The sequence below is a fragment of the Clytia hemisphaerica genome, unplaced genomic scaffold (assembly GCF_902728285.1).
Source record: "Clytia hemisphaerica strain Z4C2 unplaced genomic scaffold, Clytia hemisphaerica genome assembly, whole genome shotgun sequence".
NCBI classification, from domain to species: Eukaryota; Metazoa; Cnidaria; class Hydrozoa; order Leptothecata; family Clytiidae; genus Clytia; species Clytia hemisphaerica.
This window is the reverse complement of record NW_027103260.1, coordinates 385581-449782: the sequence shown is the minus strand read 5'-3', so window position 1 is coordinate 449782 and position 64202 is coordinate 385581. Positions and strand designations below refer to the sequence as shown.

At 34.9% G+C, this 64202-nt stretch overlaps 3 protein-coding genes across 3 annotated transcripts; 2 read left to right on the top strand and 1 right to left on the bottom strand.

Annotated features, from left to right (window-relative positions):
• Positions 1-14263: 14263 nt before the first annotated feature.
• Positions 14264-17274, top strand: LOC136798965 (trehalase-like). The gene is made up of 2 exons (XM_067055653.1): positions 14264-15253; positions 16278-17274. The coding sequence occupies exons 1-2, from the start codon at positions 14295-14297 to the stop codon at positions 17113-17115; spliced, it is 1797 nt and encodes a 598-aa protein (XP_066911754.1). The 5' UTR covers positions 14264-14294; the 3' UTR covers positions 17116-17274.
• Positions 17275-20477: 3203 nt separating this feature from the next.
• On the top strand, positions 20478-55732 carry LOC136798956 (uncharacterized). Its single transcript, XM_067055644.1, has 26 exons — positions 20478-20519; positions 32524-32750; positions 33435-34426; positions 34699-34819; positions 35625-35915; positions 36883-36995; positions 39670-39807; positions 40291-40367; positions 41128-41224; positions 42153-42260; positions 43909-44076; positions 44567-44734; positions 45019-45145; positions 45280-45432; positions 46032-46099; positions 46578-46625; positions 47157-47250; positions 47954-48156; positions 48366-48412; positions 48746-48974; positions 51937-52074; positions 52635-52683; positions 53316-53404; positions 53575-53626; positions 54136-54221; positions 55257-55732. The coding sequence occupies exons 2-26, from the start codon at positions 32552-32554 to the stop codon at positions 55452-55454; spliced, it is 4053 nt and encodes a 1350-aa protein (XP_066911745.1). The 5' UTR covers positions 20478-20519; positions 32524-32551; the 3' UTR covers positions 55455-55732.
• A 2252-nt stretch (positions 55733-57984) lies between these two features.
• Positions 57985-59511, bottom strand: LOC136798825 (putative autophagy-related protein 11). Its single transcript, XM_067055503.1, has 2 exons — positions 58942-59511; positions 57985-58444 (listed from the first exon to the last, which is right to left on the bottom strand). Exons 1-2 carry the CDS (start codon positions 59179-59181, stop codon positions 58100-58102), a joined length of 585 nt encoding a protein of 194 aa, XP_066911604.1. The 5' UTR covers positions 59182-59511; the 3' UTR covers positions 57985-58099.
• Positions 59512-64202: the final 4691 nt, after the last annotated feature.

Genomic DNA, 64202 nt, shown 5'->3' with positions numbered 1-64202 from the left:
ACGAGTTTTATGACATTAATAATTATTAAAAACACCTTTGAAAGTAGTTTTTGTTTAAAACAAGACTAGTTTTTATCAAAATTGGCACTTTCAAGGAATTTTCTGAAAAACTGTATATCAAAAACGTCTAAAAATACCTAATTTGATACCCCTTTTTTACCTGTTTTTTACACTTTCCGAAAAGTGAATTTTGAGTTTAAAAGCTCATAACTTGTGCGTCAAATTTAAAAAGTAATGGCTAGGATTTTAAGTTAGGATATCTACTTTCTAAATAATAAAACTCCAAGCACTTTGGGACATTTTTTCGGCCTCAAGACGCCGAGAAACGTCCGAACTTTTTCGTGGGTCACCCGGTATGAGTGCACTTTTAAGGCCTGAAAGGCTAAAAATATGTTGAAAATGTTATATTTATTACGATTCTTTCTCCTATTTACTCCCAGTAAGGGTCCAAGGGTCAAAAGTCGGGCAACACCCTCATCAGCTCGCAACCCTAGTCACCCCCGGTTGGCAAACGATATCATACTCCAGGATGCATCGTCTCTTATTTTCCCCCTATTTTCTACTTTCCTATCTTTTATCCTGATTTTCTGTCTTTCTCAAGTGTTTCTCACTGTTTTTGAAGTATTTTTCTGAAATTTGCCCCTACCAGTGAATCAGGTCTCCGACCCCGGCTCGAACCATGAAATGCAAGCAACCTTGGTTTACAAACCTAATGTCTAACCGCTTGCGCCAACGTCATTCACAAAATACTTATAGCGTGTTAATTTACAGACCTTTAAAAATTAAGAAAGCTCCTAACCCTACCGGTGCCCAATTCACAAACCCTAATTAAGAAAGCTCCCAACCCTACCGGCAGTTGAGTGTTAAAGATAAAAACGATGAATTATTTCTTTTTCAGCAACTATTTTCGAAAACGGCAATTTTTTCAACGATAACATGCTGAATCAGCAGAAAAGTAAAAATAGTAAATATATAAATGAAAATTGCTGTTTTCGGCAATTATTGCCATTTTTGGAAAGAAAAGTTGATTTTATTGTGAATGACTGTGAATGATGGTATTTAGCCCAGTCTGGAAAGAAGGGAAATGTTACGCCGGAGCTGCGCCAACTTAACTGCGCAAAATTGAAGGCAGCAGATCTCAAATCTCAAATTTATGCTGGAGATATATCCGGCACACAACACAAGCCGCAGTTTCCAGACTGGTATTTGGCACCATCGCGATAAGTAGGCCCATACTGTGCCACGTTTAGTTTTGTTTTCAACTGGTTTTTGTTTGAGATGCAGATAACAAAATCGAGTCATATCTAAATAAACTTAAAGGGTTCTGTTTTCTCCTTCTAGCTGTGTTACGGCATCAATGTAGGACCTTTTTAAATCATTTCAGAACTTTTCATGTTAGGTATTGAGCAATGAAAAATTGAAAAAATCACTTTTAAAAATCCGAAAAATCTTTCCCTCAATATAATTTTACATTTTTAAAGCAGCTCTGACATCTTTGCCCTTATAAAGACAGCACATCTCTGCTGACTCAGCATTTCATCGTTAAAAAATTGATGTTTTCGGCAATAATTGCCGAAAAGAGCAATAATTGCCGTTTTTATCTTAAACACCCAACTGACCGGTGCCCAAGGATCCCCACGGGATCCAAAGTTAAGTCTCAGTGTACAAATGCCCCTAAAAAGGCCTTTGGCCTTCTGTTATTGTGACTCTCGAGCTCCGATCCTAACCCTAACTGATAATGAAAAAACCCCGTCTACATACGTCCGCGGATTGAAAAATTTCACTTGCATCCTGCTCTAGTCTGGACTCATACAAATTTTTACTCCATTTCACAAAGCTTACATGAGATAAAAATTACCGTAACTTGGTCTAATGTCGACAATCGACATCCCTCCTCTAATTCCGACACCCTTTTTATCAGCTGAAATTGATAGAAAGGTTGAAACTGTTTTTCTTTTTCTTTGCTTAGTGGTAAGAGATTGATCTTTGTTTTTCAATCAGTGATTCAAGCTTTCATATTATTCCCGTCTCTAAAGAAGGGTGTCGTAATTAGACGAGGGATGTCGATATTAGATATTTTTGCCACCGGACAAATACACCGGACAGTCCGGTGTGTCGGCAGGGTCCTCCTTGAGCAGCTCGCCTGGTTTTTACACAAATGACAGATTGAAACTATAAAATTCACCGCTCAATTTCGAAAAAAATATCAATCGTAAACAAAGGAATTGCTAGATTCAATCTGTCGTCAAAAATGTGGCTTCACTTTTTCTTGACTGAGAAAGGTTAGAGATTGAACTCTAGACTAAATCCAGAGAAGACTGGACTTTACATTAGTGCCATTACTCCACAAACTCTTGGACAGTCAGACAGTTGGACATACTTTACTTCTTCCTTTGGTCTTTGGATGTTGGAGATGGTCGTGACTTCTTCATAAAGACAAAAGACGTACTTTTGTAATTTCCAGTCTCTTGTTCGTAGCTTTTCTGATAGAATTTGTTTTTTGTCTGTGATAAGCGGCAAAAAAAATTCACTTTGCTTTGTTATCAATTTTTTTCGACCGCTTGAGGTGTTAACAAAAATGAGTCTACTAGTTAAGCTATATCTTGTTGGTACGTCGTCAGGGTTGCCAAAAATAGAACAATTACATCATTCCAAAATGGTAGGCAAGTAGCAGAAAAAAATCAAGTTACAAAAAACTGACTGTGTGGTGATCTCTGATCTCTCAGTATCTTTCACCGATGCCCGATCCAAGGCAAATGACTGTATAGAAATTCGATATGATGCTGTGAAATTTAATCATTTTAGGTTTGTATTGTTGAAATTTTTTCATACGTTACTTTTAACTTTTTTGAAAATCCTTTTCAACCAACGGTTAGACAACTTTTATAAACATGTTCTTCGTGTTTGTTTTGATTTTTTATTTGAGGCGATCTTCTTAGAATAAAAAACTTTCGAAGCGAGTGGTACTAGTGCCCAGTTCCCGACCGACGTATACCAGTCTGCGACCGATCGTTAAAAAGAGAAAATCACTCATATCAATTGATCAGGATGATAAAAAAACTCATAACCTTTCCCGTCCGTATTAAATTTATTTACACTTGTTCTTTTGTTTTAAAATAGCTCACTTACATTTCCCTTTGGCATGTTTTTTCAGAATTTTTCTTCAATTCGCCATTTTTTTCTAAAGTTTGTTTTTGTTTTGTTTTGAAAGTGGCGGTCTATGGAGAGTCTTCATTTGATAAAAACGCGGGAATTTTTTATGCCTGTTTTTTTCTCTTCGCTTCTGGAATGTTTTGATCGCAATGTAGAGTCTTCTTTTTCATTTTTTGAGTTTGGTCGGTTGCAGACTGGACGTCAAATTTCGAAGCTGATTGCATCAACTTTTTTATCAATATTTCACACGAAGGAAACTGTATCGAGCTGATTTTTACAGAAATGCTTTCTAACATACTCATTGTTTTGGACAAGTATTTTTTGGCGTGGGAGTTGAAGCGTTTTTTCTTACGAAGCTTTTTTGTCCACAGGTAGCCATTTTTTATTTTTTTTGAAAAATCCGGCTTTTTCGTGTGCTTCCGTGCAAAGTTGGATCTTTCGGATTCTACTCGTTTTTTTCTAAAACCTTTTTTACACAGTACGGGAAATAGGTCAAGGCAGATAACTATGGAAGCCGTTTAGCACAAAAATGACTGTAAACCTAGGTTTACAAGTTCTAAACCAGACGTAATTAATCGAACCGAACTTAACAAATTCGACAAAAAACTCCGTTCAAAAAAGTTCGACAACAAAAAATGACCTCCTTTGGGTACTACCGTCGACGGCCCCTGGGGGTCCCGGAGGGTCCGATTGGTGCCCGCTGGTCAGGGAAATGTGAGGGTACACGTCTGCACCGTTGGAGGTCCTTCAAAGTTCCTCAAAGTGTTGTCAAAAGCCGGCAAAAATTGTGGAAAATGATCTCCTTTGGGTACCAGCCCCGGTGGGACCAATCGAGGCCTCTACAGCCCCCCACAGCCTACCACAGCCCTTCGGACCGCTTCGGATACCATCTGCCTTGCTTTCCCTCAAAGCCAGCACCCTCCATCAGTGCTCCGAAGCCTTTAAAAGGCTTGGAAATGCTTGGAAAAATTTTTTTTCCAAAATTGGAAAATATGACCTCCTTTGGGTACCACCGTGGACGGCCCCTGGAGGTCCCGGCTTGGGTTCCAGGGAGTTTGATTGGTGCTCACTGGTCAGGGGGGATGTGATGGTACACGCTTGCACCGGTGGGGGTCCTTCAAAGTTCCTCAAAGCATCGTCAAAAGCCGGCAAAAATTGGAAAATTGGGAAAAATGACCTCATTTGGGTACCACCGTGGACGGCCCCTGGGGGTCCCAGCCAGGGTTCCAGGGAGTTTGATCGGTGCCCACTGGTCAGGGGGGATGTGAGGGTACACGCCTGCACCAGCGGGGGTGCTTCAAAGTTCTTCAAAGTGTCGTCAAAGGCCGGCAAAAAGTGCGATCGGATTACGCGCAAGTGGAGAGGCCTTCAGTTGCTCGGGTTTTCTCAAATTTTTATTCAATTAAACTTGAGAAAGTTCGATTAAGTTCGATTAGTTCGATTAAGTTCGATTAATGTAATCGAACTAATCGAACTGTCGAGGTCTCTTTAAAAAAAGTTCGATTAAGTTCGATTTCAGTAATCGAACTTAATCGAACTTTGTATTTTGAGAAATTTGTGAGTATTCGATTAAAGTTCGACAACCGAACTTAGTCGAACATTAATCGGCCAACAAGGTTCGATTAAGTTCAACAAAGTTCGATTAAAAATACCGTTCAATTGGTTCGATTTTAATTACGTCTGGTCTAAACCTAGGTTTACAAGTTCTAAACCTAGGTTTACAGCTCTAAACCTTGGTTTACAACTTGTAAACCTAGGTTAAGATATGTAAACCTAGGTTTACGCATAAGAAACTTAGGTTTACAACAGGTTTTTAACACTCTTTGATGTAGGTTGTTTTAAAGTATAGCAAAAAAAGCTCTTGACAATAGTAAATCCCGGACCCGAATAATATGCAAAATCCATCAACGGAAAAAAACTCTTTTCTAATGCTCATTCCGAAATTTTAAATTTTCCGGGGGTTTTGTTGTTTGGAATTGCTTAGGTTAGGGTTGCTAGTAACGGCTTGTCACTGTGCCGGGTGCATACTCGGCGCCTTGGGCCCCGCAGGGTTTCTAGTAACGGCTCGAATTTCAGTCAGGTTGAAAAAGGGGCAATTTTACCCATATTATAACAACACTGCCCCCGTCTTTTAAATTATATCATAATTTCTCCCAGTTGTTTTTAGTCTATAAAATGTCTTAAATCAGCGTGTGGTTTCCAGCTATGGAATTTTTTTACTCAATTTCGATTGGCTGAAAAAACTAATGCTGATTGGCTTAACAAAATTTTGATTGACAGATTTACAAACCTAGGTTTACAGTCGCTAAACCTATGTTTACACATTAACTTAGGTTTGCAGGGCTTCAAACCAAGGTTTAGAGCTGTAAACATAGGTTTAGAGACTGCAAACCTAAGTTTACAGGCTGCAAACCAAGGTTTAGAGCTGTAAACATAGGTTTAGAGACTGCAAACCTAAGTTTACAGACTGCAAACCTAAGTTTACAGACTGCAAACCTAAGTTTAGAACTGTAAACCTTCGAACCTTGGTTTGCAGTCTTTTTTGTGCATATTGGCTTCCATAGATAACTACCAAAAGAAATTCTCCAGAGGTTTGTTTTTGTATGACTTTTCTGGGTTCAAAGACGTTCGGTCGCCAACTAGACCGGTCGCCAACTAGACCGGTCGCCAACTGGGCAGGGGACTCTATATCTATATATCAAGATTATGCCAATGGAATTTAATGTTATGTTTACCAAATTGTCATTATTTACAACTTTTTCGAAAAGTTGTTATTATTTTTGTTATTTATCGCTTCTTCAACAATATGTTAAAAGATAAAAACAAACAGCCCCCGGCAAATTTCCTTCTAAAAACAGCCCTAAAATATGGTTCTGTACGATCGCAAGAGCAGAGTGTGTTCCTTCAACTTTTGCTATTGTGGAGATAATTTTTCGGCCTTATGGGATTTCGAGTACAGGCTGATTTTACTTTCGTTTTGAGTGGTTTCACTTTCGATTTCAAGCCAAGCCAACATCTTAGCAACAGGGTGCTCGACCATAGTTAACAGGGGGGTTTGTGCAAAAAACTAAACAATGTTAAAATTTTCCAAATCCCCCATTTCGATTAATGCAATGAAAAATGTTTCACTTTTTTGCACTTAATTTTCTTCAAAGGCGATGGGAATTTGATGTTCTGTTTACCGTCGCGTTGCAAAAAATATTTGATGCGGCAAAATTTCATTATTCATTATTCATTATTCCTACCTGGTGCTTCCCATCTCCAACGAAGTTGAATTCCACCGTGAAATCGAGCTGCTTTCACTTTCGGAATCAAAATGACATGCGCAAAAATTCAAAGCGTTCGAGACGCGTCTAAAACGCGAATTTCTAAAACACCCTTGTAGCTGCCCACTGCTTAAAAAAATGCCTGTCCTATTCGCCTGTCCTATTCACGTGATTGGAACCATGCCTTTTACTCGAGGCGCACATTTTGTTAGCGAAGATGTTATTTTTGATTCACGTTGAGTGTTTTGGATAGCTTGGCACAGGAAAAGAAGAAAATAATGAGTTTTTAAGAAATAATGAACTTTTTTGAGCGGGGGCTCAAGAGAATGGGGGCGGTCGACGGTAAACAGAACATCAAATTCCCATCGCCAAAATGAAAATATTTAAGATTTTAAGTTCTTCTTTTATTCAATGATTTCCTATGACACTTTGTTGACAATCTAACTCTTGCATCAAATTCCCGCTTTCTTCAGTAAATTGAAGATGAGAAAGAACCTAAGTCACGGATCACAGATTGAAACAAATATATGAAGGGTGGGATTTTACAGGCGCCCGTCGTGCAAGGCACTGAGAGGCCACGGGTGCCAAAAAGAAGGGTCGTTTGAAATGTGACAACCTTCATTGGTGGAAATTTGATAAACAGCTGCAAAAGAGCGCTGGGTAGCAATCAGTAGAAGAGACCACTTTCGTTTTTGTTGCAGATTTCTATATAAACTTCTCTCAGGGATTTACTTGTCAATATACATACATTTCTATTTCTATTTGATAATTCATAGAAGGTTTTACAAAACCTATTCTCTTGAATATAAAAAAAAAGAAATTTAATACAAAAATAAAGAAATACTAAAAAAATCTAGGATTGAAATATGAAAGTATATATACAATGAATGATGGGTTTAAATAATGTTAATGTTATAATGTTTTTAAAATAATTTATTTTCTAATAATGAAATAGAAGGATGAAAAGTGGTTGAGAAGAATTTAAAGCTAATCGTGTTTCAGAATCAGTCATTGACAAGTATACATGTGTTGTGTCAACTTATCAACATTGTATTTTTGTAAAGAAAAAGATAAAAGAGGTAAGACTGGCCTAGTTTCTAATCCTGATAATTATAGGCTTTTAAGTTTAGACTTACTGTAGAAGCGGTAGGTAAAAATGTGCACTTTAGCACTGTGGAAGGTTAGAGGAATGTAAACATATTTTCAATTTTTTTCTTTCCTTTAAAGAGAAGGATTTAGATATTTGAACATGATATCAATCTATCAAAGCTTCCTGCGGTTGCTAAAATCAAAACAATGGAAAATTGTTTGGACGCGTGCGCAGTTGACACTACTAAATGGTGTATTGAACGCAATTGAACACAATCGAATAATTGCAATTCAATTGTCGAACGCAATCAAATCGCAATAGATTAGGCGAAAATAAGAAAATGTAGTGTTTCCGGAAACCGGCAGAGTGAAAAAATTTTCTGCCCCGGTTGCAGACTATGGGTTCATCTCTATGGTTCATCATGAAGAAAATCAAGTTGACCGTTCAAGCGATCAAACGTTCGAATATTGTTATTAATTGAATAAGATATTAAGTAGATACTTATGTCTTAAAAAGAAAGAAAGCAATTAAGAATAAAATGATAGAAATTGTCAATTGGATTTTTCCAATTTTTCTTTTATTCATCCTTTTTTGAAAAATCAACCCTTTGAAACAGTTAAGTTTAAGCAGATTCCAACTGCTAAGATCACTTTATCATTGATTTTACAAGCCTTCTGAGTTTTTCTATGACTGAAAACAACTATAATGATAATAAAAATTTAATCAGTGCTTTTGATAGTTTTAACTTCTATTATGATTGATTGAGCTATTATCAATAAAAATTTCACAGAAACTGACTGGCATGATATTTTAAGCCAAATTGAATCAGAACGTCAATATGATGCTTTTATCATACAATGCATAAACATATCTTCAAATACAAATGTACCTCCAAAAATATTTTCATCCAAGAGGAAATCCAAACGAAGAGACAGGCAAATTTTAATGCGAAAAAGAAAGAAACTGAGAAAAAGATTTCATAATATTAAAACTACAGAAAGACGTGTTGAGATTGAAGTGCTTCTTCAAAAATCCTTTGCTCAAGAGAGAGAACAGAAAGAAGTTTGAGTAACCTCTAAAATCAAATCCAACCCAAAATTCTTTTACTCGTATGCTAACTGCTTCTTAAAATCTAAACCAAAAGTTAGACCCTTAATTGATCCAAACACTAACAAATTGCCTGACATGGCCAATATCCTTCAAGATCAATACAAACAACAAATACCAACACTTGAAGATATCAATTTCACTATTGATGAATTTGTCAAAGAAATTGATTACACTGTCACCATCTTCAACTCCTGGACCTTATTTCCAGCTATTCTTCTGCTAAAAACTAAAAATAACATTGCTCTGTCACTTTCAACCTAATCAGAAATCAGAAACATAATCAACAAAGGAATCACTCCAAAACATTTAAAAAACTGGACATATATCCCCAGTTTACAAGAAAAAGAATCAAGGGCTGGTTGAAAACTATAGACCTGGTTGCCCTCACATCCCATGTTTCAAAGGTATTTGAAGCCTAGATACAAAATTATTTAGAAGAAAACAATCTGTATAACAATAGTCAACATGGCCTTAGAAAAGGCCGTTCATGTCTTAGTCAATTGCTTCAACACACAGAAAGACTAATACATTACCTAGAGAATGAAAACAACATTAATGTTATCTATTCAAACATTTTGTTGCACCAACTTCGAAATAATGGCATAAACGGTAAACTCCTTGAGTGGATCAGATCTTTTTTGACTCAACGAACCCAGAGAGTTTCAGTAAAGTCATTCTTGTCCTCAGAAACAGAGGTTATTTCAGGGGTGCCACAAGGATATGTACTGGGAACAATATTGTTCCTAATCATGATTCAAGATATTGATAACAACATCTTTCAATCTATTTTGGCATCGTTTGTAGATGACACCTGATTGATGAAAAAATATCCAAACTGGAGGATGTTTATCATCTGCAAAATGATCTAGACACTGTCTATAAAATGGACATAAGACAACAACATGCAGCTGAATGGTCTTAGATTTGAGCACCTTGCCTACAGGAAAATCAATGCCCTGAAGCAAAGTTCTCTCTACTTTTTGAACACATCAACGTTAATTTAAAATAAGGACAAAGTTAAAGACTTCAGAGTCACCCTAGACACAAAGTTGACATATGATAAACATATCCAAGATCAAATTACCTTAACGTTTTGAGTAACTAAACTCTGTAACTAATTTTGCAGACCAAAAGAGTCAAAGGTTTTATTTTTACATAATTGTTCCTGTTTCATATTAGGCACATAAATCATATCAGGAAAGTGTCTCCCTATTGTTATATTGTGCTGAATAAACAAAAAGAAGTTTTTCTTTTCCTCTTTCTGATCAATCTTGCTCCACATGCTTGTCATTTCGGTTGCCAACTAAGCAGGCGACTCTATATATCTTCATTTTTGGGTAAGAAAAGTAGGTTGAATTTAATTTGGTATTCTTTGTTTGGAAAGTAACAGTCATCAGTTAAAAAACCCAGGCCATCCAAAGCAGAATGAAATTCGAAATGTGTGTTCTTCTTCAAACATGTCCTATGAAAATAATAACCTCGGTCAACCATTTTTAAATCTCTCAGAATGCTGCACTTAATTGAATTTGGCAAATTACAACCAGCACTCAAAAATCGCTATAAAGCATTTGATTGAGTAATTAAACCATTACAATGTGAGATTGTGTTCAATATCGTCTTCTTGAATTCTCTCAATTGTGGTATAATATTGCACATTCAGTAGAGTGGGTAGGCTGGTTGGGAAACCAGTAAGTTTGGGCCGAGTTTTTGATTGAAAAATTAAAGTTGAAAACAGGAAATGAAATATCCACTGCTTAATCTAGAATCAATTACGCTGCTTTGTTAGGTGAATAAATTTCTGGCAAAGTACTTAATACAAAAGAGGGATCTTTCTTCATTTCAAAATTTATTTTAAAACTAAAATAAAAATATTGAAAATCCATAATTCAGAGTCTCGTGTACAATCATTGGATTTGTAAAAAATTTAACAAACTCTTTAAATATGCTACAGAAAAAATTAATTAAAAGTCTGAAAATCATAAGACTGTAAGAAATAGTAACAACGATAAAACGTCATGAGTTCAGGGGGACTTCTTTCAAGTTTCTTGCAAAGTTTCCAAGAAATCTCTTTTTCATTAAATTAGTTCATTTCAGAGGCGGATCTGGGATTTTTCTGAGGGGGTTCAAAAATCTCTTTTCAAAAAAAAATTTTTGGAACAAACGTTTTGGGCGTAAATTTTGCACCCGCCCTGTTTGGGCGGTGTCACCTTTTTCCCATTCAACATGGGGAACATTAATGAGCGCCTGCACGTCTGCAGTTCCCATTACCTATGAACTCCAAACATATGCCTCAGCGGGTTAACATGCGCTGAAAGGAGGGTGGCAGGCCAATTTTTTTTTGACCCGGCTTGAACAGCCAGATGCTGAACGTGTAATAATCGTTTGTGGTGATATTCATATATACATTGGGAAATTCCCTAACTGCAATTGCGCACATAGAACGTACATAAAACGCACATAAAACGTTCATAAAACGGAAATATAGTTTGAGCAAAGAAAAAGAGTATTATATTTCTTATATAATTATTGGGTTGACCTTTTATTTTGATAAAACAGACACCCAGATCATGCTCAAAACTGCTTGTTTGGTGTATATTCTTTTATATATTCATGTTTCTTGGAGAAAATGTTTTTGAGAAAGCCATGGATAAAAGAGCAAATAAATGGTTTTGAAGAAAAGTTTGAAGAAAAAATAAGACAATTTATAATATTAAATACTTTACACACTTCAGTTTCATTTCGTGAATGTTTAAAACATGGTAAAAAAGTTCGATAATTTATTCTTATAACCATTTTTTATGGAATTTCTTTGTAGCGAATTAATTGGCTGACAATCAAGCAAAAACTTTTCATGTTGAGTATGTTTACATTATAAAACCAGAAATGGATAATATTTTGAAAACAGTGATCAAGTTAAAAAATAAAGGAGATTATTTATATAATACAAAAAAGGGAATACAATATTCTTAAGATGGAAAAATAAAAGATTGTCACAAAAAGTGGAGTACACCATGAGTATTGATATAATGTGTTTTATGTGCAAATAGACTCAAGAAATTCTAGCTCTCATTCAGAAATTTAGATGAATAATCTCATAAAAAAGTACTTTTTACATTCAAAGTAAAAAGTTTGATGTTTTTAAGAATTATTAAAGGTACTAACAGTAATCATCAACAATCTGTAGAAAAGCACTTTTCAACTTTCACAATTGTATGGATTGTTGCTTATAATTCTATTGTAGAGATTGTTGTTATACATCATTTCATAAATTCTGCATTCAATTGTACTATTTTATGCTTACTTGTAGGGGGTGGAAGATGCAGGGGCAGTACTCTCAGAGAAAATTCATAAAATGGGGGGTCATTATTAACTGATTTTTGGGGGAAATTCCCAAAAAAACCCAAGGAAAATGAAGGTTTTGGCACTTTATCAGGAAAATTTCATAAATTGGAGGTCATTAAAAAATGCTAATTGGGTGGTTTTTACCAAAAAATTGCAAAATTACCACCTACAATTAAGCACAAGAGGGTGATTTTTTCAGAGAACACCAATGTCTCTTTTTGTATAAAAGTACCATATTATGACATGACGAAACCCAAAATATTTCCTCGCATCACATTATCTTGAAGCATGCATGAAGGTTCACCTTTCCAGAAATTTCATTCTTCAACCAAATTCAATCAAATTGCTAAAATGTTGTTCCCTAACCGAACCTTTCTTCCAGTCTCTGTTATAAAACAAATTTTGTTTTGTTTTTCTATAATAGTTTTCAAAAATAAAGCTAGCTAGCTTTTTTTCCATGTGAAATTTATCAATGTCCAATGATGGGAGAAGAATCCCTCGAAACGTAGCCATGTGAAATTCAACAATGTCCAATGATGGGAGAAGACTCTCTTGAAACGTAGCCAATTGCAAATCACGTGATCCATACATAGCTAGGTAGATTTTTTCCTCGTGATATTCCCGATGTCCGATGAGGGGAGAAGAGCCAAACGTAAATCTCGTGATTATATTCAAGACACGATAAACTTCCACCAAATATTCACAATTCTGCACAATTAAGTCCTTTCCCATAAAAAAATCCAAACTTCATTTATCAAGCAAAATTTATTCAAGTTTTGTTTTGGTTGGTATGAATGCTTCTCCTCTAAAGATAAACCAAAACAAAAATATTTCCTCAAAATGAAAGTTGTCTTTTCTTTTTCTTTTGTTCACCACATCAAACAAAAGCAGATGAAAATTCCATCACACAGAGTCTTTGTCAAAATCATCATACATTGATTGATATTGTTGTGTGATTCTCTCAAATTTACTGATTAAATTGAACCAAAAATGTCCTCAAAAAGATAAGTAATTGCCTGATTATTAACACATTTCAGGACTTCAATTCCTTTCTTTAAAACGGGATAACGCTTGCAAAGAAGTGAGGTCGTTTGCCGTACAAATAGCTACCCTTCAAATCATTTCAATATTTTGCCGGCGACGACATGCGACTGAATGTTATTTTTGTAGGAAAATCTTTCACGCTCAAAACGGTCGGTCAGGTTCGGTCTCGTATTTTCGAGAAATTTCCTTGAACCACCTCAAATTTGCCATTTCACTGGATGCATTTTCTGAACCAGGTTCAAAATTAAAGATTTCCTAGCACAGAAGCAGCTAGATATGTAATCCCGCAAAAAAAAATCATAACAAAGATTTTTTACAGCGCGGGAAAGCTAGCTACGCCGTACACACATAACCTAAAGATTTTTTAGCGCGGGAAAAGCAAATTTTGTCGCGCGCGCCACGGAATCGCACGCCACATGCATACAACCCCTGGTAAAATAATATCGAGATATGACCAAGAAGAAAAATCAGCTCCGATCAGAAAACTAGATTTCACTTGAAGAAAGGGTCTTTGTATTTTTTATTTACTAAAAGGGTTGGGGTGGTTCAGCTGAACCATTTGAACCCCCTCAGATCCGCCGCTGCATTTTCCTAGCGTTTTTATTTCTGGGGACTATATTTGCGAAAAAACCTGAAAAACTAATTTACACAAAATGTAATCCACTAAAGCTTTAGTGCAAACATGACTTGATGATTTTCTTGAGTCCAAATAAACATTTTATGATATAATATAAGTCTAATATAAAATATTATAATATTTAATAATCTTCCCTCTTTTGTGTTTTGTTGATTTTTTTGTTGAATATCTCTGCTCTACTAAAATGTTTTATTTGATCATTTCTAAAGTGATTGATTTTGACTTGTTGTTTAGAACTAAAGATATTTGTTTTTTGTGTGGATATGATAATCTTTGTAATGCTTTCTAGTGAGAAAAATTGAGAAAAAAAGATCATTTAAGATTTTGACTGCTACTAACCAATGATAAGACAAATGATTGATGTTTTTGTGGTATACTTACTATAATTTCTCTCTAGGTAGATTGCTTATTAAGGTACTTTTTATATTAAGCCAAGTCAAAGTTCAGTCGAATAACATGATAAACCAAGAATAATACTGTATGATATAATTGCATTGGTTTTCAATGGTGTATGATGAATTATTGAAATTTAACTTTTTTGACACACTTTTTGATTTTGTCTCGGTTCGGAATCTTTTCTGACTAATTTAATATGTTTTAGTTAACTTGCTTTTCAGTGAATACAATAGAAATAAGAAATGATACTGAAGTAATGGCTCTTTATTATGTATTGTCATTGTTGGTTGTAGATTTTTCTCTCGTTCATGGTTTGGACTTTGTACTCCCTTGTAAAGAAGATGGACCATTTTGTACTGGACCTGTTTTGGAAAAAGTTCAAATGAGTAGTATTTTTAATGATTCTAAACAGTTTGTGGATATGCCACTTAAACAGAATTGGACAAAATCTATAGAACAAGAAATTGTTAATGCGAAAAATGATGTTGAACTGAAACAAAAACTAGACCAATATTTTTATCCAGCTGGGACAAGAGAATGGCATAATGAAAATGTTACTTCAAAATATGACCTAAAGCTGATAGATCGAATCAAAGATAAACGCTATAAGAAATGGGCTAAATTTCTTTGTCTTGAATGGAAGAAACTTGTACGCAAAATCAATCCAGATGTCAAAACAAATAGTCAGCGTTATTCAATGATTTATTTACGAGAGAAGCTTGTCGTACCTGGGGGACGTTTCCGTGAAATGTATTACTGGGATACTTATTGGTCTATTGAAGGCTTACTCCATTGTGAAATGTATGAAACGACTAAGAATATTTTACAAGATTTATTACAAATGGTACAGCTTTATGGTTTTGTTCCAAACGGTGGCCGTAAATATTATGAGAATCGCAGTCAGCCACCGTTTCTGACACTTATGGTACTGAAATATTATGAAGCAACGAAAGACGCTAGTTTTGTTATAAGGAATTACAAGACCTTGCTCAAAGAGCATGATTTTTGGATGCGAGAAAGAGTTGTGAAAGTTACCAAAAATGGTACAATTTACACATTGAATCGATATTTCAGTAAACTCGGATATCCAAGACCGGAATCTTTCAAGGAGGATAAAGAACTAGTAGAAGAGCACTACTCTGACCCTAAAGAAAGACAGCAGGTGTATTCTCATATTGCTTCGGCAGCTGAGAGTGGATGGGATTTCTCTTCAAGGTATGTGATCCTTTCTTGCTATAATAAAATAGATTTATATAATGTGTTCCTTTTCTTCCTATGATAAAAAAATTATATTTTTGTCAAACGTTTTGAAAACGCTGCCCCACCCCAACCTCCCAGGCTGTATAACATTAGCGAGTGTATGTATTTGCACTTTTGAGGACGGTAAAGTGACTGAAGCGGTTTGGAATAACCCGCAGCTCTGACCTGCAAAATCGAGGACGGTAATGATCCAACTGGTCCAACGTCGTCCTCAGTCAGTCAGGATGCAGACAAATTAGAACCTTACCGTCCCCGTCTCTGAAAAACACACATACATAAACTCGGTATTATCTCAGATGATGTACAAAGCAGGCTGATCCTGACAAAGCAGAATTGACGAAATAATTTATCTTTATATTTCAATACTACAGTGGAACCTCTAATCTGTGGATACCATCAGATTAGGGAAACAGAATAGTGTTTGCTGGGTAATTACTCTTACAGACTCGGAAGTCAGAGAAAGGGCTTCTTTTGAAGAAAACTAATTTCAAATTATGAAGAACGGTGAAGAAGATAGTGCTCAATAACAAGTAGAGCTAAATCATTTCATATATTTCTCTTCAAATATTAAAAACAAACATTACACTGTGTTTCACGCACAAGGCGATCATCAGATGTGGATAAAAAAAAAAAAAAAAAAAAAAACTAATTTCATTAATATTCATAGTCCCAGAAGAACTGTAACAAACTAGATAAATGTAATGATATAATCTGATTGAGGTTAACATGAGGACATACATATTTAGGCTTACAAACTTTCGAGATTCACCCTTTGTCTTTGGAAATTCTTGAAAGGGCCATTCGCGAAAGTTTATGCTTTTTTAAAAGATTTTTTGTTAAATTTGTAAGTAAATATAGTAAACTAATACTCTCTATTTTCTCTATATCTTCGATTCTTTAAATAGTAATGACAGACGAGTATCTGCTTTTTCAATCGCAATTAATATAACTAAACATTTCAATTTAATTTTCATTACAGGTGGTTTAATAATAGTATATCAATGTCAACCATCAGAACTGCTAATATCATACCAGTTGATTTGAACAGTATCTTATGTGCTGTAGAACTGGCGTTATCCTATCTCATCAAGGAAGTTGTATTGGATCCTCTTATGGCTCTTAGTTTACACAAAAATGCTATGAATCGATATACTGCTATTAATGAGGTTCTATGGAATGAAGAAAAAGGGATATGGTCGGACTATTTTATCCAAGAGAAAAAATTGAATTCGCATTTCTACGCGTCTGATATTTTCCCATTATGGATTGAACATTTTGATTCTGAGCTACAGAAAAATAGTCGGAGAGATGAAGTCCATACGGCTTTAGAAAGATTAAATGTAATGTCTTACAAAGGTGGTTTTCCAACATCTAAAATCAACTCTGGGCAACAGTGGGATTTCCCAAATGGTTGGGCACCTTTACAGCATATTACTGTCCATTCCTTAGACAACAATGCTTCCAACTCTCAACTGAAAGAAAGTGGTAGAAAAATTGCTCAAAATTTTCTTGAAAACTCTTATTTAGCTTGGGAGAAAACTGGACACATGTTTGAAAAATACAATGTTGAAAGTAAAGGTAAGGCAGGACACGGTGGGGAATATGCTATTCAGACAGGTTTTGGTTGGACCAACGGTGTTATACTGGACTTTCTACATAAATATGGTGATGTTTTAGAGTCGCCAGAAAGCATTAGTAGTGATTCTTATACCATATCTCCCATCTTAATTAAAGGTCCTCTTTCGGTGGGGAGATTGCCTTTTGTTTTGTTTGGTGTCTCATATTTATTCATAGTATACTTTTTTGTTTGGCAATGACGACACGGTCTATCTTTAAAACGATGAAACTTGAAATTAGTACTGCTTAGAGCTTGAGCTTTTGGAAAGCTTAAGATTTTAAATAAGAATTTCGATTGAGGTGTCAAAATTATTGTTATGTCGAATTACACTTGAATGTGCTTACTCTAACAAACATTACTGGTGTATTAGCTCTAACCTTTTTTGATTCAAATTTTGATGATTTTGAACTGATCAGGTGATTTTTCTTCGATAATTCACAATTTTAGTTTTAATAATGTTTGTAGTTTAACTTTGATGATTCCATTTAATTTACTAACTCGTAAAGCTTTGTACTAAACTCGTTTCAACTAGAATGGCCAAGTTGGATCAGATCAGTTAACTATTTTGGTATGTAGCTAAAATTTGTCTAGCTTTTTGGCTCACTGGTTTCATTGTCTTAAAGATAGAGTGTTTTCAGATTATTTTATTGATTTTATAGATTTTTATTCATTTTAGTACTTTTACATACACTTCTTTTTATTAAGCTCAGGGTAAATTTTCTTAGACCCTCAAAAACCATTTTTCGAGCCTTGAATATGCTTATGATATGCCTTTGTAAAATTTATCTTGCATGTTATGTATATAGTTTTTTTTGTAATTTATAGGAGATTAAATGCTTTGAAATTTCGTTAACTGAGACTGAGGGCCAGCATATGCTCCCAAATGTTTAAAAGTTTTACAAGAATTGAGCCTGGATATTATTATAAGTGTAATGCTTATATTATTATAAGTGTAATGCTTATAAATAAAAAACGTTTTTTGAAATAGGTTTATAGGGGATGTTTCACTGCAATGGAGTGTATTGATTATTAGTTCATTGGTCGTATTAACCTAGTCGCTTGCCGATTTCTAAATAACCTTATTAATCAAAAATCTGATAAAGAAGAGCTTGTGTGGTTGTTTTGCTGAATTTATTTATTACACGTTTTTTTTACAAGAACATCCAAAATCGAAACTTTTGGATGCTCTTAACCTTTTGAGTTTTCAGCCTAAAAATGTTCTTAACATGTTCTTATTTTCCCAATGTTGTGGCTATTTTCCTAAGAAATCGGATGTTTTAGAGCCTGCAAAGCCTTAAAATGTTCTTAACTTGTTCTTGACATTTTGGCCATCGAAGCCTTATGTTTTTATATAGTTTGTTCTTATAAAAAACGTATATTCATTAATATACCATCTCATTCTTTTGATCTGCAGAAAAATTGTACAATAATTACTCCGATAAATTTATAATTCATATACAAACAAAGGATCAGGTCCGGTTGGACTGGTCGCTGGTTGGATTCTTGACTAGTTTTTGAAACTGGTCAAGAATCCACCCGGGACTTATTTTACTGACCCGATTTCGTAAAATCTTACAAAAAACCTGGTCAAGAACCCACCCCTCAGCTGGTCAAGAATCTGACTTTCTGGTCAAGAATTTACCCACGACCTGGTCAAGGACCTACCCCCAAGCTAGTCAAGAATCCAACCAGCGACCAGTCCAACTGGACCTGATCCCAAACAAATAATCTTGAGGAGAGTCATTTCGCTGAAATCGCGACTGACTGACTGACAAAGTGACTATCTGAATATATAAATGAATAATTTTCCAGTTTTTAGTCTTTTAGTATCTAATTTTTTTACTTATTGGATTGGGGATTGGTAATCATTTAAAAGTTTATATTTCTTTGTTCAGTTTGTTTTGTAAATATCAAAATGGCCTTTTAAAATATAGTTTTGTAAATATGAGAATTATCTTTAATCAACCGAAAAATCAATTAAATCTATGTAAAATCATTAGAATAATGAAAAATCTTTCTTTTGATCCTATAATATGGAATACATTTTGGGATTTTCAGTACGCACTTTTTGGAGAGTCGACCGGATTGGAATTCAACGGGGGGATTTCCTGGATATCCTCTGCAGATTTTTCGCATATTTATCATTTTAACATCAGCCCCGCCTTTATGGGTGTCTTTTTGCTAAGTAAATCCGCAGAATCTAGTTTCACCTCCCTAATAATTATAAAACTTTTAGTGTTTGAAAATTTCAATTCACTGATCTGTACAACTCCTTCTATTCCTTATCATAGTCCATCAATAAAACATCAAATTAATAGTCTCCTATTGTCGAAAGCAGCTATAACATTAGACTAGAGTCTTCTTCTGACTGAACTTTGCTTCTTGGTGATTTTCATGGCGCTGAGTCCAATATAGTAGACTAGAGGATATATACATCTAGAATTTTTTCACTTTCGTTTTCAAAAATTATAACGAGACAACAAAACAATTAAACATATTCTAAAACCTTACTATAATCAAGACATGAAAATACCTAAAAAAATTGGTTTAGTATTGGTCATTCTTAGGCTACTTCATTCTTCCTTCGTTTCGAGTGTAAAACTCCTTAAAAGTGGATGATAAAGTTGTAGTGTATGTCGATGTTTCTTTCATGACGTGTTTTTTCCATGGTCTTGGTGGAGCATCAGCGGCCAAGTTTTCAAAAAGAAAATAGTTATTCGAGCTGTGATTCTCACGGTACTTTTTCCATTTGCTGTTCTGAAAATTTGCTGCTATCTAATCTTTGAGTATTCGAAAAAACAACATAACATTAACAAACATATATATTATTACACAGAAAATAATCAAAACACCGCCGTGTCCCGACTAATCCTAGTCTGTACTCAAATCCGATGTCTATGGCTAATTTCAAAATTCATTACTGCCGTCGTAGAAACGATCAATCCCGTCCACCACTACCCAGGGTACCAGAGGCCAAGTTTTTTGCAGGGAGGTCGATATTTATTCGAGCTTTAGGCGTAGAAACTTTCGCGAGCAGAAACTTTCGCGATTTTCGCGAATTTTGGCCCTTTTCGCGAACGTAAATGTCTTTAAAAATTCTAGGAAGGGCCATTCGCGAAAGTTTATGCTCGCGAAAAATTCTTGACAAAATAGAAAATCTGTAAAACTTCAAACTTTGAATAAAATGTAACTTTTATGGCACTTTTAGCCTGCTAAAAGACTAATAAGTCAAAGGACAAATGTTTCAAGCCAACCAAAGAAGTATTTGTCCCTCGACAATTTTACGTCTTGATTCGCGAAAGTTTATGCTCGCGAAAAATATTTTTCCGTTAAATTCGCGAAAGTAAATGTCATGAATTTCGCGACTTTTCGTCCTCGTGAAAGTTTCTGCTCGCGAAAGTTTGTACGCCTAAAGTAGTCCCCACCACAAAGTCTTATTTATATTTTACGCGCGAAAATAGAGCATTTCGATTGGCTCTTTCTTAGACTAAATCCAATACGATTCACCGACGTGGTTGTGAGGAGGAGTGTTTCCAAGTGAAAGGTCAAATGTCAGAAAAAGGAAGTTGGTCTGACTGTCAGACTGTGAAGCTACAAGCACAGGTAAATATCATCACTCAATATCAAAAATTAGGAAGAGGGAACTGATACCAGTTTTGCAAAATGAAGGATAAAGTCCATGACTGTTTTCTTAGGGAAGCCATCCAAACTCAAACTTGTTGCGCTTGTGTTGCTTGTCAACACAACGGCAGAAATCGTTGAACATCAAATGTTTTAGGGGTTGGCGGGTGTAGATTGTGGATCTTCATGTGTCATTTGGGGCAGAGAAATTTTAATCAGACATATATACTGTCAACTGCTCTAACTTGGGATTATTTGACAAAACATGGCGGGACCTCCAAAAAGTCATTTTTGAGTTATTATTGAACGACGTATTAGGCCGATGAAATTTACATATGAGTTTACCGTCGTGAACTTACCCAAAAATAGATGCAGCATGATTTCATTATTCATTATTCATTATTCACAATTACAAATCACAGTCACAAATAGAAATACAGGGGTAGGGTGGACAGGCCAAAATTTTCCCCTCAATTTTTAGAAACCAAACTAATTTTATTTGAAAGTCCTTACCTTTGTGAGAAAAACGAGGGGTCATTTATTAGAATTGGTTAAGTATTCCCAAAGTTATTCCATTTTCAAAACACAAAAAAATCACCTTTTCAAAGAATCGCCTCCTTACACCACGCCAGCAAGAAATAATTTTCGGAAGCACCTAAATCGCGCCAAAAATGGCGGATGAAATCTAGTCTTCCGTGTGGCGGGGTGTGGGGAGTTTTGCTGGTGCGGTCTGAAAATCGGCCCGATGACTGTTAAACTTTAGCTTATCGCTAATGATGAATGAGCTGGAAATGATAGCTAAAAACAAATTTCACCACTAGAAAGCTGAAACCCTCAGCTTTCAGATGGTGTATGCTGCTTAAAAGAAAAAGTCCGCAATCTTGTTAAAAAATCGCAATTTCTTCTTATTTTTCAAATTCCAGACGGCCTGTAGATTTTCAAATAAAGCAGGTTGTGATAGATTGTAGCCTAACCTTACCCTGGGTTTACTAAAAAAACCGCGATTGAAAAGATGAACCAGCTCAATAGCGACAGCCATTTGTTTCGATGTGGGTCGAGAATTTTCCGGTGCCGTGGTCAGCGCTAAATCGTGTTTTCACCTTGACATTGAAAAACATGAATATAGTCGCGCGGCTGAGGTCGAAAAAAGTGGCTAGAAAATGATTTTCGTGATACACCTCTTAGATTCCACTTTTTTCGATGGAAACTCTCGAATTAGTATATGTAGATTCCAAAATCAAAAAGTTTCCACGATATTATCGTGCAAGTAACGAGTAAATGGCGATTTTTTGTGTTTCCAGGCAAAATTGCAAGGTCTGGAAATTCATGATTTTTGGGGGGTCTTCAAATTAAAAAAAGACCTATATCACATGATAGAGCTCTTCAAACTGAGCAAAAAAGTGTATTACACCAAAGTCCCAACTTCTCTAGATCAAAATTTATTGGCCTATTTGTGGTAAAAAACTGATGGAAAACAGGGAATTTCCCCACAATCTGCATTAATTTATGCAAAATTAAACACCTTTTTGACCACAAATAGGCCCATAACTTTTGATCTAGAGAAGTTGGGACTTTGGTGTAATTCACTTTTTTGCTCAGTTTGAAGAGCTCTATCATTTGATATAGGTATTTTTTAAATTTGAAAACCCCCCAAAAATCATGAATTTCCAGGCCTTCATTACGTTAGTCATATCATTCGTATGCCAGTAACACGAACTGTCAAATTACTAACTTTCAATAACGATCACTACACTAAAAGAGGTCGGCCAACGAAATCGTTACTTGACCAAGCTATGGAGTTTAAAAATGTTTCATTAAACCAATATTTTACTCTTGCCTTAAGCAAGAAAAAATAATTTTGAAGTTTTTTTTCTTTTTTGATAGCTCGACATAGAGTCGTAACTCTCTGAAGTGAATAGGCCTCATGGGCGAGAGTCATGACTATGTCCAACCTTACCCAGTAATGGGTGGTTGTAAATAAATTATTATTATTATTTGCAATTTTGCCTGGAAACGCAAAAAATCGCCAATTACTCGTTACTTGCACGATAATATCGTGGAAACTTTTTGATTTTGTAATCTACACATACTAATTCGCGAGTTTCCATTGTTTTTTTTGGAATCTAAAAGATGTATCACGAAATGAAACGTTTTTCGACCTCAGCCGCGCGACTAATATATTTGGAAAGAAAATAGATACCTGGATGCAGTTTTTTTTTACTTGTTTCCCTGATAATTCCTGATTGATTTAAAAAAAGAATGAACAGATTTGGATGATTTAAAGGTAAGTACTAATGCATTGAAGCTCATTTTTGTAAATTCTTCCTCGTTCCGCGCAAAAAATCCCGACGAGTGCGCACCCTAACAGGGGGTCACACTACTGGCTACAGGAACTGAAAGCAAGCAATTAAGGCCAATATTTTTGGTTTTTCTGAAGGACAAAAGGTATAGGAAGCTTTACTTAAAGAGGGATAAGGCTGGGACAATCTATTTAAAAGATATGGACATAAAAAGGGCACTTTTTTGGGTGATAATTAAGATTTTACTTAGAAACTTTAATTCTCTTACCCCCGTCTCGGCCCCCCCTGATATGAGCAAGGGAACCATAATGGCCACCCCTACTGAAAATTTCAGATCAAAACAAACAAAGAATTAATTCCTGTAACTCGAAGAAAATTGGAAAAAACTGGTTTTTGACTGTTTCTGATCCTAAAGTGCTATTTTTTGGTAAAAGCTATACAATTTATGTTTGGATTTCTAGAAAGCTTACCCATTCATTGTTAATACATTTTTTATTTGAAAGTAATCTCTTCATGGAATAAAAAGATATAGTCAAATCTTGTAGGGTCATTTTTCAAATTTTTTTTGCCAAATTCGATTTTCGCATTTTGCCATTTTACCCTACGCAAACGCACGTGGGAATCCTGCGTAGAGACGATTTTAACAACGATGAAGGTTGTAGTTGTAAAGAAATATAGAAATAATGAAAATTTTAGGAATTTTGAAGATAATGAAATTTTCATTCGGGTGCTTTTTAGAGATGCGGGCGGCCGACGGTAAACTCATATGTAAATTTCATCGGCCTTAAAAAAATACACCATTTCTCTTTCGCACCGAGTAGGCTTTTAAATCCTAATATAAAAAAAATCTGTTGTGGAACACAGGCGAATGTCTGGAACGAAGAAGACCAAATTAGTGCCTAAAACTCGTGCGGCGGGGAGGTCGTCTGTAGTCCGACACTTTTCTAGTCCGACAGTAAAATTTGACGAATGCGTCAGTATTCCGACAACAATTTTGTCCGCAGAAAATGAGTAAAAAAAAATGAATCGCTGAAGGAGGCACATCTTTTATAAGCAACCGCGTGCTTATAAAAATCCAAAGTTCCGACTTTGAGGTTGGGTTGGAAAAATTTTGAGAATTGAAAACCGCGAAAATTAATTCCCGCGAAATACAATTTTTTCCAATATTATCGAAAAATTTGAAAATCCCTAGGAAAATGAAAGAAATTTGTCCAAAAAAGGACAAAACCGCGAAAATTCCAGAATAGAAAAAAACGCAAAAATTAAAACCTGCGAAATGCAATTTTTCTGATATTTTTTTTTGACCGCAAAAATTAGTTCCCGCAAAAATTAGTTCCAATAAGGTAGTTCACGAGATTGGGTTTACACAAGGCAAATTTATATACTTTCTAGACTAAATATGTATTTTCCAAAAATCAAAATGTTAAAAACATAACTAAAAGTTTCATGCATTTAGGTACAATCATCAGATGTGACTAAAAACAGTATTGAAAAGAAATTTATGTACAAAAAAAATTCTGATTCATTAAAAAGTGATTAAAACATGTGATGGAAGATTATTAAAGATTCGTTAAAAGATAAAAAACAAAGATAGTAAAACTGTAGAATTCTCAAGACTCTTTCTAAACTATTATACCAAACACTACGGTTGGAAAGACTTTCTCGATAAATGTTGTCGTTACCACTCGTTACCACATGGTTACCACTCGTTACCACATGGTTACCACTCGTTACCACTACTCGTTATCTCTTTTTTAGTAAGAACGCTTGGAGAAAAAAATTCAAGGGGGTCCATTCGGTGGTCCATATTGGTGGTCCATATCGGGCGTCCACGTTTTGTCTTCTCCCCCCATTCTTATCTGATTTTCCAATGGCATATTGGTGGCCGCCACTTTCGTTTGGTTTGGGAACGCAAACTACCGATGTCTAAATTTTTCAATATGTGTCCCTGCACGCGATTTGGAGCACATTGAAAATGGGCCGATCCTTAAAAAGCCGAAATTTTGGCCGATATGGACCGGTCTGGACCGTTCCTGGCCGAATTTGGCCGATGTTGACCGATCTGGGCCAATCTAGGCCGATCTTAGCTGAGCCATGTTTCTTAATCTTTTCTCTAAACAAAGGCCGATCTAGACCGGTCCAAATCGGCCAAGTTCGGCCAAGTCCGGTCTGAAAACAAACAAGCAAATCTTTTTCGTATGACGGTATTTTTTTGTTTACAATTTCGAGTGCCTAAAAACTTTCGAATCTTTTTGTTAAGTGTTCGAATGAACTCCAGAGAACGTTCAAATGTTTTGAAAAGTCTCTGACTCTTAAACAAAAGCAAAAGGAAAAGTACCACAACAGAAGCAAGAAGGTGGAAGTATTTTTATTTTTATGTTTTCACTAGAGTGAAAACCGTCACGAGAATAATTTTTCATGAGCTAAAAATTAAGATTATAAATTATCAAGATAACTGTATTATTGGAATATCAGCAAAGGAAAAGGCAAGTAACAGTTTCTTTTTGAGAGATTAAGCTGTCGTTAGTTAAAAGGTCGAAACAACCAATTGTTCCTTTTGGTTTTGGTTTTACTTTACTAGCTGTGTATGAAATACGAAGAAAAATATTGACATGCTAGTTATAACAGGGGAGATATATGTGAATGAAACAGGGATGTCTAAATAAACTAACGAAGGGACACAGTGCAATTCTATTCTAAGGAGGATTTCTAATAATCTTTTCTAAATGGATTCATAAGAGCGAGTGAGTCAAGGTTATGAAATACAGGGGAGTATGTCATTTACGACGAAAAAACTGTTTGAAAACAATTTTGCTTATAATCAGTATTTCGGCTTCCGTAAAACGTTCTGGGCCGGACCATATCGGCCTAGACCGGTCTTACATTGGCCGAACATCACTGTTTTTGTTTTATCAGGTTTGTAACTTAACAAAACCGGACCTGGCCGTTATTGGCCGATCCAGACCGGACTTGGCCGATCCGAACCGGACCTGGCCGAACTAGGCCGGTTTTGGCCGTAGAATTACTTGGCCGATCCTGGCCGATCTTGAATGTGCTCTAAATCGCTTGCAGCGACACATATCTCCAGAACTAACAAATTTTTTGAAATTCTGTAAAAAAGTCCAAGCTCTTACAGTAAATAGTTTAGCTATGTTCTGTGAAAAAATCATAACCATCAGTGAAATACTCGTTCATCTATTTAAGATCGAAGACAACAATTTGTAAAGAAAAAAAATCTTGAGCACAAAAAATACTTTCTTGAACACTTTTTTAACTTTTATAGACTTACCTTCCCCAAACATTGAAGAAGCCTCTACTAATTAAAGTAAATGAGGGAAGATAAGATAAAACCTTAAAATCAACCAGGATTTACAACCTTTCATCCAAAGCAAAAAGACATGCTTTTCTCGCCGCCATCTTGTTTTAGAATGAGAATTATTTTTTGTGCCAGTTCACATGGAAATTTAAGACACTGGCTTTGAGTCATGTGACATCTCTATTGAAAAACCCGCGCAAAATGAAATAGAATAGGGCGGTCACACTACTGGCTACAGGAACTGAAAGCAAACGATTAAGGCCAATGTTTTTGGTTTTTCTGAAGAAAAAGCCTTCCTAAGGTATAGGAAGCTTTACTGAAGGGGGCATAAGGCTGGGACTATTTATTTAAAAGATATGGGCAAAAAAGGGTGATTATTTTTTTTGGGTGATAATTAAGATTTTACTTAGAAACTATAATTCTGTTACCGCCGTCCCACCCTGTCTTGACATTAGCGAGGGAACCATGTTGGCCACCTCTCCTGAAAATTTCAGATCAAAACAAAAAAGGAATAAATTCCTGTAACTCAATGAAAATTGGAAAAGCTGGTTTTAACTGTTTCTGGTCCTAAAGTCCTATTTTTTGGCTAAAAGCTATGCAATTCATGTTTAGATTTAAAACTTACCCATTCATTGTCAATATATTTTTTTAATTTGAAAGTAATTACTTCATGGAATAAAAAGATATAGTTAAATCTTGTAGGGTCATTTTTCAAAAAGAATTTGCCTAAATCGATTTTGCATTTCGCCATTTTACCCTGCACAAACGAACGTGCTGCCCAGACTAAAGCCTCCTCACTCCAGAGGAGTGGGCTAATTTGATTGCAATCAATCTTATTGAACATTATCGTAATCAAACTAATCGATTCTCAATCGAACACAATCAAATTTTACCCAGGAATTGGCTGTTCGATTGAGACTCGAGATTGCGAGATTACATGCGATTGGTTCGATTGCAATTTTCGTTCGAACATCAATCAAACTTGTTCAATTGACACCGTCAGGCGTCAGGCTATATTTCTATTTTTCCTTTTGCTGCTGCTTAGATCTGAATCGATAACGTCAAAATTAAAAGTCGAGGAAAGTAGGATGAGAAGAAGAATTTACTTACCATTAGTCATTAGTGATTTTTTAAATCAAAATTTTAGTGTTTCAATCCCTGACTACCTTTTTACACAAATATTATTAGGCAAGTATTCAATGGCCTTGAAATTGACACGCAAAAAATTAACACACATTTTATTTGCTTCTTCAAGGACACGGCTGGTTTTAATTAAGGGGGATTTTATTAACACAAAATTTTTCAATTCGTGTCGATAAATGACTAGTAATATTTGTGTAATAAGGTTTTTTTTTAATATCATCAAAATCTTTGTAGTATAAACATAATCAGTCCAGCTTTCTTTTTGAGCTTGACTTTTTGTAAAAGAATTACCGTATTCAACAAATAAAAATAGTCAATTTAGATCAAAGAAATTTATCGTTAACTTCAATTGAAATTGATAGCAAGTTGTGGGGCTCCCAAAGTTTGTAAATTTGAATGGTGGCTTTCGTGAGCTAAATTTTGGTACCATTTTCAACTTTCCCCCAACTTGAAAATGAAGAAGAAGAAATTTACAGCATCACGATAGATTGTGTGATGTCACCCATGCGGCAAATTACATGCTTGTAATTGTGCCAAATTACATTGCTCATAATTTGTTCATTATATTGGGGCGGTGGGCAGTTTGGCAGTGGACACTATAATTCTCCAATCAGCGTCAACCATTTTGAAGAAGAACAAAAAAATTAGAAAGGGGCGTGCTAGCAGTGAAATTTCATTTGTCATGGTCTCTGTTGCAGAAATTGTGGCTCATTTGTGTTGTTAAATGCTGAGTTTATAGACGCAAAAAAACGACTTGTGTTTTAAACACTTTTGAAAAATATGTCTGTCTCCCTTAAAGTAAATTAATTTAACTGTACCAAGCATAATAAACATGGATAAATGAGGTGAATGGTCCATGATATGACGATAATGACGTTATAAGCAATACAAAAGTGATTTCTCGAATACAATAAATAGTCTACTTGAAGCATTAATGCTTTTATTTTGGAGTCTTTTGAACTGGAAGTTTTGCTATAGTTTGGTCAATACATAACACATAATCAAAGTAAAATCATAGACCCCAAAGAAAAATATTATGCTTTGATTTGAGGAAGGAACAAAAGACTTTCATATTCAGACAAAAATGTAAGGAAAGTAATTTGTTCATATAGATAAATGAGTCAAAATTTTATTTTAATTTAAAAACAATATTTTACTTTTATACCCAGGGGGGGGGGTCGGGGTCGATACTAAAATTTCAGACATCATGACTTTTAGTGACGTGGTGGTATTACAAAAAAAGCCTTAAAGCATTTTAGTACCATGTGTTATAAAATCCCAAATTAGGTGGCACTACTAGGTCTGAAAACATCAATTGTGGACACGGTTGATGTTTTTTATCCACAGTCAATCATTTTTATGGACTGTTTTTTCTTTTTCTTGACTGTTGATGCCAGGAAATAGGCAGCCAATACTTTTTATGAACTGTCGAGATTATTAAATTGACTGTCAATATCTGAGATCGACTGTCGATTTCTGAGATTGACAGTCAAGATAAAAGCTATCAACAGTCAATATCAGATATCGACAGTCAATATATCAGACATCGACAGTCAATTTAATAATCTTGACAGTTCATGAAAAGTATTGGCTGTCTATTTCCTGGCATCAACAGTCAAGAAAAAGAAAAAACTGTCCATAAAAATGATTGACTGTGGATAAAAAACATCAACCGTGTCCACAATTGATGTTTTCAGACCTAGTAGTAGTGTGGGGTCTTCAAGAAATTTAAGAAAAATTTTAGTACATGAGTACTAAAAATCACCAAATTTTAGGAAATGTAACTATTAACCGAGCATTTTAGGAAAAATGAATAAGATTTAAACACCCCTGTGTCACAAATTAAGCAAAAATTTTGTCCCCGGTGGTAAAATACCCTTGAATTTTAGCCCCACTCAAAATTCCATTTTTAAAAATTTCACTCCATCATCCAACAGTTCTGCTTTCTGGAATAAATTTTTTTTTCATAGTTGAATGCTTTGTTTTTGTAAAGAACCATGGATAACTGGATAGAAAAGAAATGATAAGCTGTTAAATAATTAGAGATGAAAAATAACCAATCAATCTTTGCAATAACTAAAGTAGAGCAGAGCAAAAGTGTCTTGACTGTTTCTGAGTTTTTATCTAGAATGGATAGAGATAGATCAGGTTCATTGACAGCTTAAATAACCAGAGTTGGCATTTTGTTGAAAGTCCAAAGACCTGCATTCTCCGAACTGAATTCCAAAATAAGCCTTATTTAGGTGGTCACTATGCTAAAATGTCAAATAAATAAATTTTAGTACATGTGTACTAAAATTCCTTTTTCCAAAACTAGGTGGGGTATGTCAAAAATCGTCAAAAAACCTTTTAGTACTCATATATGTCTTGGATTTTAGTACCGACCCCCCCCTCTGTTATACCTACACTGTTAAAACCTCCTCAAGCGCTTGATAAACAGTATGAAAAATTTTAAAAATGAGTGTCAATTTTTCTTATTCTTTCCAAATCGGTACCGTAAGTTGATCTAATGTCAGTGCCTTATTATTTGAATAAATGCTCGGTGCTCATTAAATGTTTTAGATTTTAGAAGGGGTGTTACTCAAAGGGGGGCGTTTAAAAGAAAGTGGCGTTTATTGAATAATTTATAAGAAAGGTACCACTTTAGTAATGTCAATTGGAACTTAATTTTGCCTTTTCAGTTATCATTTGAGAACAAATATATCAATATGGGATGTAGAGATTGGTAAAACTCAGTTCCAAAAGACCGGTGTAATTTAATGTTATGTCTACTGTAAGTCGCCAGCACGTGGAAAAACTTGCCGCAAATGAATGTGACAACCTCCTTTCAATGAAATATAAAGGAAAGGTTACTTATACAGTAGACCAAATTTTTGGACCTACCTTGAGGTCCTATAAATTAACCTGTGTTCGTCCGTCCGTCCGTCTGTTATCAACTTTTCTCGGGATTAAATCATAGGAATCTTTTGATTTTTGGTACAAAGGTGCAAAATGGTGGTGGACAAAATGTGACGGAACTCGATTTTCGAAAAAAAAAATTTTGGGCCAAATTTGGGCCAAAAAACGGCTAAAAAACAGGTTTTTTGGACTTAGTGAAAAATTGGATCATTAATTTTTTCTGATTGTTTGCATGAAAGTAGGGTACCAAGATGGCTCAAACAGATTTTTGCATAAAAAATTTGTTGGCTCAAAAAACGCATGTTTATCTATAAGAATCACTTGTAATAAGCATACATCAATGTTCTTAGTCAAATTACTTCAATGTTTTTTTTGCTCATGAGGGCGTACTTTTGTAGAATATGTGTGTTTAGACAGGAAATTTGGGTTGCTTAGCGTGTTTTTATAAAAAAAACTGGCCAAATTCGATATTTTTTTATAAGCACATTATCAATTACTTAGATATTAGCTTTTCTCGAGATTGGCTCTTTCATTCTTTATGATTTATTGCACAAACATGCATAACTATAAACCCTCGAATTTGGCGGAGCTCGATTTTTCGAAAAAGAATTTTTGGGGTAAATTTCAGCTAAAAAACAGCCAAAAAAGGGTTCTTATGACTTTGTGAAATATTGGATCATTGTTTTTTTCTGATTTTTTGCATGAAAGTAGGTAAAAGATGGCTCAAGCAGATATTTGTAAAAAAAGAATTTTTCAGCTCAAAAACGCATCTTTATCTATAAGAATCACTATTAATAAGCATACATCAATGTTCTTAGCCAAATTACTCAATTTTTTGATGAGATAGATGTTTGTTTTTGCTCACAAATTCTTGAATATGAAAGAATATTTCAAGAGCACGAAATTTTGGTTTCTAAACGTTTTTTTTATAAGAAACAAACGACTTATTTTAATAGATCGTCACTATTTGTGTTCTGAGTGATTGTTTAATGGTCACGTCACGTAGATATCAATTATAAATGTGTTAAATGCATAACATTGAATTCTATTTATTCATAACAACAGACAGATGGACATGGGTTAATTTATAGCGTCTCCAAGGTAGGTCCAAAAATTGAAAAATTTAATTGTTTGACAAAATTTGGGATTTGTAGCATCAATTATGGAATGCAAAAGTTATTTTTGTATGTTTTCATGTTAATAAAATTGAAACTTCTTATTTGGCCCACCTTAGATTTCCACTACTAAACTGCAAAAAAACTTGCATCAGTGGAGACAACAAGCACAGCCCTCAAATAAGTGACCTGGCTGGTCATTGAAATACAAAGTTAAATCAAAACAAGCCTGATTTGCAAAATTTTTGTGTTGCAAAATGTATATCTTCTCATCATAAAGGTGATGTCATACATAATTATGTTTAATATCATTATGAAATTTAAGATTACACCTCCACCAGCCATGGATAAACATCTGAATTCCCGTCATCTTAAAACCTGTGATTTTGCATGATTTTTTACTATCCAACCATGTTATTTTATTTACCTGCAATTCTGTTGCCAAAAATTCTTTGGGCAGCAAATATCAGATTCTAAAATGAGTAAAGCTGCGAGCAGATCTACATAGTTCTTGCACTGTTTTATTTGTTTTGTAATTTTGCTACTTTGATTGGTCAGGCAATGGCTATGCAAGTTCCCCTCCACTTGTGCAAGTTACCAGATTTCACAGAATGGCTTCACACAAAGCTACAAAATGAATTAATTATATCTTTGAGTTTCTTGGTTTACTGTAGTGCCACCCCATTTTAGGGAAGTAGTATTTTAGTACACCATGTACTAGACCTTGTGGTGAAATTTTGACACAAAGACCACCTTATTTTGTTCTTTTCAGGACAAGTTTTGTCTTCTTGGGACCTTTTTCTCACCAATTGCTGATTTTTTGCAACATAAAATTCATTTTTCAAATTAATACTTTTCAATATGTTACTTAATGAATTCAGCAAGCATTTTGATGACATTCCATTGCCTGCAAAATGATTGAACTTCTTCAATCAAGAATTTTTTTTTTTGAAAAATAACAAATAATTTCAAAAAAGATTCAAAAGATAATTAAAATTACTCATTACTAAGTACCAAAACCCCCCTTGTTAATTTAGTGCAGTAATTATCTTTTTGTTGAATAATTAACCAGAAATTTACAACAATTCTCACCTGTTTTCTTTGTAAGAAGAAGTTTGGCAATCTACAGAATTGTTGTGGCTGTATGCACTTGAACATGTTTCTTAGCTTCTTGAATCTTCTTTCTTAGCTTCTTGAATCTTCTTTCCTATTAGACTTAAAACAAATGTAAAACAAGAAAAAATGAGCTTAACACTAGAAGATGAAATTGTCATCAGTACCCGACAAGATGATCCAATCACTTTAGCTCTGTTAGATGATTTGCCACCTATAGAAACAGAGAACGAGGTCGACAACAATTCCAGTGATGGCATTGTGGCAATACCAACACTAGATGTTGATGATGTTGGTGAATCATCAGATTCTGGTGATGATGACTCAAGTATGACATTTTAACAATTTGTTAGAAACTCTTATGTTTTTTTTAATAACCCAACTCTGATCAATTTCTTTCAAACAGTAAGCCGTTTTTAAGGCTTTGTTATGATAAATTTGATTATTGGCCAATGGTCCACTTAACTTAAGTCTGAAAGGAGTATTGTAATGAATTCCTTTGGTAAAAAATCACAAACTTTCTATCAAAATTCTATGTTGAAAAAATTGCCTAATTATTTACAAGTAAAAAATTCATTCATAAAAGCTCTATACAAAGAAATCGATAAAAACGTAAATGATGCATATAAAATTATTCTTTAGGGTATATTCAAGTAATGCCATTTCTGAAAAGTTGTATCTGTTTTGTTTCTAGTTGATTGTTCAGTGACGGCCCCATGGTAGCTATGAATAAATATTCCTTTTCATCTGGTTCCTTTAATCTATTCCATAAGTTAAGGAATAAGGATATCATGAACCTACTTAGAGGAAGATTTGCAAAAAGGGGAAACTATCATGTATTTTCTCTCGAAATTTGCCAAATTATAAAGTACAGACTGTCCATTTTGACAGATTCATCTTGGAAAACGATTATCTTTAGATAAACATAAACAACTTTAACAGATTTAAATCAAGCTGTGCATTATTACAACAATTCATTTTTTGATAGAGTGATCTGTTTTTTTCTTCATAGATGTGCCAATTAGTCTATCAAGAAACAAGCCAGTCGTTATTGAAGATGATATTTCAAATGATTTTGTTGTAAAAGGCTCGTGTGAAATCAATTTTGGTCAATTCGTCGATACAGACAAACAGGACGCTCAAAATCTTGAAAAAGGTACCATTTTGGAAGTTTGTGATTCAGATGTTAGCCAAATGGAGTCCGATGCTGTTTTAGAAGCGAAAATCCTTACAAGAATGGACACTGTTGATGAAAATGCTCCAGAAATGTCATCAACTGTTGAAGGAGTATCTGAAACAAACATCAGTGTAGTAAGAGCTTCTTTGGTTGACAAAGATCCAGTAATATCGACCCCAACCCCAGAGACAAGTGAATTAAATCCTGTTCAAAATATCAATGAGGATTCCACTCCTACTGAAGCCACAATCATTGAAACAAATATAATTCAAAATGCTGAAGATGATGTTAAAGTTACATCAGAAACACCGAATATTGACAACAATGCTGATCAATCATCCATAGAAAATCCTTCACCACGCAGTAAAGTGAATTTCAATTTAACACCTTCAATATCTGTAAGTAGGGACGAAGATGAGGAAGAAATGTTACCCAGTATTGGCCAAAACATGGCTATCACAACACCTGAAACTCAAACATCTAGCAATGGAAACACCACAGAAATTCAATCTGAAGATTCTCCAAAGCTGGCTCCACCAAGTCCTAAGAAGAAGTCACCCGGCAAAAAGAGATTGCACTCTAAAAACGAAGATATCTTAAATAACTATGATATCATAGATCGAACTGAAGCTAAAAAACTTCAAAAAGAATCCAATGCATTTTCATTTGCCAATGTTTTTGGTAGGTTCAAAAAGGCTTTTGGAGTGATTGAGGAACATCCTCCTCCAAGGCAACATTTGACAGATTCTGGCAGACACAGACAATTTCAATCCAGCACTGTTGTGAACCTATCAGTGGAACAAACCAAATCTGGTGAAGCGATGCAGGTAATTTGAATTTTCTTGATAATTTGTTGTACCGAACTCTAGAAAAAGACTAGATTATAGCAATGTAAAGTTGTAAAATTTACCTTAGATAGATTGTACATTATCTCAACAAGCGAGCTGATGTTGTGAAAAATGTTGATATTCAAAAATAATTTACAGCTGTCCGATTCCATTCTTTATTTTAGACCTCGAAAGTTTTCTTCTGTCAGAAAATTGTTCATCAGATTCTTAGCTGAATATGATTTTTTGAATATCATTGATTCATTGTATAGGTGATCACTATAGCTCCACGAAAGGACAAGCCACACCAACATCAAAGCGAAGGCGATGATAATACAGATGGCAAAATGGTGGTCTATGTCGATGAGTTGGATGATGACTATCTCGAGATAGGTGAGAATTTTTTTTAAATATCATGATAATGATGTTCTATCCAGATCTATAAAACGATGCTTAAATTTCAACAATCAATGTGAAAAGCTTAACCAGCCAAACTATTTTGAACAAGCTCAAAACCTTGAAAAAATTATCCAAAATATCGTCCCCAGTGGAAATTTATCCTCTAATTTTTGTCACTGCTGAAAATAATCCAATAAAAAAATCTGGTAACTACAAAGATTTTCTGACTTGAAAACAATGGAATTCGAATCCCCAGCCATAAAAAAATATGGGAATATCAATCCCCATCCAGTTTCATTATTTTTACCTCCCCTGGCTTAAAAATCCTATCGGGTCTGTGAGAAGGAGGTGTATTAAGCAGTTTGAACATTGAAAGTTGAAATACTTAGCTCTGCTCTGGTCCGCGATTACTTATAATAACATCTCGAAGATTTATCAAAACCGCTGTACAGACTATTGCAGCAACTTACATCTTATCGGTAGACATAGATCTGTATCTTATGTATCCAATACACAAATTTTCTGTCAACAGATTCTTATAAAAAAAGTCACGAAAAAACGCCGGATAAAGCTCTGATTGGTTGAGACATGCAAAGATTTAACTCATTTTGAAAAAAATATTCTTATGTGCGCAATAATCATCCAATCAGAGCGTTTTCTCGTGACTTTTTTACATGAATCTGCTTATAGGAAATATGTGTTTTCTGATTTTTGCTAGAAGACTTTACGATCCTCCTTCTCCTCTCCCTCTACTTGTCAACAATATTGCTTATAAAGAACTATACGTCATTTTTTGTAGACCAAGCAGACGGTGGAGAAAGCGACGCTGAATCCGATGGATCTAGCATATTTGGTGATGATGATGTTGCTGGTGATGGTGAAAGTGTAGATGTCGGTGAAGACATTGTTGGAACTCTTCACGCTGACCAGAATATTTCTCCTGCAACAACCAAAGGAGAATTAGATCATACTGACGCCCTATTCAAGACCAATTCAATGTATAGTTTAGTTGATGACGATAGCAAGAAGCCTGCAGCACCTGTGACTGGAGTCAGCCTTAAAACATCGCAAACCTTTTCAACGGATAGAGGTAAGTTAGGCTAGGCTGGATATCCATGCTGCAAATAACTAATTCAATGTCATTAGTTAACAGTCTGTTCTCCCTAAATGTTGGAAAAAGCCAGTATCATCCAATTCTTACTTTGGTGTAAATTTTGATTGATCAGTTGGTAAAGCTATAGACTAGTAAACTAGTCGTTGAAAGCAGACCCATATACAAAAAATCAAGCTCCAAATAAAAAGAATCGAAGGGGTGAAGTTGCGTCTCTTTTCTGAATTTCAACGACTAGAAGCTACTTCCTCAAAAAACGTTATTTAATTTTACAACTTTTTTTTAGGTTGTTGAGAAACCATCCAACTTTTTTGACTAAATGATATTTCATAGTAACATTGAACATGGGAACATATAAATAAATGAGAATTTCTAAAAACGTAAGAAACAGAAAGAAAAATAAATGCAATCCCGCACGGGTCAGACATACAGAAATCTGTATGTCTCTCCTTACGATTTTAGGTGAAGAAAAAAAGGCGTTGGAAGTTATTTTCCTTTTCTCTCACTCGTGCTGAATATTTAATTAGTGTTTACACTATTTGATTGACAGTTTTATTATAAGGTTATAAGTAATAACCGACTAGTTTACTAGACTAGTAGAGCTATCTTTCAGATTTTGAAAACCTCATTTGATAGATCTAACAAAAATGTTTCTCAAAGTAACCTAATTTACTAAGTCTTAGTAACATGTGTAAAATTGACCTAGTCTACTAAACCTCTGCAAAATTGGTCTCACGAGTTTGTCAGGTCCTTTTCACACTTTTTAACATCTCAGTGCTATAAAAAGTTTCAAATTACTACTCCTAGATCTTCAAGGAAATTCCCTATGGAACTCACTACAAAAGCCATCTATTTTGTACCATTTTGTTTTTTTTGTACCCTCAAAAATCCATGAAATCGAAATGAAAATAAGTAGAGAAATTTCCAATGTTTATATTCAATATAGATTTGCGTAAACCTTCGGATAAAGATCGCCGTCCAACCTTTGGAGGAATGGGATTCAAATCGTTCACGTTACCACTCAGTGATTTTGGTTCGTCAAGAAAGTCCAATTCACCGGTAAGTTCCAACCAGTATTTTCGAAAAATTTGAAGAATTTATTTGACGGTTTCGGTAGTGGAAAACGAAGAAGGAACTTAAAACAGTTTGATGTAAATTTAACGAAGGCATTTTACTTTGTTTAAATTATTTCTCGATCATGAAAAGGTGGCGAAACTTATCATTATTCTGATAAATCACTTTGACATGTGAAAATGTACTGTAAATAGAATTTACGGAGCAAAATTGAAACGTAACCACTCATACCATACTCGTGGTTGCCCCATAGCTTTTAAAAGTCTCCTCCACAAAACCATGAACTTTTATGCTCACAATATCTGAGTAGATTCTCATTACTCCTCGCACGGCACGCATTCTCTTAAGAAGTTCGTAGGTCCGTTAGAGGATGTATACTAAAGTTTCTCTTTATCGGCAGAGTGGATGACTATGCCACATTTTTCATTCTTCCGTCTATCACTTTCGTATTCCTTCTTACGTTCCTGAGTAGGCAACGCAAAACTATTTCAAATGGATAAAATCTGTATTTAAGCAAAATGTATGTGATCCATTGTACTTGGAGAAAACGTAGGAAAGATTTGTCATTGTTTTTATAACAGAATTCAATCTTTATCAGCTTTTGATTCATATCCCTAAAATTTCCAGATAATCCCTCTTTTTTTGAGAGACGATTCATTTAGCATAGATAACATCATCTACGCATATGTGGTAAAAAGTTTATCGAAAAAATCCTAAAGAAGCTGATCGAACATCTCGAAGGACTGAATTATTAGTATATTTTTGGGGAGTTGGGAGAGTTAGCTAATTGAAGATTTTTTAAGTTCGTTTAGCGGTTATTGGATTGGAATATTTATAAAACTTGGATCTAAAATGGATATTACTATCTATGGTGAACACTTCAGTTGGTAGCCTATACTAGACGTCACGTTTTTTTTTCTACGCCGTAACGTCTATTCCACTTGGCGACTTTTTTAGAATGTTTTGAGCCCAGATTTCCGGGCTCCGATTTTTTGACGTCACTTTAAACTTTTGAAGCTCTTGCAGTAGCCAAAATATCGAATATGCGTCAGAACACTTGAAAGGCTTCTATTTTACGAAAACCATCAAAGTGGAACTCACCAAGAAACGGAATCAAAAATCCCATTTTTTGGTGAGGTGCTTGCTATTCAGTTTTATATTATTTGTATTATGCAGTCTTTACAATAGTATATTTCATTCACATAATTAACCATTATAGCAATTAAGTATGCAAGCTTGATTAGCTCAATAGCCTATACTACCTGTGCACAAAGGTTATCGAGCTTTAGAAAAAGTACAACCTTTCTATTTTACTAGTTTTAGTGATAGCATCAATACCGATGCTACTCTATTATTATTAACGATGTTATCATCCGTTAGACAAAGGGATGGTAAAAGTGGGATATGCACTGTATGGCGGAAAAAATATTGGCGGTAGTGTTACATAGGATCAAACGTCCGTCAAACTACCGGCTGTAAACTCTTTTAGGCAAAAAAAAAAACGTTTGCAAATTTACTTTTGAGTTTGTGGTTATTTTTATAATGATAGTGATTTCTCTTAGGCTAAATCATAATCGAGATGTATTATAGCTCTTGTTTTCTCATTTAGTTGTTGCAAAGCCTAGGTCTATAAACTTCATGCTGTAGAAGATGTTGACGTGAACTTCTCGTTTGACCTTCAGACATGCAAGATGCAATTTTTCCCATGTTTACATTACACATGAGCTTGATCATATAACATGATTTTATCGATCTTTTGTAAAGCCCTTGCAACATTCTTTATATATATTTTTATTGAAATCATCATCGGATTGATTTTTAGATGTTTAGTTGAAGTTTTTTTATAGAGTATTATTCACTTGTCAGCAAAAGAAAACAGAAAATTACCACTGGATTGAAGCTTTCTCACAAACTTGTGTTTTTTTATTTCCACAATTTTCCTTATTTATTATTCTGTTCTTTTATAATCTACCAAACGGATATCGCTACTTGTGGAATAGATTAATGATATTAGTTCAGCTTTGGTGCTAGATGTCATTTAGTCAAGATCTCATGTTGTTTGTTGTTATAAGACAAAATATTTTGTTGTGATTTGGCATGCGTTAGTTTTGATTGTGTTTTTTTTAAGCATGGTTGATTAGCTTGAATGAAACGCCAGAAGAAAAAAGATTAAGATTGAAGAATTATTGAATATTCATACACACTTTTACTGACATCAAAGTTACTTTTAATTGACTTAGAGAGTTCTTAGTAGATATTGGGTGGCACTCATCCCAAGAGTAGAGTTCAGATTTTGATCCTGGGGCTATGCCGAATTTTTTACCTTATTGTTAGTACAATTTAGTAGAAATACAAAATGTTACCAAAACTTTCACCGAGGGCACCACGTCGAAGACGTTGGAGTCTAGAGAGTCCTGCGTTGCAATCACCATTCACCAATAATTTCGATATGGCAACTTCTAGTCATAAAATGTTAACGTTGCCTTTGATGCGAAGCTTCCAAAGTAAGGTAGGTATCATCTATCAATGAAGTCATCAATTTTCGATTCAATAAGATTTCCTGTCTTTTTCTTGCTGAAACAATGAAAGTTTATTGCTAGTTATTCGTTGGACGATCAGATTGATAATAGTTTATTTTAACCATTCATTGCTTTTTCAGAGTGAACCTTTCGTGTTGTTAACTGATGGTTATCCAACACACCTGCCGTCCTTTCCCTCGGACCGACGTTCCCTCATCGCATTGGAACTTTATACCACGGAACGAACGTTCGTTCGAGGATTGGAAATCATTGTTTTGGTGAGTGAGTGTACATACAGTAAAGTCTCTTTAACTCGAACTACTATAACTCGAATGTTTTCTTAACTCGGACAAGTTTTCTTTACTCCTTATCTCAAAATTTCATTAACTCAAACAGATTTGTGTTCCCGTGGGTGTTCGAGTTATGGAGACTCAACTGCAATAAGGTTTTCGCTAAGGTTTTGACCTCGTATTACTCTTTAATCATTAATACTGAGTAATCCTACTGATTAATATTGGAGTAACCCTGCTAAAACAAACATACCGTTGGATTTCGGAGTTGGAATAGTAAACAAATCTTGAACAAATGATTGTTAGGCCTTACATGTATAGGACTATTTTTAATTAGTCGTCAAGCTCTAGACTTTCGAATATAGAATCTCTCAATGTATCAAGCTATTCATTTTAAAATTGAAATGAATCTGCAGGATTCTCTTAACAAGCTGTCCTTATTATTAAACCATTTATTCACTCCAATTATAGCTCTTCAAACGAAAGATTTCAATGAACAATATACTAGATGCAAAGGATATCAAATCGATCTTTGCCAACATTGACGAGTAAGTCAATTCCAATAATATTTCCCTTAAAATGATTGGGAAAGAAGATGCGCATTTCTCTCTTCCAAAATGATATTTAAAGGGTAGAAACGAAGAACGAAGGAACGTTGCTTATATCCGCTAAAGAGCGAAACGGGTCAAATTTGTTGCATTACACACATTCTCTTTTATCAATACAATCAATAATGATATATAGGAAGACTTTGAAGGTTATGCACTTGGTTTGAATGGTTGCAGAATATCTCTAAACTGGGACGTAGGCGCAGTGGTATAGTGGTTATCATCCTTGACTCCCGCCTGGGAGGCCCTAGTTCGATACCCACCGTGTCTCTACGATTCACTTGGCAAGTGAATATACCTTCGCCCGGGTCAACCTATACCATGTGAGGAGAATTGGGTACCATTACTCTGATACAAGAGTGTGGGTAGATTAGACAAACATTGTGACGTGCCGTGGCACTTATAAGGTTCGGCCTCGCGTGAGCATCGCTCTCCCAGTGTCGTTCGAGTGTCATGGTTTACGCCATGGCTTGGCAGCTCGCGTCTGTCAAGTCGCAGTGTCTGTCAGCGCCGTGATTCCTATACTCCTTCGTGGGTAGGACCCATCCCGAATGCATTCGGAGGGCTCGTATCTATCTATCTCTAAACTCGTCATTTTATATATTTTATGTTCGTCACTTATATTCTTGGACCGGATAACTTTATGACTTCATAAATCTTTATTGCGTTCATTGTTATCTATAATGATTTGTATTTTCAGGATCCTGGAAATCAACCGCGACATATTAGAAGAAATCTTCGAACGAATCAGTGATTGGTCAGACGAACAATGTATCGGTGATATTTTCATCAACCATGTATGTGAATTTCTTTTGACAGTGCCACGAGTATATGCACACGAATTGGTTGTTTAGTTATTCAATTTAAGTGTGCAATCAGTATAGTAGGCCCGACTGGTGACAAAATTCATAAAAATCATGCAAATTTGGAACAGCATAAGTCTAATTTTACGGTTCATAGCTCAAAATTCGGAAGTTTCGCGGAATTTAATTTCATTTTGAGAGAATATTTTGTTTACAGTATGGCCTTTTTTGCCCTGATAAATTTTAGGGGTGATTTTTTAAATCCTGAGAATATTCTAGTTTCGTGGAATTTGATTTCGCGGATTTGTCAAAAAAATTCGAAATTAAATTATAAATTCCGTGAAAATTTCTTCCTTTAATGTAAAATGACTACCCAGAAAAAAAATAAGGTCAGTTTTCAAGCGATTTATGACCGAAATGAAGGGGAAATCACCATGCATGATAATTACACAATTTGGGCCTAAGGTAGGAAGGGTTAAACACTACTTAACACTAAACAATGTCGGTTTCCTTTCGTCTCACCCTGCTTTATTTCTGTTTATGTTCTGTTTGAAATCTCAGCCAAAATTTCAATCCGGTCTGTAGACTCTGAGATATAACTCGCCACGATGGTTTTTCTCGGTAAAACATGAAACAAATGTGAAGGGATCCCCATCATTAATTCTTGAACTCACGAATGTCTTCTTAACTCGAGCAAGTTTTCTTGTCCTTTCAGTTAACATTGCCTTATAAAACAACCTTCATAACTCGAAATTTTCATAACTTTAACAAATTTATGTTCCCCGTAGGTGTTCAAATTATGGAGTCTCCAGTGTTCATATTACTCGGAGAAGTATAGCTAAAATATACATATTAGAAATACTGAAATAATATAGCTAAAATGTACATATTAGAAATACTGAAATTTCATCCCCCTTTCCAGGAGAACGAATTCAAGACATATTCGGAGTACTGCAAGAACTATGACACGAGTGAAGCATTGATCAAGCAGAAACTAAAGAAACGAAAAGATCTGGAAACATTGCTAACGGTATGTAAAATACATCTAAGTTACAGATCCAGTGAGACACTTTAGCCATACGGAACATCAACCTAAAAATAATTTCCATTACTATACTTTCAGCGTTATAGCGTTTACGTTTATCTATTCTTCACTTAGTCTAGACACTTGGGCTGCTTCCACGGTCCTACGGATTCACTCAGCCTGTTGTTGTAGAGTTCTTCTAGACTAGCCAGATTCCACACTTGCTTTCTCCATTTGACAAAACTCCATGTCATTTGACTTTGACTGGTTAAAAATCGGTTACGGGCTCTAAGTTTCGTTGTCTGTTTTAAAAATATCTCAGAAGTTGTGATTTCTCGAACGCTTTGGGCCAACGGGATACCATAGAAGCCGATCAGAAATAATTTCATGTTTCGTGCGGAAACAGTGTCCTGTCCTGAAAAGGCGAGCATTCTTCATATATCAGCACTCAGCAGGACCGTTGAGATTCTAAGCAATCCGTTATGAATTCTTGCTGAGTATTTGAGTTATTTTATATGGTTTTTTTATAAGAAACCTAAATATTATTCAGCTCATTATTCTTACGATGATTCGTAGCTCATATTTTTACCATACCAATCAATTATACAGAAGGCTGATACATAAAACAGCCTGAAACGGTTCCACTCGTTTCAAAGTTTCAAATGAGATTTATGAAAAAGAATATTGTGGAAAAACACTTAAATCTTTTCTTATGAAAAACTTCCCTAATTAATCAAATTAATTGCTTAATAATGATTGTGTATTATTTAGATACAATCTCTAATCATTGATATAGAATTGTTGTCAATTGTTTTGAGGAATAACAATGTTATAAATCTAAAACAGTGCAAAAGTAACTTGAGTGGTCAAAGGGAATTTCCCAAACGACCTTTATTAAAACCACAAGTAAAAAATTATTCAAAACTGTTCAAGTCTGTATGAGAAAATGTCTCTCTTATTATCGGGAGCCAAGAGTGCTAGACACTTCAAAAGCTTAGTTCGGTTAGATTCAGTTCACCTGAACATCCTGCGAGGTGTCACGTCATACTTACACATTTCAAACACGATACTCCCGATGCCCGCTTCGGTCGCACGGTTGAGAATCATTCCAAAACTTTCGTAGCAAAGGGTTGGTCGGTATAAGGCGCTAGATCACCAGTAAACGGTGATCGCGTAGAATTCGTAGGCTCCCAACGGCCCTACCATGTGGGTAGCATGCCATCCTTTTCGTATACTTAGTCCATTCCTTCAAAGTCAACACTTCTAATGTAATGTGATGTAATGAGAAATATTCTTTTAAAGATGAACAGAAACCAAGGTGAAGCTTGCCAAAACTCTCTTGTGTTATTATTTTAGGGGCGGCGCTTTAAAGAAGCTTCCTTCTTCGCTTCGTTTTTCTATAATCTTCGACTAAGGTCACCTTAACAGACCTTAGGTTTTCCTTCGCGTTACACTTTCTTTCAGCTACTGGTTTCATATAAATGCCCTTTAGAGAGGGAAGGTGTTTATTCCAATGGGCCGTTTATTAAGAATTTTTTTCTTCAATTGAGGGATGTTTATTCGAAGTAATACGGTAAAAGCTCCCCCCTGATGAAGCTCCAATTTTTTTCAGGAGAAGTTTGTTTTTTGAATCCTCGTTACTTTTTAATCGTAGGCATGTTACAGTAACCCGATATGTGTGCCAGGATTGACTCTCCCTTCGTATTTGATCACGGTGATACAAAGGATACCACGATACATTTTACTATTGAAAGACTTGATCAAAAAGACCAACAATGACCATCCGGATTATTCAAACCTGGTCAAAGCACAAGAAATGATGGTAAGATTAGTGTAGAAAAGCTTGATTTTGCTGGCTTATTTTTGATTTACACATGAAGAATGTCGGGTATTTGTGGACCGGACCTCCAGAATCTGAAAAAGTGACCCTTATAGAGACATTTTTGAAAAATTTTCTTAGATTTTCAGAAAACTTCCTGCCCTTGGAGAGATTTTTTTTACAATTTTTTCCATCAAAAATAAAAAATAAAAATCATAGCTTTTCCAACCCTTTGAGATCCAATTGAAAATATTTTTTTAAGCCTGGATATCATAGAATCGAGGGGTTGAATTTTCTATTTTCATTATCTTCACCCTATCTTCTTCATCTTATTTATAAAGGTCGAAGAGGTACTTTGGCCTGTGGCAGTGGCGCATCGCGGTGTCGTTTCTATACTGTCATTTGGATGGATTTAGATAGTAGCTATCTGACTTTCCCTACGAAATTTTCGTCGTCGTTATGAAACTCCTCATTATGATAATTCGTATTTTAGGAAAAGTCTGCTAAATATATCAACGAACAGTTAAAACAAGCTCAATGCGCTAAAGCCCTAGAGGCATTACAGACACAAATCACAGGACTTAAGGCCTACTACACACCAGATCGTACGTTAGTTCACGAAGGAGATGTATGCTTGATGACGAGTAAAAAGACATACCACGTGAGTAACAAATTTGAAAAGATCTGGATTTGGGATCAGCTATGGATCTAGATTTCCATATTTCAGGATTCTGTATCAGTGCACAAGGGAGTTGGTTGTCTGATGTATATTTAATATCTTAAGAAATCCAAAGAAATGGGGGACCGGAATTGACTTGGAGGGTTTTGCAAGAGTCAAGAAGGATTCATTACTATAATATGTACTTCAGAAGCCCTAGTGATGAAAGTAATGCTTCCCTCGTAAAATTTCTTAAACAGACGAATTTTTCGCTTCTCCTTTTTTAGTGTGTTTTGTTCAATGACTTGTTAGTGTTTGCAGTGAAGAGTGGCGTGCGTCAGATGTCGGTTGAACTCGCACTGGAAATCAAAAACGTTTGGATAGAAGATCTACATGAATTAGACCCTCAAACGAGTAAGTACTACTCCCGATCTTTTTAAGAATGTGACTGTGTCAAGTTTCTCACTTCAGTGCACTGTTCCAATCTTGTTGCGTTCTTCTTGGCGAGGACTTTTGTTCTTATAATATTTTTCCCTTTCAATTTCCAGCCAAGAAAGATGCTATCGGTATTTATACGCCCGAACGCCCTTACACCATGTACGTGGGCGGTATTGGGGAGAAGAAGATTTGGCTAAAAAATTTACGAGAAACTATTCGATCAAACCTTTACGGACAAAATGATAAAGAGAATACAGAAACAGGTTTGGATTTCATTTTCTCCAACGTTATATTCTTAGAGAATATAAGTTGGAGGGGAAGTACACTGGAGTGATACATTTTCCAATTAACTTTGGCATTGACATATTTGGCTAACCCATGTAATTATTCTACGGAAGCTTAGCCCCCTGCTAGTGATAAACTAGAAAATAGAAATAGGTTTACGGGCAACCAATGTCTGTAGGGTGGTAGGGAAGTAAAAATCTTTCAAGACTCGAACACCACCATCTTGAAGCTTGTTTTACTTTCAGAATATAGCCAAAAGCGTATAGAACCAAATTAGAAGTAGATTTACTCAAATAGTGGAACGCCCAGTTAGTAACCAAGGAGGTGGAATGCTTGATTTTTTTTAAATTGAACTACGAGTTTGTTAAATAAACAAAAGCGTCTAAGTAACATCCATCCAACGTCCATGGTATAAGACAAACATTGTCTAAATTTTGGGCTATTAATATGAAAAAGGGAAACCGTTAAAAGCCTGCTATAAGCCGAGCTATACAACCAGTAGAAAATGGAATTCCCAATATTTTTTAAAAGCTGTCTTCTCCTGTATTCGTCTCAAACTCTATCGTTTCCTTTTTAGACATTCGCAAGACCAACTTCACTTACAAAGACGAAACAGTTTATTCTGGTTTCTATTGCAAAGCCAAGGTACGTTTGGTTACTAGTTTTGCTGTTTAAAGGTTTTGTTTTTAAATAAGAGTGATAGTGTTTGCTTACTCATCAATTTTGATTCACAAGCTTTTTCACATTGGATTGACACGAATGCGGAGCAAGATTGGTCAGAAAGAGGAAAAGAAAATTTTTGTTTTGTTTTTATAAGCACAATATAACAATAGGCAGACACTGTCCTGATATGAAATATGTGTCTGATATGAGACAAGAACACTTATGTAAAAAGAAAACCCTTAAAAACCAATACTTCCAGGTATAATTATCCTCCGCGTCTTTCAGCGCTCTACAAACATGTTGGAAAGAAAATGTCCTAGAAAAGCAAGAGTTTTCTTTTTTCAGGGACCAGTGTTTGGAGCCTAAGTTTAGATGACGCTATACTCTGATAGATAACTATTCGAGCTTTCTCAAACCCTTTGAATTCTTGTAAAACATAAGTTTCCTCTCCACTTTTTAGAGACAAGGCCAAGGAACTGGAATGTGGCCGAATCTGTTCACCTATATTGTAAGTTTAAAGCTTTTTTGGTTTTTAATGATGACCTACTTGCATAAATGAATCGGAATGACAATTTTTGTTTTTTTTCTGGTCATTTTGCTACTAACAGTCTATTCCTCTAAAGAATCCTGCATTGTAACACGCATGCGTAATTTATCGTTCTTTGAACCATATGTAGTTAATTCCCGTGATAAACAAAGAGGAATGAATTCGTAGGGGTACGTACAAACTAACCGGATTGGGGTTGTGGACGGCGAAATTTGTCGTATTTTATGAAATTTGCCGTTCCCTTTGTCTATTTTTAGTAAAATGTAGGATTCTTTGGATAAACTCCCTCTAATCAAATCGATCTACATGAATCATAGCTCGACATATTTTATGTCAAGGTTATTTTAAGGTGCTTTAAAGCAGTTCAATCAAGTGTTCAGCTCTGACTTTGACAAGAGTAACGATTTATACACCAAAATTCATTATGCTGGAAAGGGCTTTTGCGTATTATTAGAAGCTTTATTATTCTTAATTTTCTGTGTCTTTTGACAGGGTGAATGGGAGGATGACGAACGAAATGGTTACGGTGTTTTGAATTACGCGTGCGGTGATAATTACGAAGGACAATGGCTCGATAATAAACAAGGTACCACAGATCACTAACAGAGTCCTTAACTGCAACAACTTTATTTGTTTGCCATAACAAATCCTGTTTTTGTCGGGTACCTTATTGGAATTAATTTTCTCGGGAATTAATTTTGGCAAAACTGCGAAATTTTGAACCCGCGAAATACAATTTTTTCCAATTTTATCGAAAAATTTGAAAAATCCCTAAGGAAAATTAAAGAAAATTGTCTTAAAAAGGGCAAAACCACGAAAATTAAAACTCGCGAAATGCTATTTTCCCGATTTTTTTTTTCGACCGCGAATATTAATTCCCGCGAAAATTAGTTCCAATAAATATTTTCTAAAAAGTAAACCACATCTATTCCGAAAGCACCTGTATGGTAGCCTATCCCTACAAGAGATTTCTTTATCACTTTATTGGTCTATCACGTTTTACGTGTTTTACTTTAAATTCAAGTGACATTAGTTCCTTGGAACAGTTCCGCAATAACTTTAAGTGGCGTCAATCTACAACATATGAGTTGTGGATGAGTTGCGGCTGGTGATACCAAGTCAAAAAAGAGCATGTCTTATCATACCCTTTCTTTGGAATGCCATATACTATCCCGCAATAATTAATAATGTCGTATTAATTCGACCGCAATAATTAATAATCTCGTATTAATTCGACCGCAATAATTAATAATCTCGTATTAATTCGACCATGATTTTATACATTGTAGACGGCGAAGGTGTTTACACGAACAAGCGTGGTGACAAAGTGACGGGCACGTGGAAAGATGGTATCAAAAACGGTGACGTCATTATTGAATATCATAATGGCGACAGTTTCCATGGTTTCTGTATGGACGATAAGATTGTTGGGGAAGGAGAACTTGTCTGCAAGAATGGGTACAGATATAAAGGACAGTGGAAAGATAATTTGGTAAGGACTGTACCAAGTTGTGATCTTTTGAAGTTTGATCACACAGTAGTCTGATTCGCAGACCTCTGCAAAACCACAGGTAGTATATTTATCTATAAGAACCACAAATCTGTCAGTAGATACCAGCAGCCTAAGTTTTAAATGGACAATTTGTTTTCCACTGCTTCTGTCTACCCGATTCTTTTAAAAATCATTTTATACTCTTTTAGCAACACGGCAACGGTCACTTAGTAACGCCTGATGGCTACGAATACACGTAAGAATTGTATAATCCTGTCTCTATTCCCTATAGAATGAATATATTGTCGACGAAAGTTAAAAGCCAATACTTTTTAACTTTGATCTCAAATGCGCCTTCACGCCCGAGCAAAGGAAAATTTACCGCTTTTGAAATCCTTGGGCGGATTCATGATGCAGGGCTTCTTCACTCTTAGGTTCTGTACAAAATCAGACAATCTCGTATGATGCCAGCAGCGCTGGGAAAAGGGTAAAAGTCAGAAGAAAGTCAATGATTTAGCAACCCTGCCATGTTCATTGACTCCTTACATAAAGAGTGCAGACTCTCCAACAATTTTAATTATTTTTACAGTGGAGCGTTCAAATTCAACAAATTCCACGGTACCGGTGAACTACTCTACCCAGACGGCTCAATATACAAAGGAGAGTTTGACCGCGGAGAACGTAGTGGTCAGGGGACGTACACACAACCGGGTGGTGTTTCGTATGAAGGCCAGTGGATGCACGATTTGAAAGATGGCAGAGGGAAGATGGAATACGAAAATGGAGATGTTTACGAAGGAACATGGATGCAAGATATGGTATGATTATATTTTTCAAACCCACTTCTTCATTATGATATCACGCAGACTTTTTCTAGCCAAATCCATAGAACAAGCTAAGGATAATAATTTCGAAAAGGCTAAGAAGAATGTGAACATTTAAGATTTGATGACGAAAAGTTAAGAACATTCGAGACAGAGGCTAAACTCTCTAGAAAGTCCAGTGGAATCATTCTATTTAATTTATTGAAGGGCTTTTGGGCCTTTTTTTGTCAGTAAGTAACTGCAACTTCTTCATGTCTTTATAAATGATCATTTTTTTCTTTCTTGTCGTTCTGTTGCTAAAGAATAGAAAGATTACCGTCCTAAAATACGAATTTACTGAACATACTAATAATATAGTTGCCTATATTATTTAAGGTGGGAGTCACATGAAGTTTTGAGATTTGGTGAAAAAATTATCGATTTCGGGATTTTGCGCGTTTTATGACCCTATACCCTTTCTGAACACACTCTGAAAATTTTAAGGCCGTAGCATTTATATTTCCTGAGATATAAGGGTTTTTCTAGACCCTGATCTAAAGTATTTTCCTTAGCAACGAAAAATCATACCCGTTGCTAGGGCCCGATTTCTTTATGGCTGATCTAAACATAGGATCATGACATACCAAACGAAAGATCTTTTTACGCCCTTTTCGGGCGTCTAAATCAATACCGCCTTTTTTTCGCGGGATTTCCTAATATGACGTAATCAAAGATGGTAACCAAAGAAATGATATTTTTAAAAACATAAATTTTGGAGGCTGTCACTATGAAAACTGCTTTAATTTGGAAATGTTGGATTGACTGATGACATTTTTAGCTCTTTAATGTCATTCTTCTCAACTAAGAAAGCTTGAGCTAGGTGAAACCAAAGACTTGATTCTCAAACTCAACGTTTTCGATATGAACTTAGTTTGACGACACCGAAAAAGTTATTGAAGGACGAAGACCAAAGGCATATCCAATGATGTATCTATTTAAAGATCCAAGTGTTAAAGGAATTGAAAGCCTGGAGGCTGGTTTAACAATTGTGTGTGATGAATTATTGAAGGTCTGGGGCGCTCCCTCCACCCTCTGGCTGGATTATTTACATTCACGAAGAAATCGTGCACGGCTAGATGTCCAAGTGGATTCTTGTATCACAACAGATCAACTTTATATTAACCTATAACTGGCAGAATCAGTGAGGAAAATATACTAGGATGATCTATTACATTGAAAATATGGTTTTTGTTGTGAAAACACATTTAAATTGACTTATTAAATCGGCAGGTTCAAAATGCATAAAACATAATGCATATTGCATAATGCATAATGCATAATATTTGAAAAATGTCAATTTTAGAGTCTACAATAAGGAGAATTTGAAAGATGTTACTTTCAACAAAACAAATATACCATTTTCTACCAGAAAATAAAGGGTAGAAAAGCTGTAAATCTGTATTTTAGATGATGAAGAAAATCCATGATCCACTGAAAATGCTTGTCGCCATTTTGATTTTCATAGTTGTATTTTACAGAATGTAGTATAGTGTAGAAAAAACACGAAAATATCTCCTCCGTATATTACTTTTCGAAAGCGAAAACTCGAAAACGTAAATTTTATAGCAAGATCTTTATTCTGGGTTTTCTCGGAGATCTTTTCGAACAATTTCTAACAAATTTCAACGGGTTTTCCCTCTTACAAAGCATTAACCATGTGAATGCTTTTTGTTAGATAAACCAATATCCAGCCAATATGAAGTAAAGAGCTTAATGCGAAAGCTAGATCAAAGAAAATAGACTTCGAATCATTTTACATTCGAATGTTTAAATGTGTTTACCTTTTTTGAGAAAGAAGAAGGGGGAAACCTTTCTGATCTGTTGCATCTTCTTATTATTTATGCTGGCGGAAAACCCTTTGTTGTTATGATTCGAATGTTTTCTCTTTTGTTCGAATTCGAAAAGTAAATATCATGTCTGGGGAAATCCCTCTGATTGGAATGTTTACTTAGGAAACTCTTCTAAACAGGGTTTCACGGTTTTAGCCTCTACAAAGGAGAGTTTTAGAAAATATAAAATCGTTCTGTAAATTACACATTACTATTATGCAATATGCATTATGTTTTATGCATTTTGTACCTGCCGCTTATTAAATCAATGTTGACGTGGAGTTTGGCAGTTTGGCGCAAAATTTTAAGGATTGGCGCACATCACGTGAAAGTGATAATTTGGAATTTCTGGACTATTTTGATATTTCAAAGCCTTTTTTAAAGTATTTAAAGTAGAACTATAGTCCATTTTAGTCAAACAGCGAAAGAATTTTGTAAAACGGTCGATTTATTACAGAGAAATAGAGATAATATATCTACTTCTGACTTTACGGACCGTTTTCTCAAAATAGGTTTCAGGGGGTTTTCGCACACCTTGGCAACGTTTTCTCAGGATTGACAAGTGCTATGAACTTGAAGTTTTCAGGAGAAATTCAATTTATGGTCTAGAGTATTATGAATGGATTACATTTTTGAAAAAATACTTTTTTCATTTCTAAATTCAAAAAATGCATTTTTTAGTTTCCAGACCCCCTGGAATGAAATTTCAAGAAAAAATTCCATTCATAACACTCCTTATCCAAATATTAACAAGCTGCAAAAAAAATTTTTGTGATAGGTTTTGTAGATTTTTCTAAAACGTTGACACAATATTTTCACAGTACATTACCCCCTGGCTGATTTTACCCCCGTCTTGGCTATTTTTAGACTTTTTTTTACATTTTTGAAATCTTCTATTGTTAAGTTACCTCTGTAGAAAATTTCATTTAAAAATCTCTTCAAGTTCAAAAGTTATACAGGAAAATGTAAAAAATCATCTTTCTCAATTTTTCATGTGACTCCCACCTTAACCAAATCTTTCCTTGAAACTTTTGATTCGTTGAGACCCTATATGAAAATAAAAAAACCTTCACTCCGTTCTTTTACAGCGTATTGGACAAGGCGTGATGGTGTACAGTTACGGTGGTTTTTACAGAGGTCAGTGGCAAAGTGACTTGATGCATGGCTCTGGTGTTCTTGAATTGAAAGACGGTTCAACTTATGATGGCGAATTTCATTATAATAAGGTAAAATGGTATAAATGATGCCAATCTCCTTGGCTTCTAGATATGTTACTTAGTATTATCCCTGTATTTTTTCTCTCTTTATAATAAGGTAAAAACAGGTCTAACATTCTAAGTTGACTAAATCAGACAAAGTAGAAAATAAGCGAAAAAAAATTAAAGGGATAAATTGTAGTGTATACAACCTGTAGTTATTCCTGGTTATTCCAGATATTATTCCGTTACAATTATGGTATTATCATAATTACACACATGTTACTGTATTACACGGATTATAAACGAATCCAGTCTAGTTAAAAACTGGTCATTTGTAGAAAAACCTCCTTCTTGCTAATAGAAGGTGGGCATATACATTCTCTTTTCGTATAAATAATGCCCATCTCTTCGATCCCAGATACTTTAGTTAGTAGTATCCCTGTATTTTTTTCTCAGCTTGACCCAATTTAGTTGCCCAATCAAGGCTAGGGCCGAGAAAATAAGTTGAAGTCCTGGTTCCTAAATGCGTTCGAAAAAAGTGTTTATTTACTTGGTAGATAAATCTCGACTTTGCTTTTCTTTTATAGATGTGCGGCTCAGGAAAGATGAAATATAAAAATGGTGCTATGTACAATGGTAATTCACATTCCTCCTTTCCTTCCTTTGAAATTCAATCACATTAGATTCTAAATAAAATATCGGGGGAAATAAAGCCTGAGTAAGTCCTCCCCAATCAATCTGAAACAGATTTCGGCTTAGTGGCTAATTTTTTCCAACAAAAATTTTCCCAACAAAAATAAATTCCGAATATACTTTCCTCAATAAGTAATCAGTGCAGCAAATCAAATTCCTTTACATCAATCAAGATTTTTATTTATCTTACGGTCTGGCTTTTGATTAATTCAGAGAATTGCCTTGTATTAGCTCCGGTCTAAACAAGACCAGGCCCGTAGCAACCGGGGGCGACAGGGGCATTTGCCCCCCCCCCCAAAAAAAAAGATTTTTCCAAAAATAAATAGCTTTAAAAATCTTGTATTAATGGCTTCATTTTGAACATAATCCTTTAATTAGATGCTTTTTCCAGCAATCTAGACACCTTAAATTGCGAAATGTTCTCCCTAGGGCCAAACCATGGCTGGCCCTCGGTTTATATTTCTCACTTTGCCCCCTCAAAATGAAAATGCTTCCTACGGGCCTGAAGACTTAGTATGATAACATTGGGATTCCCATATCTTGTACTGTAACTTGATACGCTTGTCTCTTCATAGGTGAATGGCAAGATAATTGTCAGTGTGGAAAAGGTATCCTCACCAAACCTGGTCAATGGTCTTGTGATGGTCATTGGCAGCAAGGAAAAGTATGACCTCTTCTTCCACTTTCCATAGATGTATTTTTCTTAATTGGATTAAATTTCGCGTAGATAGAATTCCTCAAAAGTAGTTCCATTTTCAAAAATGCAACATTTCAATCTTTCACTATGCACAAGCTTTGATTTAATAATTTCACTTCATTCCATATCTTTTCTAGCAACACGGTCTTTGCTTATTGAACGATCCCGTCAACAACTACTCTTATGAAGGTATGTTAGACATCGAACACTTTTTTACTAATGGCTCATTGAAGATTATTTAAGTTTGACCAAAAATCAAATTACCATTTTTAATTTTAATAAGTATCCGGGTAGCTCTGGGTAGCTTAGTCGGTCCATTGCTTTCAAAAACCTAAACTTCGCTGACTGATTTAGACCATCTCGCCTTACAATCTACAGGTTGGGGGTTCAATCTCCGGTCACTGTCAACTCAGCGAATGAGTAGTTTAGATTGGGTATATGCGGTAAATTACTGGGAGCTGAGAGTAGGTGTGGCGCTCCACCTAAGCATTCGACTTCCCAGGTCTAGCGCAAATAGAAAAGGGGATAAACTCTCTCACTCCTGGCTCCGCCGACAGCCATCAGATGAAAATGCTCACTAACTTTGCTTAGCACCGTCTGATTGAATTGCATTACCAATAATGTTCCTCTCATTTATCTATCATACTTTAAATTTAAAGATACAGTACCATTCTATATACCTCTAACATTTTTCTTAGGTCAATGGGTGAATGGTGTAAAAGAAGGGAAAGGAAAAGAAAAACTCAAAGATTCAACATTCGAAGGGACGTTTGTGGAAGATATGGTATGAATTTACATTACTTGATATCTTCCTCAAAAAATAAATGGGCTAGCTGATGTCAAAGGAACTAAAGATTACAAGCTTACAAGCAACTTTTTGGACTGATAGCATTTTCAAGTCCGTCGATTTTTCATTTTTAAAGAAAAAAAAATTTAAGTGTTATGGAAACGAGAATCGAAGGATCATTACACTTTCTCACTCCCGGGGAGACATTCCTGGCACATTTTCGGGATCTTTCCCCTGTTTTCCTGGTGTACCAGCAAAAATAATTTTTCTGCTGCACCTGGACAAAACCTTACAGCCTCAAGACTGAACGTCTAACAATTTAAGTTACTATTCCACATCCCAAGAGTCTTGGTCTTTTTTAGATGTAAAATGGCAATAGGAAAGTTTAGCCGGGAACGAGAAAGTCTCGCCATCCTACGGTAACTTCTTAAGTCCGGCGCATTTACTGTAGTGCTTTTTAATTGAAGCTCGGCTTCTCCTGCTATGAAAATATGAAATCAAACTTTTTTGTGCCATAAATCTTACCTTGATTAAACTTTCGCGGTTTTTAAGAATTTTGATCCTTTTCGCGAAATATAGTCATCGCGAAAAATTTGGTAAAAACCCTCCAGCAAAATGAAAGAAGAAATAGGTGAAAAAGATGCTGTTTGGCGAAATTAACCCATGCGAAAATTTTGGACTTTCAATTCGTAAAAAGGTCCACGTGTAAATTTAACCGCTTAAAGAGATAATCAGATGGTTTAAGATGAAAGTTTGAGTAAAACCTCCAATTATGTTTGAGTAACTATGTTCCAAAGTCGAGATATCACAATTTGAAAATTCTGAAAATGGGTTCTTACGTTGAAATTCTATTGTTTTCTTACTGAAAGCCAAAAACTTGTAATTTAAATACCTCGACTTTGGAAAATATTTAGGTAAAAATATTTTGACGTTGTGCTCAGGACAATAGAAAGATTACACACGCCAAAAATCTCAAACCATCTGATTATCCCTTAGTAGAATTCTAATGATATTTTATTCATTCTATTTCAGCGACAAGGGTCTGGTGAAGAGAAATTCAAAGACGGTTCAATCTACAAAGGAACATGGTTACGTGGACAAAAGAATGGTGCTTTTACACTGCGGAGACAACACACAATAGAACACCAAATCTGGAACTATGGGTGTTTGGTGAGGGCGCCAACTGATCTACCGCCCAGAGATATACCTCTTCTTCAACGATGGTTGTAGTGGTGTATGTTTTCATTCCGTTTTCGAGATTCGGTCATTGCAGTACCTCTTCTTGTGATTTAATAGTCTTTAAATTCATTTTGACAAGCAAGTAACATGTGTGGTATCTCAAGAGTTTTCGTGGTGTGATAAAGATACTCGACTCTTCACAACTTTCAGAACAATCATTGTAGGTTAACAAGATCCTTACTGTCTGAGTCTAAAGATGTGTTCATCATGTACTTTTTCAGCTAGTTGGAAATCATCGGGGTTTCTTTCTAGAAAACTTGAATATTTTTAACTTCTACCCTAAATTTCAGTTTTTTTTTTACTCTCCAAGACATAGGGATAGGGAAATAAAAGTACAACAATTGTATTTCAACGACTTCTTTTCTATCTATTAAAAAAAAAAATTTTTTTCACCTCAAATGCAAGCTCAGTAATATGCTTGTTCAGGTCTCGGATATTATGCTCATAAAAAACAACATGTACTCTTACTTTAAAAAATACTTGGTTTTAACGAGGAGAATTTCCAGGAATGATTATTTTTATATCAGAAGAACCAGAAAGTCGTTGTGAATGAGATTTGCTGACGTGACCTTTATTTTTTAAGAGAAATTTTATTTTTTTTGTGAATTGAAGTGGGAGTCTTTTGCTATTTCGTTTGATTATTAATTTATTATTTTTTTATAAATTTTTATGAATTTTTTTTTATATTAGAGGCACATACATCATATAATATTTTCAAAAAGCAAAACAATGATTTCACAATTTCAGACATTACTCATATAGCTTAGAAACAAGTCTAAACAAAGAGCGAATAATATTTTCCTTTTGAAGAGTTTTACTATATTACAACCAGAACATTTAAAACGCAGTTTCTCTTACGCATTCCCTCGTTCAAATGTCAAATTTATGAAAATGCCAAATAACAAAAATCTTTCAATTTGGTGTTGGTGTTATTTATTTTTAAACATGTATTTTTTTTCGCATTTGTATAATTCACTTTCGAAATCTAAATTATTTTTGTCTGCCAAAAATTTCTAATATTTTTATGAACAATTTTTTTTCTTACTCAAAAATACTATTGCCAAAAGTGATTCCCTCTGCCATTTAGAGGTGGACCAAGGTTTCCAAACAAACCATATTTGAGAGCCTCTAGGAGGATGAGAAAATCATAGAAAACAATTGACATCGAACCACCATATTTGATATCGATTATAATATAATCACTCTTCGAATTCAAACGCCTGATTTTTTTCTTTGTTATTTTTTGTTAGAATTTTTAGAAATTTACTTTTTGTAAGATATCTTTAAATAAACATTTTTGAGTTTAAACCTTTTCCAAATGTAAAATGACATTGAATCTGCCCACTTGTTTTTGTGAAGGGCTGTCTCAGGCTTAAAATGTGCAAAATTTCCTCTTTCCAATTCAAGAAAGTTTGATTCTCTGAAAATTAATTGCTAGAAATCGAGAATATACATTTAATACACTTTGATCTTTCAGCTCACAAGTAAAAAAAAATTAAATATCGAAATATGATAGATGTCGAGGAATGGTGGTTCAAAAGTCTCTCTGTCATATGTGGCATATTTGCTATTCAAGTGTAAAGTATGTAAGTGTATATCATTTATTTTCTCCCCTACTTCTTTGCTCACATCAATGTTTTCTTAGATATTATGTTGTGAGCATCTTAGGGCAAAATTACCTTAGATACCAGGGACTACTTTCGTAAGCTAGGGGTAACAATTATCGCCTCCAGACCAAATTAATATTTTTTTCGCTTATGAAAGTAACTCTAATTGACGGTAAGGTTCCCAACTTGATGAACGTTGTTTGTGCATTTCTTGCTAAATACTAGTCTAGCAAGCTAGACGACTAATTCAGTAGAAATAAAGCAAATAGTAAAGGAGGGAACAATTTTAGTCTCCAAACAAAAGAAATCAATATTGCAATTATAAGTTTTCCTAAAAAAATTTTCAAATTTTGTTGTTGCTTGATAATTTTTTTTTCTCTCTGCGCAAGTTTCTGCGTAGCTAGCCGGGGTATCTATAAGACCGGAACACCGGATTCTTCCAGTCGTTTATACAAATTAAATTCCTTAACAGTAATCGTATTATCATATAACGATTATACTACTATATTACACGCATTTTAAACGATTCCAGTCTAGCTAGATACTCTCAGGTGCCTTATTAGACGGATCCAGGACTGGAATGATCGAGACAGCGAAACAAAAATAAGTCTGTCCTAGATGTAAAATTAATTAGCGAGGATGACGCTTACGAGGGCACCTGAGAATAGGTATTTATGACCTGAAAGCTAGGCTTAACAAATATTAATTTAACTTCTATTCTACACTCTTCATCTTCAGGCATCTTCGTTGGAGTTTGTTATGATGTCTAAATGGACAATGGACAATCGATGTATGCTGTAAGTGTGTAAATGCAGTTACTAGTTATCTGTCTGTCTGTCTATCTACCTACCTGTCTTCCACTGATTTTACCATAGATGACATAGATCATTACTCAAATTAAACAAATTTGCTCTTTTAAGTTTGTTCTTTTACATTTATAAATTTAAAATCTATGATAAAAATATGATAAAAGTAGCATTTGCTGATATCATCAAAAAATAGTTGTTAGGAATTCCATCCGTCCATCCATCATACAAACGAAGCCTTCTTTGGCGATAAAGAGATTTTTCGTGTTTTGGTGGAGAGCTTCATTTTCTCAATGTCAGTGATGCATTGTTCTCTTAAGTCTGATAATAATTCCTTCTTCTGTGACATTTTCGCTTGGTTTAAAAAACTTCTTGAATCAAGCATATCGTCTATTAATCCTAACCGTAATTGTCTCTCTTCGTGTAATTTACGGACCAGATTTTCATTGTTGATCAGAATGTATTCATTTTTAACCTTCTTGTCTTCTTTGACTTTTAAGAGTTCGTTTTTAATTTCATCTACTCGTTTGTATGCTTCCTCTTTCTCAGCTTTTTCTTTTTCGTAAAGCTACAAAATAAAAAGTGAAGAAAATTATAAGTGAAGAATGGGTCAGTTTTTCTCGTACAAATGACTGGTCGTGTAAATAGGAATTTCAATTTTCATACCTTGATGAACAGAACAGGAACTGCTCCCCGTTTTGTTCAACAAGGCATGAAATCCAACAAGGCTCAGTAAAGTGTAGACCAGGAGGGGCATTCTGTCTACGCTATTGAGGCTGTTAAATCAAATCAGTCGAAATTTAGAATATTCTTCTAATTTACCAAACTTTTTTTAACGATGTCATTGTATTTTTCATAAAACCATAACTTTTTATCTTTATATAACATTGGAAATGATTCAAACGACCAAGACAAAGGTTTCAACATTCCAAGCCTTTATCCCTTGCAAAACTCAAAGTGCCACGTAAAATGTCAAGATTGGTAAATGTTTTCTCTAATTGTAGTGGAACTTAAATTTCAGACGGACCAGATGAAAGGAGAAATTAAAATATACATTGACTTTACCTGTTTCCAGTAATCTCTTTCTTCAATCCGTCGCGCGGTTTCACCGCGGACGCGAAGTACTTCTTTAGAAGCCACTTTTAAATTCCCAATAGCGTCTTTCGTTTCAGTCCAAGTTTCTCCAATGTCATCAATTTTCTTATTGAAATCCTGTACTAATGCATTGTGAAAAGTCTCAAAGAATATAACAACGTTTGGCAATGGTCCAATTTCAACTTTACTTTTCAATTTGCTCAAATCCATAAGAATCAAGACCCAAAAATTTTGATGTGTATCGCGTACCAAATTTTTTTTCTCGATCTTCACTTCTTTCTCATCAACCAAATGTTTTTCGACTTCTGATTCTTCAATAAATTTCTTTTTCACTTGATCGATTTTATATCTAAGTGTTATATAAGTGAAAAGAATTGTGCTAATCAAGGGAAATATTTTCCAGGAACAATATATGCTATATTACTAAAAACTGTCTAACCATTTAGCAATAGTTATAAAATTCAGCAACTCCAATATTACAATATTCATTCAGAATTGGACCTTTTTGTTTACCTAATTTGGCGACTTCACCCTTTTTTGTCAACCTGAAGGTGTCATATTATTATTTCCTGGAACATTTGATCTGGCACCCTGTCAAGATAACATCTTTCCTACCCATCTGTTTAAGCTCCTTGCATAGCTGAAACATCAAAATGAAAATTCCCATTTCCATTTCAAACTACCTCTTTTTATATATTCGAAAACATGAAATTTTAGAGGGGGAAATTTTTTTTATCCCTGTAGCTAGCATAAACAAAGGTTTTATTTTTCATAAAATTATAAATTTTTCAAACAAGACACGCACAGTACAATCAACAGCTTTTTTTTTAAAACGTTGCCCCTGTTTTCAAGTATGTATAAAAATTCTCTCTCAACAAAAAACTGTGCGTAGTTCAAGCTTTTCTTCTTTTTCAACTACCTTATTTCACGTTTTGGGACTTTATCTCACCGTCAATATCTTCAATTTCTATTTGAAAAGCCTTGACTCTATTTTCGTAGTTTGAGTTTAACCTCTTGTCATTAAATTTGTACCAAAAAATAAGATAAGGTTTTTAAAGAGACCAGCTTACTAACTGATAAAAGATAAGCGTTGTTCTTTTTCCTCTATCAAATTATATTTAAAGACGCTATGTGTGACCCCCTTGAAAACATGACTTAGCATATAAGTGAGTAAAAGCACAAAAAAGGCAAAAAAATTGAATTGCTTACGAAAAATGTTGATTATCTAGAAGAAAGATACTAATTTTTGTATACTCGCTATCCCATGGAGGGGGCGCAAAATGCCAGGGTCTTAATACGTTAGAAAGGTGAAGTTTTATTATAGGCACGATTTTAGAAAATCTGACCAATTTTGCCGGTTAAAATAATCGCTCTCTTGTTCTTCCATGTCTTAGTGTCTCTAGGAGACAAACACACACAATTGATAATGTTATAAATAATATGTTTAAATAAATAAATAAATAAATGTTTTCAAATAATACACCATAACAGTCGATTTTTTGGCCGAACTTGTTCAAATTTGGCTAATCCTTGAGACCCAAATTTCTGTCCCAAATACGGTAGTTTTCAGATTAAGTGGCCCCTCCCCCATTTTTCAGTCGCTACCTATTGAGCATTTTGTTATTTTCAAAGGTTTTTGTTTTTAAATAAGAGTGATATAATTTGCTTACTCATCAATTTTAATTCACAAGTTTCTTCACATGGAATTGACACGAATGTGAAGCAAGATTGGTCAGAAAAATGCTTATATATTATTATGCTTATATAAGCATAATATAACAATAGGCAGACACTGTCCTGATATGAAATATGTGTCTGATATGAAACGGGAACACTTACGTAAAAATAAAACCTTTAAAGGGACATAAAAGTAGTAAAATGTAAACATTGCGCGAACCACGTGTCATTAAAGAGAACAATTAAAATCACGTGTCCAAAACAAAATTGTAAAACAATTGAAACAATCAAAATCAGCCATATTTGTTTTTATTTTTTATTTTGACATATGACATTTGTTTTTATTTTGTATCCCGCTGCATACGGTTTGTTTACAAATTTCGTCAGTACTTTTACGGCCCTTTAAAGGGTGGTTTGAATATAACCGGAATACTTTTCCTTTTTACGACATCTATTGCAAATATCTAAGTGATGATGAAACTACCTTCTTGGGAAAGCATTAAATATTTCCTTCAATTTCTCAGAAAATCTGTTCCTAAAGCTCAACGTATGGCTTCAACTTTCCTATAGTCTATTTGAAATTAGCTGATAGTGTTTTTTCAAACCTCAATAACTTTTGATAGAATTTGAATTAGTTAGCGGTTTCGTACTCGCCAGCTAATTTGAAATAGACTTTAAAATCAGGAAAGGAAGATTTCGAAATCAGGTTCAGTACGGCGAATGAAAAGAATACGAAAAATAAAGCAATTTTACGGACGAAGTGATCAATTTGTTAGGCTTCTGCTCATCCTCTTGCGAAAAAAGTTTCTTATTTAGGAAGTATATCTATAAAGGTCTGCGATTCAGACTAGCAATTTGTAAGATATTCTGAAAATATCTGGGGACTGGCGTATTGAGTTTAAAGGGGCTAGAGAAGAATGTATCCTTTCTCAAGATTTGCACCGTATTTAGAATGGCTGATTGGGTCTAGCTCTTTCTTTGTTTTCATACTTTTCAAAATCTGCCAATGGATTTTACTTTCAATCTAGCATTTGTGTAAAAACCAGGCGGGTTACGTGTTTTGGATGGGGAATAAGTGGCTTCATTCCCCAACCAAAAGTTTAAAGTATAGCCCCTTGAGGCTTTGAAATAAATGGACTGCAGTACCTACCACACCCACTTCTCACAGACAAATTGGCCAAAATATCATCCCCGGTAGAAAATTATTCTCCAGTTTTTGTCCCCACTGAAAATTATCAAGTAAACCAATCCTCACTACAAAATATTTGCTATTTTTCTCATGCCCGTTGAATTTTCTGATTTTAAAACAAAAAAATTGAAATCCCCAGCCATGAAAAATGTAAGAATATCAATCTCCAATGATTTTCAGTTCATTATTTTTATCCCCACCGGCTGGAAAAATCCTACCGGGTCTGCGAGAAGGGGGTGTCCTACCGTATCCGGTGCATTTGAAAATAAAACAAAGACAAAAGAATTTATGACGTCATAAAACAGAAGAACACCATGAGTCACACACCAACTAGAACACACGTCCCGTAATGAAAATACCCTAGGGACAAGCTGGAGTTTTTACAAGCTCTTATTTGATTTGGTTGGTTGTTAACCAGTAATAAAACAAATTTGTTACTTTTTCTAAAGAACGCGTCATCTCTATCACTTCAAATGACCAATTAGTGAAGTATCTTGTAAAAACTCCAGCTCATCCCAATATTTCATCCCCATTAGATGAGATTTAAGTAGATTTTGTAAGTGAAGTCACTCTTCGCTACCTTTGTCTTTTATGAAAAACTATGTTATCAAATATCGCGTACTTATTGAACTTTTCTACTCCGGATTACACAAACCTTCTCAAAATTTCCTCATTCAGACGGAAAATAGGTGGGATTTTTCCGGGGAAAAGATAACAAAATGAAAATGAAATACTTCAAAGATATGCTCCTTTTCTTTCTTCATTACGTTTTTCCGTTTTTCAAACTGCGGATAACGATTAAAATTTTGTTCTTATTTATAACTGTTTTTAATCTCGGCAGGGGAGGATTTAAAAAACAATATTTAAAACATTAGGTAACCTTAAAAATGATTTCCCCTAATTATTTCATGGTCTTGAATTCCTTAGGATATCATTAAGTTTGATTTTCCTCAAGGGTTCTCAGGACAAGCTCACGCTAAACTCACTCGGGGTGTTAAATGAGAGGTCCAACCTTCTAATGATTTTATTTTAATTCCTAATTAAAAAAAGGGTTGTTTAAGTTGAATTAACCCTATTTGGGAATGCCAGTATGTGTCACGATTTAGTGAAATTATATTTTTCTTCAAATTATAAAACTCGTAGGAATATGTAACAGTATGAACTCCTTCCACAATCTTTAGAAATTAATTTTAGGCCAGCCTCGATTAAGTTAAGCTTACTAGAATGTCGCTGTGAATATACCTTTATTTTCGATCGTAGTCGCGCGTCAGACGCGTGCGACTTTATTATTTGATTTATCACCCTAAACTCGACCCAATCCTTATTTTACACTTTTTTCTATTGTCTTTAGGCGCGAAAAAATATTGGGACGGTTTTAGGGTGGTAAAATGGACAAAAAATGCCCGCGCGGCAATTGGCGGCTACGGTTGAAAAGGTGTATTATACCATGGATTTATTATAGAGACTCTGGATAAACATCAAATGAAACGGTGGAGAGAAAAGTATTGTCTTTCTATTGTTTCAGAAAACAATTGATGTTCTAGCTTTGTCCGCAAAGGACAACTGTCATGGCGGCTCGAAGGCCTCTGATTTTGAAAAATGATTAATACTCTAATTTCTAAAAAGTTTTCTAACTTTTTCTATTCGTACTTTTGCTGGCCAAAAGTTTGAAAATAAATGCTAGAATACCAAACGGATACATTTATGAAATCTGGTGTGAGAAAAAAATCATCAGATGAGTAAAATCGAACAAAATGCTTATAATGACACGAAATTTTGAATTGGGAATATCTTTCCAATATTTCTCCGAGAAGAGCTGAGATTGACATATATTAGATGTGAGTCTCATAGCTCCACCGTGGTATGAAAATCTTTTGGTGGCACGTGGTGGCACGGTGGACTTTTTGAGGTTGAAGTTTAAAAATTTCTGGTGTCAATATTCAATTTCTTATACATAACATGTTTTTCCATCTTTCTCGAAATTTTAAACGTCAGAACGACGTATAATTATTAATTACCTAGACGAGTTTGAATCTCGGAGGAGAACTTAAAGTCTCATTTGGGAATTGGATAAGTGTATTTTGATGAGAAATGCAATTAAAATAATACGGAAAATCATTTAATGGTGGAAGGAGGGTGAACAATAATGTCATTACTGCGGACAAGGCTTGTACATGAGAAATTGGCAAAAATCAGCTCATTGTTTTTCCAGTGTCTATAATAATTCCATGATTATACTGAAGCATCCATGAGTGGTCAAATCATTCTTTGATTATGTACGGTGGCCCGGAGATGTCACTGTTTTGTCACAAAAATTCTTAGTTTCATCATAGAGGTATAAAGAAAACAGGAGTTGAATGTGTCG

Excerpts from the sequence above, each read along its gene's own strand:
- LOC136798965 (XM_067055653.1), top strand. The coding sequence starts at position 14,295 with ATGGCTCTTTATTATGTATTGTCATTGTTGGTTGTAGATTTTTCTCTC. Across the intron at positions 15,254-16,277 it reads GGATGGGATTTCTCTTCAAG|GTGGTTTAATAATAGTATAT; the intron begins GTATGTGATCCT and ends TTTTCATTACAG.
- LOC136798956 (XM_067055644.1), top strand. The coding sequence starts at position 32,552 with ATGAGCTTAACACTAGAAGATGAAATTGTCATCAGTACCCGACAAGAT. Across the intron at positions 39,808-40,290 it reads GATTGGAAATCATTGTTTTG|CTCTTCAAACGAAAGATTTC; the intron begins GTGAGTGAGTGT and ends CTCCAATTATAG. Across the intron at positions 44,735-45,018 it reads CGAGTAAAAAGACATACCAC|TGTGTTTTGTTCAATGACTT; the intron begins GTGAGTAACAAA and ends CTCCTTTTTTAG.
- LOC136798825 (XM_067055503.1), bottom strand. The coding sequence starts at position 59,181 with ATGGATTTGAGCAAATTGAAAAGTAAAGTTGAAATTGGACCATTGCCA. Across the intron at positions 58,445-58,941 it reads AAAGAGATTACTGGAAACAG|CTTTACGAAAAAGAAAAAGC; the intron begins GTAAAGTCAATG and ends TTTATTTTGTAG.